The sequence below is a fragment of the Mytilus trossulus genome, chromosome 3 (assembly GCF_036588685.1).
Source record: "Mytilus trossulus isolate FHL-02 chromosome 3, PNRI_Mtr1.1.1.hap1, whole genome shotgun sequence".
Taxonomy (NCBI): domain Eukaryota; kingdom Metazoa; phylum Mollusca; class Bivalvia; order Mytilida; family Mytilidae; genus Mytilus; species Mytilus trossulus.
The window spans coordinates 5,849,683-5,921,771 of NC_086375.1; the positions used below are offsets into that span (position 1 = coordinate 5,849,683).

The following is a 72,089-nucleotide window of genomic DNA, read 5'->3' on the forward strand; positions in this document are numbered from 1 at the left end:
CAAACAAAACAAAAACAACGATGTACATAAATTAAATCACAGTGACATTAAGTAAGACCACAGAATAGACCAAAAAGAAGGACGAAAGATACCAGAGAGACATACAACTCATGGATTGAAAATAACCTGACAACGCCATGGCAAAAAAAAAAGACAAACAGACAAATATTGGTACACAAGACACTAAAGACTTATCAATACACTCGTCGTGCTGCTTATGTTATTACAAATCCGGTAAGTTGTCTAAATCGGTAGGTCACATTCTTGAAAAGGGAAGGGTATTGTAGTTAAGGACCATATCCGGTAACATATGTGAAACGGTTATTCCATAACAGTCAACCAACTTGGGATGGCGTCCGTAAAATAACGAAGAGATGATTTCAACTTCACCATTTGCAACTCTTTCTTTAATAGCTTCTTTGTGATCAACAATCCTCTAGGGTGACTGGAGAATAGAAATATGGTCACTAGGTCTTCTCCCGACCGGCAGTAAAACGCTTGCCGAAGTAGTGCGTCCGTTTGGCTGTGCGGGATGTATTAAGTTCGCAGTCACATCCGATCAGAATGGGACGTTAAATCCGAAGTCTCGTGTAAAGAGAGTGCCACGCTCTTTGTACGTTAAGAACCCTTACAACAACTTTTTGAGGGCACGTAGGTGGTCTGGTGTAAGGCAAAATTTCTGTCCCTATCCAATATACTCTCATTTTCCAGTGGCAGATGAAATTTCCCCGACCATCTTCCCTTATAATGGCCTCTATTATGACATGACCTACCTATTGTATATATTGTTAACTAGTTCTCGTCCTGAATATGCATGAAATATTTGCGACTGGACGTTAAGCAACCAACAATCAAGAAACAATCCTCTATCAAGTTCATCATGATAGGAAATACAAAAGTATATTCAGCATTACGTCGTTAGGTTTGCTTCAATCGCAATTATACACAAGAATGGTGTACCTTATTGCTGACATTTTGAATTTGTAAGGTAGTGATTTACTTGATGATAATTGACAAGAATGGAGTATATATGTTGTGGTACATTACATGATAATTGAAAAGAATGGAGTATATATGTTGTGGTACATTACATGATAATTGACAAGAATGGAGTATATATGTTGTGGTACATTACATGATAATTGACAAGAATGGAGTATATATGTTGTGGTACATTACATGATAATTGACAAGAATGGAGTATATATGTTGTGGTACATTACATGATAATTGACAAGAATGGAGTATATATGTTGTGGTACATTACATGATAATTGACAAGAATGGAGTATATATGTTGTGGTACATTACATGATAATTGACAAGAATGGAGTATATATGTTGTGGTACATTACATGATAATTGACAAGAATGGAGTATATATGTTGTTACATGCCTTTCGATGCAATCTGAGGCTTTTACAGTTTTTGCTGACTGAGTAAGATGGTACAAATTTAATGCTATTTATTTGATCATGTTTTTGACATTATGTCATTTTGGTCATTCAGCTTTTCTTGTATGTTTTATGTAAAAGAATATTGAGTTACTATTTGTATATATAGTGCTGAACATTACTGATAAAAAAAAGTTACAAAGCTTATGAAACCCTCGTGTTTTAGAAGCTCAACAGCAGCTGTATCACACAGTGCTAGACAATGCAAAATGACAGTCTCTCCATTTGATGACTCGTACGCTTTTTTATAATTTTACCATCTTCCCCAAAGATTTCACCTAAAGTTTGAAACCCGACGCAGTAAAAAAAAATTTTAATATCCGGCTTGTTTTGCACCCTCTCTCTTAGTATTTGAAGCTAGCTAGTAATCTATAATATGAATGTAAATGCAATCAATTACCATGAATGATCGTGTCCTGTCTGTAATTTTGTTTGATGTTTTTCTTTGTGTCAATCTGATGATTTGTGCCTTTATCAACTGATGTTTATAGTATTATTATAATTAACGGTACCAATTTTCTTGCACCAGATGCGCATTTCGACAATACATGTCTCTTCAGTGATGCTCGTGGCCAAAATATTTGAAATCCAAAGCTTATATAAAAGATGAAGAGCTATAATCCAAAAGGTCCAAAAAGTATAGTCAAATCCGTGAAAGGAATCAGAGCTTTGTATGAGGGAGATACATTCCTTTATTTATAATAATTTCTAATATTTTGTAACAGAAAATTTATAGGTTGTTCTCACATTGTACTGTTACACCACTTTACGAGATTAGAGGGAAAGGTAAAGCGCTAACAAACATGTTTAACCCGCGCCACATCCTTTATTTGCCTGTTCCAAGTCAGGAAACTGTAGTTCTGTGGTTGTCTTTAGTTCATGTATTTCATATTTGTGTTTCGTAAATTGTAGTGTTTTAAATTAAAACGTTAGTAATCTCAATTAAATTGTTTCATATTTTTCATGTCGATGCCTTTTATAGACGACTTTGTGGTATGATTTTTTTCTCATTGTCGAAGTCGTACGGATGGTTTTTGTACATTGATTAGGCCGTTTGTTTTCTCGTTTGAATTGTTTTACATTGTCATTTCGGGGCCTTTTATAGCTGACTATGCGGTTTGGGCTTTGCTCATTGTTGAAGGCCGTACGGTGACCTATAGTTATTAATTATTGTGTTATTTTGGTCTCTTGTGGAGATTTGTCTATAATTGGCAATTATACCACACCTCCTTTTTTATATTACATTCACTTCATGTGAGCATTGATGAATAGTTGTCTCGTTTGCAATGATTCCACACCATTTTATTTTTGTATATAACTTACATAAAAGAGGGACGAAAGATACCAAAGGGACAATCAAACTCATAAATCGAAAATAAACTGACAACGCCATTTCTAAAAATGAAAAAGACAAACAGACAAACAATAGTAAACATGACACAACATAGAAAACTAAAGAATAAACAACACGAAACCCACCAAAAACTAAGGTCTGCTTTATATTTTCATTCCTTCTAATGTACAAAGACTATCTATTGCTTAACAGAAAATCATCTCTTCAAACCTTTCATAGACACCATCCTGATTCGAAGACATTATTGGCAGCCATGTTATGCCTTATTGGACCTGGTTTTTGACGAAAAGACGCCCTCGTTGTCTTATTTTCAAAATATCATATTTACTTTTTATCATTATAATGCAAAAAAAAGATCATTAAAACCATGGAAGGGAACCCAAGTTTATTTTAATTGGTGCATCATCAATTTTTAGAGAAAAAAAAATAATTTGTCTTTTATAACCCAAAAGTGTTATTATTATATATCGGTAGTCTCAAGTACATTCTCCAAAAGATACAGGGGATAATTATTTTCATGACACAAAATGTTTGATTTGATATTTTATCAATCGTGTTGTTAATCTTTTACATATAAGGACTTTTTCTAATTCTAAATTTTCCCAATGGAGCAAAATTAAGACGACAAACATCCTGATCTCATAAATCGAGAGAGAAATAAGATTAATCATGATAACAAACAAAAAACCAATGGAATTATATGAATTATAATGGCTATACCATATACACTAATAGCTCATCTTTTACTTAAGTTTTACTGAAAATACAGTAAGTAAAAGACAGTGTTATCAGAAGACATTTTTTTTAATCAGTCGATAACATAGATAACATTAACAGATTTTAACAATTAGATTATATATATACTATAACAACAAGGTAATATCAGAGATCTTTTCTTTAAAAATGTAATACATGAGACTCTTTCACAACACATTTTAGTTAATATATATAGGAGCTGATAAAATAGGTTTTCAATCAAATTTACGAATACTCAAATTATTTTTATACGTCATTTTGATTTTGGCTTATAGAGTTATAATAAACAGCGCCGCACCGAGCTTTTTCCCCCCTGTAATTGACGAGGACGGTTTTGATTTTTAATCTTCTTGATCATTCTTAGTTTGATCAGATCTTTAAAGTAATACGAAGCTTCAAATAAAAAAAAAAAGTTGAATACGTTTTATATTATAAAGAAAATCCTTTATATGATCAAAATCTTAACTCAAGTCCCGAAATCGAATTATTAGCTTCCAAACACTAACTCGCCGACTTTTTTTCCGTATGCCGGGACCGTGCTATGTTTTTATAACAGTTGTACTGAAAATATATAACACGCATCAATATAAATGAGTTTGGAAACCAATTCTACCTTAAATTTCATTGAAAAAAAACTATAGGGAAATACACTCAAAAGAAGAAAATGTGGACAAAAAGCAAGATCTAGTATAGCGGTGAATATACGGTCATTAATAAGCAGCTATGCAATGCCAAGAATCAGATTAATAAACTTTTGTTCAATTCAAATCATATCGAAAAGATAAGATCGACAGAAATAATTTAAAAAATGAGACAAATCATTTGACATGTAATTCCCCACGAAAATGTTTCGGACTTCAGCAGAAACATAGCAATTTTGCTGGTTCTAATACTATTTAATATTACCGCTTCATATATGTCTCCAATAGTTAACAACCAATCGATGCATTGGAAACATACTTTAAAAACTAACAAAAAGTAACGAAAACGCACAGCATAAATGGTTTTTGATAAACAATAACAGCACAGACCACAATCAAAGCAATAATGAAATTATAGGCAACGCTTGCAAAGAGCACATTGAATTTCTTTATAATATCTTGTAAGGTTGTTTGGAATGGCATATCGCTACATTAGTGATGGAACAAATACATAGTTGTTGTGTACTTTTATGAAACGGAAAGTGCATCAAGAAAATTGTAACAAATATTCAACTTGAAATAATTTAAATCACATGAAACAAAGTCTTTCTACGAACACATATTTTTTGGCACTTTATCAAACATATCTAACATTCGAAAAGAATATCATTGTACGCCTTTTGAAGTTCTGCTTTCAAAATTGAAAATATAAATAAAAAACATTGCACATTAATTTTTTTACATTAATTGAACATTTTGGAAGGGACAAATAGTATTTGTTTTCGTAATTTGCTACTAGACATTATACAAATAACAATCAATAGGTTATAAACCCTGTATCATATCGTTTCAATCTATCCGAGTTTTTATATTACATCCATTCACGTTTACAAGGTTTTTGATAAATCTTGCCTTTTATTGAACTAGAAGATTGATAAAAATGGTACAATTTTCATATCATACACACAAGCTCTTCAACTATTACATCCAGTTTCTTTAAATTAAGATATCGGAAAATTTTAAGATAATTTATGTACATATTAATGTTTTAAATGATGTTTGGCTCGTGTTTCAATTAAAAAAGTGGTCTTTTCAGGCATAATTTTATGACCCCAAAGTATAATTTTGAAAAAAATCTTAAATGAATCCAACAGGTATTTTATTTGTTATGTTAGCTTGTACTTGGATATATGTTCAGATCATATCTTCTTAAGTATTGCTGTTTGTATTCTAAAACCAAAGATATGCATTTTAGTATAACCATTTACATTCCATATTTAGTGCATTTATATCCAATTAATTAAGTGACTAGACTTGTCATACTCCTTAATGAAGGTCGATTGGCACTTCTCTTCATTAACCAAGCACCTACAGGAAACAATAAGATAGTGCTGAAAGTGGCGCTAAAATAACTATGACAGCTGCTTCCATACATTCGTTTGACATGTTTGACCTTTTGATTTTGCCGTTTGTTAAAGGACTTCCGTATATAGTTTCCTTTGTGTTACTTATTTTTTTATATTCTATTTTTTCCTTAAGATTAAATCTTTCAATAGAATTAACTCAATTTATAATTTCATGTATTCAAAATGTTATTGTTATAACTTTTGAACTCTTGATTTAGAATCTTTGAAAACATTAAATTCCATGCTGTGATGTTTGGTGGATTCAAATTTCCCCCTAAGACGATCTTGCATCTTTCTCATAACTAAGTGTAAGCAACATACATGCATGATTATTATTTTTTTGCAATAAGTTCTTAAAACGCCCACGAGTTGTCGTATATCCTTCCGCTTCCGGTTGTAAATGGCGATATTTTTTCAGCTCCAAAAATAAATGAGCTAAATGAGCAGAACCCTGTGACAAATAAGTATATAAACACACCAAAATGTCAAAAAAAAACTTTTACAGTGTTGCTAAAGGAACAAACACTGGTATCTTCACATTGTGGAACAAGTGCGAAGCAAGCGTCCATAAATTTCACCACGCGGTATTTAAAGGTTTCCACAATATTGATCAATCCATTGTCTTTCTGATGGCCGACGGAACTTACAAAACATGCAATTCAATACCAGTCTACGATGAAACCCCTACAACAAAATCTCCTAAAGATTATGGCCACAATTGCAATAATAAATTATGTTCAACGGAACATCTTGACCTATCTATCCTTGAAGAGGAAAATGAAGTATACACAAATAGTGATCCCACCTTCCTTGATGAAAATGAAACAACAGTTAAACTAGTCGCATCATTAAATGAACAAATTGATACAACAGACAAAAATGTCCAATCAAAAACTGATGAGACACAACAAGAGCTCAACAATAATAACGATCCAAAGGTTGAAAGCAAACAGAAAGTTACACCAAGCAAAACTACATGTACTCAATCCTGTAAACTTGAAACCAGTGAACATATGATGCAGTGCAATAGGTGCCAGGGATGGACACATTATGCCTGCACTAAGCTCCCAATCTATCAACTTTATTTGCTAGTTCATACCTCCAGAAGATACACTTGTGAGACATGTTCTAATGTAACACCCACTTTTTATGAAAAATGGGCAAATAAAGAATCTGTAGAGTCAACAGATAATCCGAACATGAGCATCAAGACTCTTGAAATAGTTTCTAGAATTGAAAATAGTGTAGTTCAGGCAATAACATCACTCAACCACACAAATCAAGATGAAAAAATAAATAATCTACAACATGAACTTCAAACTTTAAAATCCAACTCAAAAAGCATAGAAGGCGTTGAAAAGAAGATAGAGGATCTTGCACAAGTTATGCATGAAAATAAAGATTTAATTTCAACAAGAAGTACAACAGAACAAGTTACAAAGATAGCTGAGCAAATTAAAAAAGACAAATTTACAATTAACCAGTTGCAACCATTACAAGACAAAATTACATCCCTTGAAAGTAAAATTCAAGCTCCAGTCTTTGAAATGTTAGCGTCTCAACTAGAAACAATGAGTTCAGAACTGGAAAACATTAATAAAAACTTAGAAGAAACTTTCAAATCAATTGATAAGAGTGTCAAGACAAACTCTAATATTACGAAGAACATAAGCCAGATTTCTTCTCAACTACAGAAATCCCAAAATGAAAGATCACAAAATGACTCTCAACTCTCTGAACAAGATAAACCAGCTACTGATCATGATGAAAATGGAGAAAAGGAAACCCCTCCCTCAGACAAGAAATCTACAAAAGCTCTGATTATTGGTAACTCTCATGTAAAACGTATTAGAACAGACAACTTTTTGCATACCTGCTTAGTTCACAAGTACATTCAATATTCTTGTGATGAAATGGTGGACAAAATTGAGGAGTTAGACAATGATTATGAGTGCATCGTGCTACATGTATTCACAAATGACATTCGTGACAATACAGTTGAAGATTGTGTACAAAAAACAGAAGAATTAATTAATGCTCTACTTAGGCATTGTTTATTTGCAAAAATTGTGTTATCTTTACCTTTTTTAACTGTACAAGATAATGTATTAAACAAGAAAATTGAAGAGTGTAAAATCTCATTACAATACAAATTTCTGAAAGATGATAATGTTACAATCTGTATTAACTCTAATCTATGTCATGGTAATGTACCAATTAGAAAGTTTTATGGATCAGATGGTTTGCATTTATCAAACCAAGGTGTCAGTGTATTTGTAACAAATATTAAGCATCACATTAGGAGTGTCATTGGTATTGCAACCCCAAAACTAAGACAGCAGAGGTCTCAACCTGAAAGAGTTCAAAATCAAAACAGGCATGAACAGTCTTTCTCTAAGTCTAACCAAAGAAATAAGCCATATCAAAGAGAAAATGGCCATACACAAAGTTCATATCAGAGTCAGAGAGTAAATGATCACTCATCTATCCCCCCTTTTTTCATGTATCCATGGGGACATGGTTTTAATGATTATAATGTTAACCAAATGATGCATCCCCCTCAAATGAATAGTTTCAAAAGGTCATATTAAATTTAGTTCCTTTTTTTCGAACTATTGTTTTGACTAAAAAAATATCAATACATGTATCATGTATTATATGTAACATGATTTCATAGTATTGTGGTGTGTTGTGTATTATATATATTAAGAAAGAAAAAGAACTGATGATGTAATCAGTTGTAAGAACATTTTAGGTTAAAAAACTTGCAATTAGATGAAATCACTAAAGATTTACTTTTAATGAAACATGTACGTATATTATACGTTTAGATATAATAAAATATTCGAATTTGAATAATGTATCTATTATAAAGTAGCTTGCATTTTTATTTTTATTTTCAAGAATGTCAGTTCTAAATTAGTAACTACAAATATAATTTGTAGATCTATAATTTTGATATCTAGAGTCAATTAATCATAGATAGAATTGTTTTAATCATTCATTGAGATTTTGGTCATGAAAATAAGGACCAAGTGATGGTAATGACTAAAAAAACCAAAAAAAAACAAACATTTTTCTTATTGAATATAGAGAGAATAGTGAGATATTTTCTTTCTTTCCGATTATCTCCCTTATACCATAAACTTTCCTTAGTTTAATACTAATAATATAATGTTTTACTACATGTACATGTCAACTGCAAGTGATGAAATTATTGAATATTTGTCATGGGTTCTGTTCTATTTGGTTTATTTTATATATATTTTGCTAGAAATGTGTTTAGGAATAACAAAGAAATCCCAACTACATATTGGTTGTTGGAATATAAATGGACACAAAAACAAAGGTTTTGACAAATACAGTGATCCCAGATTTATAAATGAAATTTGTAATAAAGATATTGTTTGCCTCATAGAAACGCACTGTTCTTTAGAAGAATCACTATCACTTGATGGTTTTAAACCAGTTCATCTGATCAGACCTAAATCTAAAGGTACATATAAACGTTCAGGGGGAATTTCAGTTTTTGTAAAATCAGAATTGCGACCCGGTGTTAAATTTTTAGAACATGAAAATAATGATTATATATGGCTGCAATTGTGCAGAGATTTTTTTGGAATGAAAGATGATATATATCTATGTTATGTTTATAATCCTCCAGACAACTCTTCATATACAAAATCCTTAGATGAAGATATTTTTGAACTTATAGAAAAGGATATTTCAAAATTTTCAGATTCTGGTAAAATTCTCATAGCGGGGGATTTAAATGCAAGAACTGGTTCTCAGGTTTTAGACTTTATAAATGATGATCAATTATTAGATAAAATACCTGGTTTTGAAAATTTTTCTCCTGATCAAAATCTGCTAGTACGATATAGTATGGATGAAGTGTTGACCACACGAGGTAAAAATTTAAACGAGATTTGTATTCAATCTGGTCTGCGAATATTAAATGGACGTGTCCAAGGTGACTTTATAGGCCAGTTAACTTGCTTCACACCAAATGGCAGTAGTGTTGTTGATTACTTTATATCTTCAGAGAGTTTGATGGAAAATATCTCATTTTTTAAAGTACATAAATTTTTTGGAGAATTATCTGATCACTGCCAGATTTCAGTCATGTTAAAGATTGATTGTAGAATTAATAATAACATAAATGATAAGTTACAGTTTGCCCCATCAACTTATATCTGGAATGAAACTTCATCTCAAGAATTTATAACTGCCTTATCATCAGACAACATACAAAGCAAAATAAATGATTTTAACAATAAAACTTATGATAATGTTGATATTTTGGTTGCTGATCTAAATTCCATTATAACAGAAGTGGCTGACAAGTCTCTTAAACAAAAACAACCTAAAAAGAAAAACTCAAAACATTTAAATAAAAGAAAACAACCTAAATGGTTTGATATGTCATTAACTTGCTTAAGGCGTCAATTAGACAGTAAAGAAAAGCTTCTTAAAAAATATAGCAAAGATCCAGTTGTTAGGACATCTTACTTCTCCTTATTAAAATTATATAGAAAATCAAGAAAACATAAATTAAAGGAATTCAGACAGAGTGTCATGAATGAACTTGATAACCTACATGATAATAACCCTAATAAATATTGGGATCTTCTAAAAGAATTATCTAAAGATAACAATAAATCCTCAAGCCCTGACATCCCAAGTAATACATGGTTTGAATATTTTAAAGATTTGAATAAAAGCAAAGTTAATACACCTAATGATAATTTTGTTAATAACTTTAAACAAATGGAAAAGGAAAAAATATTTTCAGAACTTGACTTTCAGATAAATGATCAAGAAATTATAACAGCAATATGTACATTAAAGAATAAAAAATCTAGTGGCTTTGACATGATCTTAAATGAAATGCTTAAATGTAGTCAGTCTTTTCTATTAAATAGTTTTAAAAAAGTATTTAATCATATATTAGTGACTGGTTCTTTCCCAAATTTATGGGCAAAAGGTTTCATAGTACCAATTTTTAAAAGTGGTCCTACCCATGACCCCTCAAATTACAGAGGTATAACTATTGGAAGTTCATTGGGCAAACTTTTTGCTAAAATATTAAACACAAGGTTAGAAACTTTTTTATCAAAAAGAAATATAATTTGCAAAGAACAGATTGGTTTTTGCAAAAAGAAGAGAACAAGCGATCATATGTTTGTTTTGAAAACACTGATTGAAAAATATACCCAGAAGGGCCATAAGCTTCTCTTCTCTTGCTTTGTTGACTTTAGAAGGGCATTTGACACAGTGTGGCATATGGGCCTATTCTACAAACTTAGAAAGTATGGTATAAGTGATTTATATTATAATGTTATTAAAAATATGTATAAAAAGACAGAGCTGAATGTGAGAATTGATAAATCTCACATGACAGACTCTTTTGCATCTAATATAGGTGTTCGCCAGGGTGATAATTTAAGCCCCAACCTCTTTAAATTGTTTATAAATGACCTTCCTGAGATATTTGATAATACTTGTGACCCAGTCCAACTTGACTCAATTAAATTAAACTGTTTATTATATGCTGATGATGTAGTTTTGCTCTCTGAAACAGCAGAAGGTTTACAAAAGTGTCTTGACAAGTTATCCCAGTATTCTAAAAAATGGGGGTTGGAAGTAAACCTTAAAAAGACTAAAAGTTTGGTTTTTAACGGTACAGGGAGATTAAATCACTCAAATTTTTATTTTAATAACTGTCCTATTGATAAAGTCAGACAGTATACCTATTTAGGGATAAATTTTAGTGCCTCTGGAAGTTTCACAGATGCAAAACATGATCTATATAAAAGGGGACTTAAAGCTCTTTTCAAAATTTATAAAATCTTTAAAAACCATAAACCAAAAATTAAAACTTTATTACATGTATTTGACCACACAGTGAAACCAATACTAACTTATGGAAGTGAAATTTGGGGTGCTTTTGATTCTAAAAAGTTAACAGATAAAGGAGATTGTTATTTTGAAAAAATATGCAAAGAACTACAAATTGAATTAATTCATACTAAAATATGTAAATTTTCCCTCGGTGTAGGAAAAAGAAGCTCAAATATGGCAGTGATCGGCGAGCTTGGGAGATACCCATTATTTATTGAAATTATAGTTAATATGTTTTTATACCTATCACGTTTAGAAAAAACAGAAGACAAACTGTTGTCTGAAGCTCTCTCTGTATCCAAGGCCTTATCTAACCAGAATAAGAAAAGTTGGTATAATTTTATGAGCTCACTATCAAAATATTTAGACACTGATCTATTTAAAATTTTTAATATGAAATTCAATTTAAAAAAGTTCATTTTGAACAGGTTAAAACTAAAGTATAATCAGTTGTGGTACTCATCTTTAAATGATGACAGGAAAAGCATGTCATTTGGTAATAAACTTAGAACATATAGACTTTTTAAAAATAATATAAGTTTTGAACCCTATTTGTCTATGGGAAATAGAAATCTGAGAATTCAGATGACAAAATTTAGAATTAGTAACCACAATCTTGAAATAGAAAGAGGTAGATACAGAGGTCTTCAGGCAACAGATAGAATTTGTAATCTTTGTAAAAATGGAGTGGAAGATGAACCACACTTTTTACTTAAATGTAAATCTTTAGAAAATGAGAGAGAGTCAATTTTATCAAATATAGTTAAAACTTTTAAAAATTTTAAGAATCTAGACATTCATTCACAATTTATATGGCTCATGTCTAATGAAGATAACTATATATTGAATCAAGTATGTAATTTGATTAATAATTTAAATACTGTAAGAAAACAAATTCTAGAAACTTAATTAGAATTGCTAATATTGTTAATATTTTATTTTACTTTTATATATCCATGTTTACTATGGGTACACTACTGCCAAAGGTTTGTCTGTTATTCGCAGCTAGATTGGATCTTATTTAATATGAACTTCAGGGCTAACTGTATTTGTCAATCTCATTGATAATAATAATAATTATAAATATATAAAAAAAAAATGTATAGATATATATAACTATATATATATCACATATTGATGTTTTTGGATATTTTTTTTATGATTTTCTTTTGTTTAACATAATCATTGTAATCATTGTAATCAAATGTACATTTAAATTTATCTTGATTATTCTGCTTGTAATGGGCGTCTTTAATTGACAATAAAATATTGAACTTGAACTTGAACATACCCAAGCTTAAACCCTTTAATTCACAAAATGTCATATTTAAAAGTATCTGAATAAAAAAAAAATTAAAAAAATTGCACTGCAATAAATAGCCCTGATCTAATGCTGTGTTTTATAATTTTTTTAAACATATCATCATTCCTTCTTGTTATGCAAATGTACCACCGGCGGCAGGACCCACTACTGCTCCAGCTGCAACGGACTTTACAACAACACCTATGATGACAACAACCACAACTACACCAACAATAACACCCACTGCTATTGCTACAGTTGAAGAACTTGAATCATCATCAGCAGCTGAAAAAATATGGAAAATGTTTCGTGCAATAATAGTTTTAACAAATAAGTTATGACATCATTTATGGCGTTCACCATTAATAATGTGTATTACTCATACAATGACTAACGATTCTTATAAAAAAAAATGATATTTCGACCTGATTTCAAGCAAAGTCGAGGTTAAGTTGTTATCGTCTGTTGTGAAATCATGTTTTGACAGTCCAGTCCTTATTTTTTCAACATTCCTACAAATACGAACACTGCCATTTTATAATAAAAATATGCATTCTCTACTAAGATTATTTTCGTACATGTATCTTCTCTTCAAATGTATACAAAATTATGAAGTTTGAATGTGTCATGCTATTTGTAATAGTTTTTAGTAAGTTTTAAACTCATTTGTCTTTGTCTGAAAGAGGGACGAAATATTCCATAGGGACAGTCAAACTCATAAATCGAAAATAAACTGACAACGCTATTACTAAAAATGAAAAATACAAACAGACAAACAACAGTTCACACGACACAACATAGAAAACTAAAGAACAAGCAACATGAACCCAACCAAACACTAGGGGTGATCTCATATGCTCTGGAAGGGTAAGAAGATCCTGATCCACATATGGCACTCGTCGTGTTTTCCCGGTTAATAGTCTAATTCGGTAGGTGACACTCATGACAGGGAAGGGGATTTTAGTTACGACGTAGGAACATATCCGATATCATTTGTGAAACGGTAACGGTCAACCAACTCGTGATGGCGTCTGTAAAATTAACGAAGGGATGATTTCAACTGCACCATTTGTAACTCTTGGTTAAATAGCTTCCTTGTGAGCAGCAACCCTCTATCAAGTAAATTATGATAGGAAAAACAGGCACGGGAGTATCGTATCAATTGGGAGATATATACCTCGTATACAGGTGCTGCTGTAATGTTGCTACTTAGAAATGGAAAGTTCACAATTTGAAAGTTTGTCTCTGGAAAACCTAAAGACCTTTTTATAAACAATTTGTGATCAATATGTCTTTGTCCTCGTCAGATTGTCTGCTGAACTCCGATGGACACTAAACGTTTCAATGAGAACTAGCTATAGATGGTCTGGTGCGTACATACTATTAAATCTAGTTTGATTATCCACGTATAGAAGATGAGTCTTATGTAGACGAAACGCGCGTCTGGTGTATTAAATTACAATCCCGGTACCTTTGATAACTACAACACTGGGTCGATGCCACTGCTGGTGCACGTTTCGACCCTGACGATATGACCAGCCCGATAGTCAGCACTTCCGTGTTATCATGAATATCAATGATATGGTCATTTTATACATTTCCTGTTACAAAACTTTGAATTTTTCGAAACACTAAGGATTTTCATATCCAAGGAATATATTACCTTTTTCGAATTTCGGGTCCTTAATGCTCTTTAACTTTCTACTTGGTGGGCTTTATAACAAATATGATCAACGATGAGTCTTATGTAGACGAAACGCGCGTCTTGCGTATTAAGTTATAATCCTGGTACCTTTAATAACTATTTACTCATCAGGAAATCTGTACTTGCTTCTCTTAGTCTTACAGTTAATCATTGAAAATATAAAAACTAACGAGGAAGACGGCTCTTGGTTTGACAGAATGTAGAATCAACAGAACGTTTAAAGGTAGGATAAGTAGGAAGATGCACTGCACGCTACGTCGTTCAATATCAATATTCTTATACTTAAACACATTTATTAACAGTTGGCAAAGGTATAAGGGTTATAATTAAATACGCCAGACGCACGATTCGTCTACAAAAGACTCGTCAGTGACGCTCAGATCAAAATAGTTTTAAAGCCAAACTAGAACGAAGTTGAAGAGCATTGAGGACCGAAAATATATCCTTCTTAATTGGCATCTAGCTATATTGGAATTGACTGATAATGTGTCCATAAACATGCATCTTTGTACTAATAACTACAGAAGTATTCGTGTTTTACTACATTTTCCCTCATTCTGACATGTTAATTATCTATCTCACGTAATAACAAGGCAAATAAAAAAAATCGCACACACAATATAACTACATGTACCGGAACTTCAAAATTTATATTTTTGAATACTATCAAGTTATATCCAAATACTTTGTACATGCATCAGCACAAAAAACCTAATGATATATATTCACATGTATATGTAGACGAATACTTGGACACGAGTTTTAATCCTCTTTGTTGTTTTGTGACGCCGCCATATTCTACAGTTATACCCTTAAATTACTTCGAAAACTGCACTTGTATTTTTTGTCTATCTAATGAGTTAAGCCTTTTTCAACTGATTTTTATAGTTCGTTCTTATGTTGTAATTCTAATTCGCAGACAGATTAGCACTGTCAGTTCTGGAATTATGCTCGTTTTTCACTCCAGAAATTTCAATTGTTTTCGTTACTGGACTATTTGTCTAATCATAATTTTATAAAATTCATTCAAAATGATAAGAAATACACACCTATACCGAGTTTAAATTTGTGTTGTGAATTATTTCCCGTTCTAGAGTTACGCCACTTTTAGCTAAGAACATTTCAAAGCTTGAGATGTAGGATTCGATCTGTCAGACACATTAGTCCTTCGATTACTTCTACTGCTTATAGTTTTTTTCGATGTTTGTATATCAGAACAGACCAATGTGATTATGATGATTTTACCTGCTCTTGTCTTTATTTGGTTATAAAACAACTATCTTAAATCTGACATTATGAAAACAACAAGAAGATCTATGTCTTAACCACGGACTTATGAGCTAGATTAACCCCTTTGATCACGTAATGAGTTACTGCCACGACCTATCGAACAATATCTGACACGGCCTTAATTCTCATCATACAATATGACTTGAAGAAATGAGAAGCATGTACCAAGTCAAGAATATGACAGTTATTATCCAAAAGTTTGATGTTTTTCAGCTTTTGATATTGCCATTTGATTGGGGACTTATTTTTTTTAGTTCAGTATTCTTGTAATTTTACCTTTTGCACGTCTCTAATAATGTATAAAGGCATAGTACCCATAACAGAATATTATGGTTCAGTATATTCTTGTCTTTCTCGGCAATATTTCATTATGCAACGGTCTTAAAATCGGGATTAATAATATAATATGTACATACTTGAACTGGTCTGACAGCTTGTCCCTGAATAACCATCAGGGCACTCACAACTGTAGGAATAAACGTTATTTGTACAAGTACCGTTGTTCTGACATGGTGTTGATGTACATTGGTCTATATCTAAAGCAGAAAATATTTCCTAAATTAACCGAAAAAATAAACAGTCAAACACTTATAACATATCACAACTGGCGATATACAAAGGTAATGTGCCTCTTGTATACATATATGTTTTGTTCTGAACTCAAATTACTGGCTTAAACTCTTTTGTTGTGTGTTTTAATGCAGGATTAATAAGACAAATAAGTTAAACACATATTAGTCCAGCGGATATCAGAATAATTGATCACTTTATGGTAAAAGCATGAAACTTGGCAAAATGAAAGATTAAAGGGTATAAACAAAATTCAGATATGGAGCCACGTAAAAAAAATCCAATATGGCCGCCAAATTCAAGATGGCCGCCATAAGTATAACATTTTTCACTTGATGAAGTCTTTCAATTCTAATGAGTTCCAAAGATGTCAGAAACTTAAGGAAATACAATTCAGATATGACATTTATTATGTTGTTAAACCTTATGGTACAGAAATCATAGAAAATGGCGTCCAAATTCAAAATGGCGCGTCAAAATGTCTAAGTTTTACCATATTCGAATGTATACACCATTATTATGTGATAGAAAGTTATCAAAGCAGTAAAACTGATCTTTTTGATATCGACAAAGGGTTACAATGTATCACTTTTACCTGGGTACGAAGATAATATTTTCAAAATGGCGGCAATATTCAAAATGGCGCCGTTTAACATGTAAAAATTTGACGTTTGTTTTTGAATATGATATAAAATGATTAAAAAATAATGGATCCAAATGCAGGGTAATCAAAATAAAGCACAGTCTCAATCGGTTTCTCTTTCACAGTCCGGTGAGCATTTGCATAATGCTGTGCATTTTAATGCTGCCTTTAAGCATTTACATGCACCTCGACATCCTTTCTTACAGCCACAGTGGATGAGCTCTTGGCATGACATTGAAGCTTCAGCAAGCACAGACCAGAATGGTACCCAAGTACCATCAAGTTTTTGCCAACCAAATAAATCTGGTGATGGCATACCTGGATTTGAAACTAAACAATTTCCCCAAATAACACTTCCTTGGTAAACTGCACGTTTCGTATGTTGAAGAAGTGCATCTCTTGTTGGAGGAATATTGTCTATTGTTCTTGTCTTTTGTGTGAATAACTGTTTTCTTAACTCATTCACCGTATTAGCTGTACTAGACCGATCATACAAAAGAACAACATACCGTTCTATTACTTTCAACACTTTTAAAATTTCAACTTCATTTGGATTCTCAATAATCTGCAGAAATGCATCTGACAACTCCTCATATACGGACCATGTGTCCCAAGCTGATTTCTTACCTTTCCCAGAAAAAGCTGAGAGTGTGTCACAACCGGTAAAGGCATGGAACAGTGGAAAGACTTTCGATTTCAATGGTCCTAGAGCAAGGCACAATTCATGAACTGAAATATATCGGAAGTTCTTTCCAGTGCCAAAACCTATCCACAGCTGTTCAATTTGCAGTCTGTTGAAACAAGAGACAGACAAGACAACAACATCTGTGTCAACTGTTCTGATCAGTATTCTGTTATGGCCTTTCAGGGAAGCATCTAAGGCATGCAACAACATTCTAGTATCAGCTTCCTCGTGTGAACATGGGCTTAACAATTCATAGCTGTGTCCTGCAGTATTTCCAAGGGCGTTGATCTTGTCAGTTACTACGATCTCATTGTCGATACCAGCACTGGTTATTTTATCAGCGAGAAAATGAAACAACTCAATTTTATTTTCATCTAGACGCAAGAATTCCTGCCAATTTCCTGGTACATTCGTTTCATCTTGAACTCGTCTTCGAATACCTTTCCCACGTTTTCCTCGAGTAGACGCCTTTAAGCTATTGTCAATGTATGTGTCAAATACAATGTCAATTCTTTGTACATTTTTTCCAATATTCTGAATATACGGTACAAACACTTTTAAAGCGTATTCATTAAATGATTTGACATTGACAGGCTTGAGCATATTAACAACTGCAGATCCATCAAGAATAACAGAAGACACTACAGGTTGAACATCTGTTGGAGGGGTTAATCTCTCCAGACATTTTGAAAGAAGGTCAGCTTTTGTTCCTAGACGTATAGTACCATTTTGACTAAGCGATGGAGGGAAAGCATGATTCTCATGTCTGAAGAAATCGTCAAGGTTTCCATCTCTTGATTGACAAGCAATATACAATCTTGAAAATAAAGAACAATTACTTTTCAAAGCCATTAGCTTGTGATCTGTCGTAGACGTTTTCTTTGCCGGAGGTGGTGTTTGAAAAAGTGGTAACTTATTCCTCTTGATAGTATTAAAGACAGACGTTGTTCGATCAACAAGGCGTTCTTTCGTATACTTTTCAAACTGTTCTTGTCCCAATGATTCTATTGTGTTAACAGTTTTAACAACTGATATGTCAACAATGTTCTTCGAATCTAATACAAGCAAATCCTTACTTGTCTCTAAAAACGGATTTCCAAGATCATCAATTACATCATACAAAGACACAATGTCATTTCTGAAAGATTCTTGAAAGGATAATGTTTGTTCATGATGAAGTTTATTAGATGCGTTAGTGTTCACAAAGCATTCAGTGACATTTTCAAATTCATTTACCAACCTAGCCATTTCAGGCCCTGCAACCATCCATCTACGAAGCGCCCCTGGATTTTCCGTCAACCCAACAGCACCACCATCTGCTTTAACACAAGCATTATTTTGTTCGTGGGCTTGATCAATAGCCATACAGGAAAATTTCTTCTCTGTCTTGTTGACAACAAAGTTGCCGTCAAGGAATGCTCTATGAGTTTCTGGGTTCGTTTTTGGTAACTGAACCATATCACGCAGATGAATTGGTAGCCATCGTGAATAATTGGTGTGATCCAAGGCAAAAAACCAAGGAATGATCTTTGAGAGAGCTTCAATATATAATGAAAAGTTAGCCTCACGTATAGACCTTATAAATATTAATACTGTCAATTCAAATCGGAGAGTTATATACCAAAATTTAAAATGAGGAGATTCTTTAGATCGTTCCAAACACCACTCTTCAAATTCTAAGGTAACCTCATCATCCCTCAAAATATCTTTGTATTGACAGTAAGCATTTGACAATAGACGGTAAAGTGTGCATGCTGTAACTTGGTGTGCTCTACGTGTTTTTGTAACATGAGAAGCCTTTAGAAATGAATCAGCTGTACCTGGTGATGTAACCTGTGCATTTACTAAAACACTAGTCCATCCACTATCTTCAAGCCAACTACCAAGTGCTTTGAACGCAGCCATCTCTATGTGTAGGCCACCGAACATCATAACAAAGTGATCCTCACCATATATCTGAGGCCAGTTCCACTGTATTAGTTTTGCTACAGTGAAAAGAGGTTGGTCAAAAGCAACAACTGGCGTTTGGCCAGGATTTAGCTTTCTAACAGCGCTACGAATAATGTTCAATGAGTGTCGTATCATTGCAACAGATTTTGCTTGCTCATGAAACAGAGGTAAAAGGGCAGACACTGCTGGTAATTTATTCCCATCTGGCAGGACTGCAGCATGATAGGCGGACCATGAAATATTTGTCCCCACTGTAGCACTAACACTTGAATTTTCTGCAACATGTTTCAGCCATTTGAATTCCCCTTTTAATGCAGCTGGGAATGAGAACATATCAATTGAAAGTTCTCCTTCAACTAATGGGATATCTGGTTCGTTGAATCTTAGTACAGCTGGTGGAAGGTTTGAATAACTCTCTGGTAAAAGAGAAACTCTCTTTGACTGACATTTCAACATAGTTTCAGATTGGTCCAATGCTTGAACAACGCCTTGAGCATCCTCTGAAATATGTTGGAATAAAGATATACCTGTACCATGGAATGAGTCTTTTGACGATATACTGCTTGGATTGTGATCAATGTTGTCTACAGCAGATGAAGTGAATACATTTTGCAATAGATTGGTAGGGCAAACAATACCTTCTTGAACATAACGACGACAAGCATCATTGGCGATTGAAGTAGAAATTTCTAACACTCGATCGTAGGAGACAGACAGTCCCAAGTTTGAAGAAAGTATCTACTAGATCACGTTTTCTAGTCTTACAGTGGATCATGACTCCCAAATAAACACAAACTGGAGGTTCATGATGTTTCATGTGACGGTTTGATTGTTTCTTTGTACAACTATACATCAGAAGCTGTGCTATTGTTAATGTCGACTGAGAATAAGAACGGTCCTGAATGTTGGGTCCAAACTGAATCATACTGATTAAAGAAAGCAATGACTGGGGTACAGAAGCTTCCTGACATCCCTTTGGGAAGGTTCCTTTGAATTCTGAATTTAATGAGAAAATATCTTTACGAACAAACGTAGCTGCTTTAGATATGTTGACAAACTCATTATCAAAGTCTTCTAAGCAGACTCTCTTCAGTGCAGGACCAATGTCATCTTTGAAAGCAAGAATGTTTTCACGGCCTTGTTTGTAAGCATCTAAGTCTGGGAAATTAGATACGATTCTGTCTTTTAGTCGTGAACTATTAACTCTAGATGAAACATCTGCACCTAGACATGTGATTCTTTCCGTATACAGTTTACATAGATCTGACAATTTGTAAACACTTATGGTCTCATCGCATGACCTTGTCTCATTTATATAAGAGACAAGTTCTGAAAATGCAATGCCATGGATTTGCCTTTCTTTCTTAGATTCGACATTATCATTTTTCATTTCAATTCGAGATGCACGATTATATAGGGAAACTAAACATTTAGAGTGGTACTTTGCCTCCTGTGCAATTAGATCACCAGCACTTAACTTTGCAAGCAACAATGTGTCGTTCAATTTCACTGCACATTCTCTCACACGTGTATCTTGTCCAAATGTTGAGGACTCATGAAGGGCTTCTTGGCCATTTTCATTACAGAAAAAGCACACAGACGGGTTACTGATAGACTGAACGGAAAAGCTATGTCTAGTCTTTTTTTAGATGTGGTGGCTTCATCTATGCTCTCACGTAATGTTCGTTTTTCTGCTCTATTTAACTTTGTCCTGTTTAGTTTTAAGTTGCAAGATTTATGCCAATATGCCTTGTGATCAATAAAAGACTGAGCTATTCCAGATCCCTCATCTAAGTTTTCAACGCACACATTAATGCCTTCAGGCATTAATCGCAATGCATGAAACTTCTTAATATTGTCAGCTAAATATTGATAACCAGCCCCAACATTGAGACGTTTAGAATCAAATGGGCATATCAGTTTTTCATCTATAATTTCTTGGCATAGGATGCAATTTGCCCAATCAATATTATTTGATTTAGTTGGTTTGTCATATTCTACACTTGATACCCTGAATGTCTTTTCAGTAGCCATGTTGTAAGAACTATGATCGTAAATTTGTTTAAATATTCCTTGTGGATAACTTCTGTATGCCAGACGCGTGTTTCATCTACAAATGACGTATCAGTGACGCTTGAATCACAAAAGTCAAAAAGACAAACAAAATGTATGTAATTCAAGATGATGACCTGAAATCTTGAAATTTTCGCAAAACTCAACTATTTGTTAATTGTTAATGGCTTTCCAGATAAACACGATATAATGTTTAAAAATAAGACTTTTGGCGGCCATTTTGAATTTGTCGGCCATTATCGAATTGTTTTCCATATTCAGAAAAGATAAATTAGCATCATATTTAGCAATATACAATGTTTTGTGATTTTATTTTCAATGTTCAATTTAACTAAATTTTTTTTATTCTGCCTAATGACTGTTGGCCGCCATTTTGAATTTGTCGGCCATTTTGTGATTAGTTTTGATTGTTCAATATTCGTTAAAGATTAATAAGCATCATTACTAGCAATATGCATTGTGGTGTGCTTTTATTTTCAATTGATAAATTATACCTTATTTTTTTACTCCGTCTCATGACTGTGGGCGGCCATTTTGAATTGGCGGCCATTAAAGAATTATTTTTTAATTTTTCCATATTCAGAAAATATTAAATACCATCATTACTAGCAATATGCATTGTGGTGTGCTTTTATTTTCAATTGATAAATAATACTATATTTTTGGACTCAGCTTCATCACTGTTGGCAGCCATTTTGAAATTGGCGGCCATTGTGGATTTTTTTTTTGATGGCTCCATATCCAAAAATGTTTATAAGCATCATAACTAACACTGTGCAAAGTTTCATGCTTTTACCATTAAGTGATCAATTGTCCCAAAATATTGGACTTAGCTGCTGGACTATATCACTTTTTGAATTATCGTTGAACCTGAACATATTATTTATCTGCTATAACATATAGTCCATACTCTATCCTGTGCTTAAAATCATGTTTTGTTTTCGTATACAAATTGTTGTAACCAAATCATTGTTTAAGAACGAATAATGTACTAAATAGTCATACATTAAAAATTATGAATACAAATAGTCCAATTCAAATTTTGAATACGAATTTCAAGTTGTGTGATCTTGCAATAAATCATTATAAAAAAAGGCTAAAAAGGCGTTTGTACCTAGATAAAATACGACGTCTTTCCCAATTGTCCTTCATATATAGATGAGATCGTTGTGTTCTTGTTTAAATAATTTATCACAGGTAATTTATGGGCTCTTGATAAATTGCTGTTTGAAGTGAGCCAAAGCTGCATTATGAAAGCATGAAAGCCGTACATTGACCTATAATGATTTTCTTTTGCAAATTGTGACTTGAGAAAGAGTTTTCTTATTGGCACATATACTATAGATATTATATAAATAACACATAGCTGAGAGGGTGATAGAGCAGATTGGTACCCCGAGAAAACATTGCCAACCGCGGCGAAGCCAAGGTTGACAATGCCTTTTCGAGGGGTTTCAATCTGCTCTATCACCCTCTCAGCTATGTGTTATTTAATTTATTATACTGAATGTTCTGTTATCACTATCGATTAAAAATTCAAAGTAATAAACTATGACATATTGCACACAACCATCCGTATTTAATAAAGCGCACACTTGATCAAACGTCTCCGTGGAGGGTAATAGAGTATTTGCTATAGGATAGAGTCGTATTTAATAAAGCGCACACTTGATCAAGCGTCTCTGTGAAGGGTGATAGAGTATTTGTCATAGGATAGAGTCGTATTAATAAAGCGCACACTTGAGCAAGCGTCTCCATGAAGGGTAATAGACTAAATTGACACCCTCGTATTAGCCAATCAAAATCTTGCATTTTGACACGAAGTATAATAAAACAAGATGTGATATGAGTGCCAATCACACAAGTATCAATGTAAGTCACAATTTGTAAACTAAATAATTATAGGTTTTTAATACAGAGCTTTGGTTCACACAGAACAGCAAGCTGCAGAGGGCTCCCAACACTACTAGTGTAAAACCAACGAAATAAAGACTGTTTGTTATCATTTTTTTATAAGTTTGTTTTTGTATTGAGGCTTCATTCACGATCATCGAGATTTAATGAAGCAATTTTTTTATTTTTTAGTAATGTATATCTATCTGTGTATGTGTACTTTCGTGAGTGAGAGTGTGTATTTATATCTAATGGTAGGTCAAACTTACTAGGAAGAGGGTCTGTTGCAGTTCCGTAAAACGTCATCGACCAAGAATCGACAGTAACTGAAATATATTAAACACAAAAACTATAAGGAATTCGTTTAGGTTAAATTTAAAAGGTTAGCTGCGATGTAAACATACACATTCCTTTTCGGTAGATCATGCTAAGACGGTATGTGTTCCTTCATTAGAAAAAGACCAAAAAAGTTATCTTATCAGTCCCAAGAAGATATCAACTTGTATTTTTCTTAATGACACTCATATATTTAATTATTTTATCTTTTAATCATAAAACACCGTAAAAAATCACACTAACAAATCTGACGCTGTAATAAATGATAATATCTAAAAATGCACTAACGACAATAAAAATCAAAACCAAGGAGTAAACAGACTAAAAAAAAACAAAGGACATTTACATTAACAGTTATATATAATAAATAAGAAACAACATGAACTTCACTAAAAACCGGGAGTGGAATTAGATGCTACGGAAGGGTAAGCAATTCCTGCACCGTAAACGGCACCCGTCGTGTTATTTCTTTGTTCAGTGCGGTAATGATGGATGGTTATTATGAATTTAGGACTGATGAAGAATATCAGATATGATTTCTGACACACTTTTGTCATAATGGTCAATCAGCTCATGATGGCGACCATAGAATTTCTTGAGTAATGACCTTAATTTGATTGATTCATAGCCCTGTCTTAGCAACTTTTGAGAAAGCAATATTACTCGTTCAACAAAATCAACGTACTTTAAGCTAGCTTTAGAGTAACGTATCAATTGAAACACAAATACTCCATATGCTTGCGCCGCTAGGATGTTGCTACACAGAAATGTAAAGTTGAATAATATAGGAAAATTAAAATCATCGCTTTTGTCATAAATTTTATTTTCTACATACCACCAGTAGTCATTTCGAGAAAAAGGTCTAAATATGAAGCAGATTTATATGTGTCGGTAGTATCTTTAATTTCAAGGTAACTTGAATATTTTAAATGTAAGTGATCACTGAATCTATTATTATTGAGAGACAGTACGTCATCAATATACCGAAAGGTAAAATTAAAAGACTGGGCTAATATTTTTTCCCCTTTCTGTAAAAGCCCTTGAATAAATTCTTCTTTATAGAAATATAAAAACAAATCTTCAAGTGGAGGAGCGCAATTAGTTCCATTGAGATTCCAAAAGTTTTTTGAGGCTTTGTCAGCTGGATCGACAACATGTTTGTCATGGAGGCAAATATTTGCAATATAAGTTGCAATAATTTGTTTCGTAATCCACTCTTAAGAAAAATATTTGAACTAAACTAAACGTGTAACAAATCATTAAGGAAATAAACAAGCGAGAGGTCTATCTAGCTATAAACCAGTTAAATCCACCATTTTCTACGAAAGAAAATGCCTATACTAAGTGAAGACTATGATAGTTGTCATTCAATCGTTTGATGTTCTAGAGTAATGATTTATCGATTTCATCAAAGACGTTTTGTTTTGAATTTTTTTCGGAGTTATTTTTGTAATTTTACTTTCTAAATCATTTGTAAATCGTATCATCAATTTGCAATAAGAACAATCTGCCTTTTTTGAACGAATGATACCCTTCGGAACATATAGTCCACATTCGAATGTACCAACATTGATATGCTTTTTGTAATCCAACAGTTTTTATTATAGTAAAGTAAAATTCACAAATGATACCGTATGCAAATTTGCAAAAGCTTAAGATTTTTTAGATAGGCAGAAGATATCAAGGTGCATTCAATTAAAATAAGTCAAAGAAAAAAAGAATATTCTGCAATGGCAAAATTCGAAAACTTACAAATTGTATCAAGTCGACAAATCACAGTATAATATATAAAACTAATGTCATACATTTTCTGATAATGGAAATGAGCATATGTTGCACCATTCCTGTTGATATGCTTACATGCTACCCGTTTCCAAAGACACATTTTGAATGATAAAAAGAAACATTGCTGTTTTAGGAGAAAATTGTTTTGTCAACGCTACTGTGTCTTTCAGAACAATGTAAATTACATATACTGGTGATTCATGTTGTATATACTAAGGCCGTGTTCACACCAAACGCCGTGTAGAGTAAACATGTTTACAATTAGTTTAGTGTAGTGTACACTGGTTTCACATTACATTTGTTCACATCTATACACCTTGTTTAGCTACCTGTTCATAAGATTTGTTCTCAGTTGTAAACTATGTGTCATTTAAATGTTTATTACGTAGAACTGAATTCAAAATTTTTGGACAAATTTTCTAGCGGTAAGGGAACAACCATTTGACTTCAAAAGGGGGGGGGGAGGTGTTAATTGGAAATATTCCGATCCCCAATTTGATAAAAGAAAATAAAAAATGGTCATACAGATGATAAAAAAAATATTCTGAATCAAGAGTTTCCCCATACATTATAGTGTTAAATATTGAAAAGATGTATTTGATCACCAGCATCGAAAAAAAAAGGAATAAATACGTACGCGCGAAAAAAAAAATCTTACTCATATAAAAAAAAAAAAAAACTCCCCCTTTTTAAGTTAAGTGGTTACTACTTTATGGAAGCCATTTTTATCATTTGCAGTAGTTTGAATATACTAGAGATGTCTCGATTACGCACTAGAAAACGTTAACTGCAGCAGCATGCTTACAGCCGAATAAAAAGGATTGAGATATTAGGGATCACTAAATTTTTATCTTTTCTGTTTGTTTCAAATGGTATTTCTTCTCCAAGGAGTATTTGGTATAGAATAGGGTAACGTTTTTTTATTTATTTTAAGAGTTATTAAACGGATCTGAGATACTAGACAAACATATCATTTACCACACACTTTTTTTAGTCATGCATTTATGCGTGAATCGTTGTTTGAGTAAAGACCAGTGGCGAATATTTCTGTGTACGTCAAGTCGAATCGGGAATACCTTTTCAAATGAATTAGGCAGCAACTATTTACTTCATTTTTAAGGGAGGGCGAGGGGGGGGGGGGGGGGTTGTAGAGGGGCGTGGGCTATTAATTTTTTTCAGGACAAATTTTGGTGACAAGTCGAAATCAATTTTAGCATTATATATAGTGGCAGCTGAGGGTGTTACAAACCAATTTTTTGTCAGGGCCAAAAACTGGAAACATTTTTTGTTTCCAAAACAAAATCCATAGCTCACCACCCCACCCCCTTGCCTTTATGTTTTATACTCAACTATAATAGCCCCCCCCCCCCCGAAAATCAATTGGTTCCTGACTTATGGGTTCGGCAATGACGCTGCTTTGAGTCTTGATCAGGGGTTAATAAAGTACGTTAATTTTTTTTAACAAAAAAAAAATCTGTAAAATTTAGACAACAATTTCTGTAAAGAAATATAATAATAATTATCAAAAATATCAATTTAACTCAAAAACAGTTCTCTCCTTAAATATATACACGGTAAAACTAATGTTCTTAATGCCTTGTTTTGTGTACATTTAACCTACACAAGGCCTACATTGACTCTCGACTGTGTGTAGATAAAACATGATTTAAACTACATGTAAACATTGAGTTTTATCAATGGGAACGCACTTGTGTTTAGTTTACGTGTGAGTTACACTAACACAACACCGAATTTAGGTCAATGTGAACACGGCCTAAGTTTGTGTTATACGAAATCAACACTATATGTTTTATTAAAAATATTATGTCAGTATTTTACCTGTTTTATGATCCATTTCATAATCTATGAACGTTGATGATAACAGTCAATCGAGAGTATTTAAATGTTCATATTGACATCGATTGCGACCCTATAGTACCTTTTGTTTATTACGGACTATGCGATATTGGTTATACTCATTGTTGAACCTTAATTTTTAAGTCATTTGGTCTCTGACGGGAGTTGTCTCATTTAGTAATCATACTCCATCTTTATATTGTGAATGAATTAATTTTACCAACTTCTAATCACTCATATTTTTTGATTATGACCTAGCTACTTATATTCTTCTAAGATAACCCAATTACTAATGTTCACTTTATGAATATGGATGGACATACATTTAAGCTGCTTGAAATTGACTCGAACTAGTTCAATAATGTACGAAATAAATATTTACTTTCAACATGTTCAACATGTCCAAGATTGTATTAAATGCATATTCAAATTGTGCATTTTTGTTTTATTTTGTATATTATGATGTTGTAATACAATTACGGTGAACATCGTTCTTACACATATTCTGGTGTTAAACCACTAATTAAAAACCCTACAATGTATCTGTTCAACCAAATTTTGCAATTTTCACAGCTTTCTAAATATTTTACTTTACGTTTAACTTCATAGAAACCAGTTATTTCCTGAATCGTACATGCATTAGCTTTCTACATATGTTTAAAATCATATTAAAAAGGAGAGATCTTTTGAATAGAGGTACCACTAAAAATAACCCCTGGTTTTCTTGGAATCTTAAATAGAGATCACCCCTAGTTTTAGGTGGGGTTCGTGTTGTTTATTTGTTAGTTTTCTATGTTGTGTCATGTGTACTATTGTTTGTCTTTTTGTCTTTTTCATTTTTAGCCATGGCGTTGTCAGTTTGTTTTAGATTTATGAGTTTGACTGTCCCTCTGGTATCTTTCGTCCCTCTTTTTTAAATAAGTATACTATGAAGTGCATTAATCCTCAATTTTAAAAACAAACTCATAGACAAGTTTATTTTGGCTCAAAATCGTCTTAATATATTTCTTTTTCACCAAAAGTTTCATTTCTTCTGCCAATTTTTTGGCTATTTTAACTAACCAATGACATCAAATACACTATGTTTTGTCCTTGTCGGCCTTCTGTCACATACGTTCTAAATTGGAGGGAGTAATTGGTGGTCTGACACATTCTTATTTATACAAATTGCAAGACAATAATTGTCGTGCTCTTGCTTGACAACACAGTGTTTCTCAAAGGTTTACTTTTATTTATTGTGACTTAGATGGAGAGTTGTCTCATTGGCATTCATACCACCGTTGGGTATTTAACCAAACACAATTACGAAAAGGATATAACTCACCGACTGAGTAGCCACCGTATGATTTAAACTTCAATGTCCATTGTCCAATGGGACTTTCTCTCCAAAAATGAACTGACATAAATGTCCATGATAATGAACCAGCTGAGAAAAAACGATTAGCATCCTCATTTCTATAATGCATTAAATTGCTCTCTGTTCCTGAGGGTGACACTAGGTTAAATTCAGTCACACCTCGGTATCGAGTATAGGAGAAAGATATATCAATTGTCACATGTTCTAAATAAGATATTGAGGAACAGTCGGAACTAGAGATCGATTTACTGTCTGTTCTGTATGATGAACCTCCCGATGTTGATCTGTAAAAACAATTATAAAATACATTTTATGTTTTTTTAATGTGCATGCTTTGTTTAAAGTGAAAATAACCATTAATTAAACCAACTGAAAAAATCTGCGAGCAACATTAAGTAACGTTCCCTTATTAATCAATATTATTATCATTCGAATAGTGAAAAACAAAACAAAATAAACACAGTTTTATTTGTGGTGCACATTTGTATATATTTCAATTATATAAACGAATTGATACAAACAAATTACATTGCTCGTGTTGTTAGTTTCACTGTTAGCGCCGTTGGTTCTGCATTCGGCTCTGGTAGTGTTTCTATTTTTTCTGTAATTGTTTTGTACCGATGATCAAAAATAACATAATAAGAATTAATCTTTCAAAATATGATGCTAGACTAAGGACACTTTTTCGAAAATATTGACATACTACAGTCAAAGCTAATCAAGAACAAGACGTCGTGACTGACTAGAACAACAATTGTCGAATAGTTTAAACACAGTTCAATGTATGTAGCCGTCTTTTTTATATAGATTTCATAACATTTGTAACCATTTCGATGGATGTTGTTGTACGTTTCAGGTCATTACGTACAAAACAGTTTTTTTGCAGATTTTCACAGGTAAAGATATGTTTTGACATATATTTATGTAGTAAAGATTTACCCAGATCCAGTGAATGTTGATGTTGTGCATGTTTGTTGTGTCGGAACGTTTGTCCAACTTGCAGCCTGAGTTACCATGCCTTCAGCGTTCATCAAACCGAATCCAAGTACCTGACTATCTGTATCAGAAAAGTAGCTACTTATTACAACAATAATACATTATCCAGAGATAGATGTAGGATATAATAATTTAATCACTTTTACACATTACTTCCGAATAAAAGGAGACATAGAGTATAATATTCAGCATTGAATATGATATCAGGAACTTATATTTATCACGGAAGGTTTTCTTATGTACGTCATTAATCATTACAGTATATGTCTCTTGTATCAGAAACGGTTTACCTCATTCATATCTTCCTAATGCAAAATTTGTATTTCTTACCCAGCTTTGGCTATACGTTTTTGTCTTGTTTTTGGTTTATCTATATTTTTAAAGATTAAATAAGGTTTTGATTTTCTAAATGTTTTGCTTCTAGCGCATATTTGTTATCGACGATAAGCTCATCAAGGTACTGGCGTTACTAGTATATTGAAATCGTTAATGTGACCAGTAAATGGTGACTAAGTCATCTCTTATATCATCTATTGAAATATTGTGCTTTTTCAATTATCGACAAAAACCAACAGATGGAATGAAAAAAAAGGAATGACAATGCACGAAATAAGGAAATACGCAATGCGTTAGTTCTTTTCAGTTGAAATTTTGGCAAACGTTTATTTTCAAAAAAAGAAAAAAAACCAAGCACTACAATATGCATGTAACAATCAATTCAATATACATAACTTAAGAAAGAAGCCGATAAAAATAGTTCCTAAGCTATGAGTAATGTATTCTTCTGAATTTAGAGTTAATATTATAACTTAAATTTTAAATGTCTCTTAGCTGAAGTTTTCAATCTTTATGATAACAATCATACCGTGTTATTCAAACGTCCGAGTATATGTATCTTGGATACTTGCATTTTGTCAGGCGTTAACCATGATTTATCCTGCAATTAAGTATCTTACTTAACAGATACAGCGATGCAAATATTGGTATGTTGTATCCGTATACTATACAGATATCGACGTAAAGCTCCGCCCACTGCCGGACTACGTTTGTGTATTACTGTTGACTGTTGTTTGAACCTGCGTGACCTCAGAATGTGTATTGCAGTCGCATTCCATTGACTTATTGTTTGACTTTATGCAAACTAACGATTACTTTCATACGTTCTTTTTGTTTTCAAACATTTCTTTAGAGCAATAAGAATCAAGCCAATATTCTAATAACACACAAACATGACCAGCAATATTTTCTACGACGACAATCATCGATTTCAAAACTTGAATGTGTATATGTGTTAAAAAATCAAGTATGTCAACTTTAGCATACATGCATGTAAAGTGAATGTCAAGTTCAGATCAAAGTTCTGAAGCGTAGGACAACACGTACACTTCTGTTTCAAATTAAACAATGTTTTGTTATATGTTTTTACTGTTGAAATTATTTGTTATGTTAAAATAGATAATAATTCACCTTGTTAACCTATTGATTTTTTTTTTTGGCGAACCCGTCTGCAGCTGAATGCGTGATTTTAATATTACGGCGCGGGCCTCACGTGATTTTAAATAGAAAATAAATGCAACGTGTATTTCAAAGCAAAAACAATATACAGAGTTACTTGCAGGCAATAACTGTTTAGTGTCTTTAGATATCAGCTGTAAAAGAGGGACGTAAGATACCAAAGGGACAGTAAAACTCATAAATCGAAAATAAACTGAAAACGCCATGGCTAAAAATGAGAAAGACAAACAGACAAACAAAAGTATACATGAAACAACATAGAAAACTTAGAAATAAACAACACGAACCCCACCAAAAACTAGGGGTGATTTCAGGTTCTCCTGAAAAGTAAGCAGATCCTGCTCTACATATGGCACCCGTCGTATTGCTTATGTGATAACAAATCCGGTAAATAGTCTAATTCGGTAGGTAACAGTACTCGGATCGAAAGAGGAATAATAGTTCCCTTAGGCTCGCACTACACTTGTTTCTTAGCCTCGTACACATACAGCTGATATTTGAAGACACTAAATAGTTATTGTCTATTTAATCTTACAGCCAAATTGAATTGTTGTCATATGAAGTCAGGAATATGACTGTTGTTGTCCATTCGTTAATAGATATAGGAAGATGTGGTGTGAGTGCCAATGAGACAACTCTCCATCAAAATAACAATTTAAAAATTAAACCATTATAGGTTAAAGTACGGCCTTCAACACGGAGCCTTGGCTCACACCGAACAACAAGCTATAAAGGGCCCCAAAATTACTAGTGTAAAACCATTCAAACGGGAAAACGGGAAAGTGTGTTTTGTCATTTGTTTTTGCCATTTGATTAGGGACTTTCCGTTTTGAATGTTCATCGGTGTTCAGTAATTTGTGAGTTTACTTTTTATTCTTAGTAGATGCCTATTTATAAATAATTATACGTGAAGAAAAACGGTGATATTTAATTCTTGCTAATGAAAAGAGTCTTGGATTTCTTTACCATGTTTACAGATATACACCAGTACAAAATCAATTATGAGGGTCTTATTGTGTCATTGAATCCGTACGAGTAAGCGATTCTTGGTTTCTTAATTAGCAGATATCAACAATTAACGCCATAGTTTAAAGTCATGTTGTTTTATACATACCATGCAGGTGTTGAAGGCAGTACATTGACTTATAATGGTTTACTTTTATAAATTGTTACTTGGATAATGAGTTGTCTCATTGGCACTCATACAACATCTTCCTGTATCTATGTAATTGATTTCATGTTTCTCAGATGACCATTGTATGATAATATAAAGGAGTGCTAGTTTCCTGGTCGACATTTTTGTATTTTCCATTTTACAACACTGTAATGCAATATGTGTTATGTATTATAGAGAGTACATACATTCTTTTCCAGCTCCATTTGTTGCCCAGCTGGAATATGAATCTGTAAAACCATTTCTGGATGACGTCAAAACAATCATGTGCTGTATATCTCTCCATGTGAGAGCAGAACTAAAACAGAAATGCATATGAAGAGTTCTTCATTGATTGTGTGTCAAAAGGATGTTACCTATAAAAGAATAACAGCTTAAGTTAAAAGAGGTTTATTAAGAAAAAAATTGTGAACTTTAAAACGAATTTTAAAGTGTCAAATGGCTATTTAATAGTGTTCGGTTGCATAATACATCATCTAATTGATTTCTGTTAAATTGACTCACTTTGCTTGGAGGGCTAACGCAATGATACCAGAAGCAATAGGTGTTGAAAACGAAGTTCCCTCCATACGATCACTTGTACATCCGGAAGAAGTTGTAGTTGACGTCTATAGAATGATAAACATATAGTTAGAGACTTTATGATTAATTTGATGTGCACATCAAGTTACTATATTGCTATATTCAGAACAAGAGTCGGTCAGGAATTGTAATGCTATTAAGCAGTCAATATCTGAATTATGTATCTATAATACTAAAATTACGAGGTCCAATTTGTCAGCCGTCATCACGTAAAAACGACGAATCAAAGAATTCATCTTTATATATAACTTATATAGTACAAAGGTGTAGATTAAAAATTACACCACTCCAAGCCCTTTTGTTTTCCATGTAATTAATATTGCCAATAATTAAGAAGTTCCGGGTCGAGTCCGATACCGATACCAATAGTATATTCACCTGTTACCTATTACCTTATCTGTACGTTCCGCATCTGACAGGCGCACCAACAAACGGTGTATTCAGGATTAATATGCTATATACACGGGTCATAGTCACAGGGTTGACACTACTAAATTGTCAAATTGTTACTTATTGTAGTACTTTAATCAGTAAGACTTTCTAAGATAACAATACGAATACTAAAAATCTGGGATAAAAATGAGGCGTATAAGTACAGTTTTCAATTTGTTAGCGGGCATGACGTAAAACAGCGAATCAAAGAATTCAACTTTATTTATAATTAATATAGGACAATGCTGTTGATTAAAAAATACTCCAGTCCAGGACCTTTTGTTTTCCAAATAATTAATATTACCAATAATTGATAAGTTCCAGTTCGACGGGTTCAAACAGAAAGATTTGAAAGCAGAAAAAACTGTGTATCTTATTATCGGCATGACTTTATCAGATGACAATACTAATACTAAAATAAGGCTTGCGCATAGTAATACACTTTAATTCAGTCACGGTGTGTTCTAGTATGTAAAAAGAAGCCCAGCTTCTTCTTGATTCCAATGCACAAGAATGTAAAGGTCAATTTGTTTTTGTTACCGATTTTGTTTTATGATATATAGGATTGTGAAAATAATGGCACATGTAGCATATCTATACCAATACATTTTAACTCTTACCAAATATCTGTCGTTGCTACTCCCACCGTAGGTTGCCACTAATGCAGCAGCACAGACTTCAGAGTACCATGCATTCTTTCCTTCTTCAACACTTGTTACGCCTATAGTATATATGCTATTTGTATATCCGTCTCCATTACAATTATCAATTGTTCGTCCATTGCCTGATGCCCATGTATAAATTACACCTTTGCCACCTCTACCCTGTTGATAAAAATAACAAACATAGAATAACAAAACTAATAAACTGATCGATCGTAAATATTTGAATTTACACCAGACGTGCGTTTTGTCTACAAAAGATTCAATGATGACGCTGAATTAAAAAAAATGAAAAGCCAAACAATCATAACTGTCTGACTATATGGAAGAATTTTTATCTTACAACGTATGAAGTACTTTGAGCTAATTTCAATAATGAACAACATAGTGAATCTAGTAATATTTACAAATAAACTTATCGTATATACCAGGACTAAATTTAGTATATACGCCAGACGCGCGTTTCGTCTACAAAAGACTCATGAGTGACGCTCGAATCCAAAAAAAGTCAAAAAGGCCAAATAAAGTACGAAGTTGAAGAGCATTGAGAACCAAAATTTCTAAAAGCTTTGCCAAATACAGCTAAGGTAATATATGCCTAAGGTAGAAAAGCCTTAGTATTTCAAAACATTCAAAAATTTGAAAACAGTAAATTTATAAATATAATCATATCAATGACAATTCATGTCAGCACAAAAAGTGCCGACTACTGGGCTTGTGATACCTTTGGGGAAATAAAGCTCCACCAGCAGTGGCATATAAACGTGTATTAGTTTTCTCTAAACCAACTATGATATTGGTCATCTATGTTTATAAACACTAATTTTCTTTTTAACATCTAAACTAGTCTTCATATTGGTGACGATATATAATTACTTAAACATGTTTATATGTTGTTTCAATATGATTATACTGTAAGAGGTTCAAATTCAATACATTGCTTTAATGAAAATAGGGAATTCCCTGGGTCAGTCATATTTTCCAAACTACTTTCGCAATATTTGATATCTCTTCCCCATATTCAATCTTTTTCAAGAAATATCAATCAAATTACAGATTATGTGCCGCGTCATGCTCTAAAATATATTGTTGCTATATCATAACCTGTAAGAGTATGTAACATTAAAGACGTATATCCCACCACTAATCAATATCTAAATAGATGAAAAATAAATGTGAATGAATCTTTTTTATTTACAATTATGGATACTGTAACATTTTATTCGCAGGTACTAACACTTATTTAGATAAAAAAAAAAGCATACACTTCCTTAATTTTAGAGATGTAAATTGTATTGTGCCATAGTAACTGTTATATTTTTGTATATCAGTTTGTTTTTATAGTGAGTAAGATAATAGCACAACATTGACGGTTGTACACTATTTTTGACATTTTCACCTATTATGACTCTTTGTTTTAGTCACACTTCGTTGTCAAGATTTTATACGACTGTCACACAAGTGAGAGGTTTACCTATCTATGTTACTAGGTGTCTACATTAGAAAATGTTTATACCAAGTCAGGAATATAACAGTTGTTGTTCATTCGTATGATGTGTTTGAGCTTCGGAATTTGTCATTTGATTAGGGACTCTCTGTTTTGTATTTTCCTCAGATTTCAATATTTGTGTGATTTTACTTTATAAAACGTAACATGTTTTATATTCAATTATTGACAGATTTTGTTTTAAACAATCAATTAAGTTTGAGACAAGAGTCCCAACTTCGAAACAATCATTTTTAGGGGGTAAAAAACTAATTTTAGTGACATATGAAGCCCTTTAAAAACTCCTTTGTTTTTTTTTGTTTTTTTTTCTTGTTTTTTTTTTTAATGTTTTCTGATAAGTTTATTGACAATTGCTACAAAAAAATTGTATTTATTTTTACAATCCACTGATTTTTTGGTTTTACTTTTAAATTGAAACTTGTGACATTTCAAGGTCTCAGAGCTGAGTGTTGATTGGTAACAAAAATGTCAGAAGAGAAGCATTATGGACAACATGAAATCTCTTTTAATTCTTTTCCATTAGATTTTAACCTTTTAAGACTTTTTTTTTCAAATGTAAAAATTATGACGGACTGCAGAAATCGTGATTATCTTGCATACATTAGTAGTTCCGTCTTGAAGTGCGCTTTGAGTTAGTGTGTCTGGTCCAGAAAATCCATATCCATCAGGAGGGCCCCAGCTGTTGGAATAAATATCTACACCGCTAAGATGATGATTGAGAGCCTGTGCTTCTTCTGAATCTGTTAATCCACGAGAACCAAGAATTCGAACACCTTCAATGAAAAGTAAACTCCTAATATACGGCGGAAATTAAACTGGTCCCCAAACAATTTAATGCTTATTTATACCTGATGATTACAAAATGTCTGATGCTAACAATAATATGCATTGATATATCTAAGCCAAAACTTTTGCCATTGTGACATTGAATCTCACAGATTAGGCCGTGTTCACACCAAAAGCCATGTACAGTAAACATGTTTACATTTAGTTTACCGTAATGCACACTGGTATACATTACATTTGTTCACATCCATACACCTTGTTAAGCTACCTGTACATAAGTTTTGTTCACACTTGTAAACTATGTGTCATTTAAATGTTCATTACGTAGAACCGAATACAAATTTTTGGGACAGTTTTTCTGGTAGTTTGGGAACAACCGTTTGACTTTAAAAAGAGGGGGGGGGTGGGGGGTCCTTGCTAAATATTTTGATCCCCAATTTGATAAAAAAAATAATAATATTCCGGTCAAACAGATGATAAAAAAAAATCGGAATCCAGAGCTTCACTCATACATTATAGTGTTAAATATTGTAAAATAAATAAAATTTGATTGCTAGCATCGAAAAAAAAAATGAATAAAAACGTTTGCGCGAGAAAAATAATCTGACACAACCCCAATTTTTAAGTCAGATGGTTGCTCCTTTATGAAAGCCATTTTGAGATATTAGGGATCACTACATTTTTATCTTTTCTGTTTGTTTCAAATGGTATTTCTTCTCCAAGGAGTATTTGGTAAAGGAATAGGGTAAAGTTTTTTTTTAATTTTAAGTGTAATTTGACGGATCTGAGATACTAAACAAACATATCATTTACCTCACACTTTTTTTTAGTCATGCATTTATGCGTGAATCGTTGTTTGAGAAAATACCAGTGGCGAATATCTCTGTGTACGTCAAGTCGAATCGGGAAGACCTTTTCAAATGAATTAGGTAGCAACTATTTATTTCCTTTTTTTTTTGGAAAAAGGGGGAGGGTGGTGGCGGGGCGTGATAGCCCACCACCCCCAACCCCCTGCCTTTATGTTTAATACTCAACTATAATGCCCCCCCCCCCAAATCAATTGGTTGCTGCCTTATGGGTTCGACAATGATGCTGCTTTGTGAGTCTTGATCAGGGGTTAATAAAGTACGTTAACTTTTTAACAAAAAAACCTGTAAAATTTAGACAACCATTTCTGTAAAGAACTATACTAATAATTATCAAAAATATCAATTTTACTTAAAAATAGTTTTCTCCTTAAATATATACACGGTAGAACTAATGTCCTAAATGCCTAGTTTTGTGTACACTTAACCTACACAAGGTCTACATTGACTATCGACTGTGTGTAGATAAAACATGATGTAAACTACATGTAAACATTGAGTTTTATGAATGGGAACGCAATTGTGTTTAGTTTACGTGTGAGTTACACTAACACAACACCGAATTTCGGTCAATGTGAACACGGCCTTATACTATCATATGAATTTATAAATTAGGAAATGAACCATTGCAAAGGATAGACAAATATTATACTAATTAAAACCTCAGTTGCCTGGTTAAGATTATCACTACATCCACTATAAGATTAAAATTAAACCGCTCGATTGATCTGTCAGAATAATCAGCTTGAAGGTGTAGATTATGGGTACTGACGTTGTTTTTGTCTTAATATCGTGTTATAGTGTTCTGTAATTTGTTTTCGTTAATTATAACTATGACTGTTTAGTCTGGTTTTGGTATATTCATTTGACGTTGCTCGGTACTTACATATTTAATCACTGTGGTATTGGTTTATGGTAAATGTTTGTGTTTTTGTCTTATGTTTTTGCAAATGTAAGTTTATCTATACATTTGTATGCCATTTTGCCTTTCTTCGTTGACATTTTTGTTTATTTTTTATTGTGATTAAGATTATAATTATTGTTATAAGGATTTGTTCATGCTGACAAACAATATCTTTTAAATTGATTCGAATGTTCTGATCTTTAACCAATAGACAGCTCTATAATATAAGTGTATTAATCGTTAGTATTTGAATGCCGTCATGTTCCAAATGCACCATTATGGCAATGGAACATTCTTTGAAAACTATTTTGAGGGGTTGTTAAAAATAGTTAATATTATTATAAGTCAGTTTTATAACACATGTAATAGTTAAAGAAAGTCATGTAACAACTCATAATTACCAATTATAGTAGACGCATATGCTATTCCTACTGTGCAGTCATTGTTATCCTTTTCTGCAGCTATAAAACCGGCAACTTTCGTACCATGACTGCAATTATTTCGAAAGTATTAACAATAGGGTAAAAAACGATTTACACATGGTTTTCCACTGTGTTCGGGAATAATAAACACAGGTGGTAATTAAAGCGTATATGCCAAATATTATTTGACAATTAAGTTTAATACTTGAGTAACACAATTGCGAGCTATGAATCGTCCTAAATCGTTAAAAGTTGTAAAACGTAGTCAAGTTACTCAGTACATATGTTGCACTTCCCCTTTGTGAGCCCCACATCTTTTCATCCCACCAAAGTGATATCTTCTTTTACATAACTCTTTTTGATATATTATATACTCCTCGCCAAAAGTTAAGCAACACCTAAATATTTTTGCTTCTATTTTTTGTTTTAAACATAAATTTGATACTGCTTTGATTCCATATATTTCATTAATCTATTGTTAATCGACAGGTAAGAATTCAGGTACAAATTCTATTCCTAGGTACCTTAAAACAGGTTTTATTAAACTACATACAAGTTTTATGCTTGCATGTTTCGTGCAATGAAATGTGACTGTTAATTGCAGACTACATTTTGTCAATGTACGTGCCCGTAGACCAGTCAAAAGACCATTGCTGACTCGTAGGCATCGTCAAGCTCGACATCAGTGGTCACTTGGTCACAGCAAGCGGATTTTGAGACAGTGGCGTTACGTCCATTGGTCTGACGAGAGAAGATTCCCCCAACATCATATTGATGAGCGCATGCGTATATGGCATCCTCCGAATACAGCATACAGGAAACAGTACATTCTTGGAACTGCAACGTTTGGTGGCAAAGGTTTGACTTTTTGGATATGCTTTTCATTTGACTTCAAAATAGACCTTTATGTTCTGAATGGGACTATGACGTGATAACATACCCGGGATATCGATGTGTCACATTTTGACTATCACAATCTGGCAACTAAACCAACATTAATTGACAATAATGCTAAGCCACACACAGCACGCCTTGTTTCAGATTATTTACGCAAGGAGATAACGGAAACTATTCTCTAGCCACCCATGTCACCGGATATGAATCCCATTGAGTATGTGTGGGATGATACTGGTCGAAAAATTAACAACAGGATTCCTGCTAATAGAATTAATAAAAATTACGAACAGCCTTGATTGAAGAATGGCAAAGAATTCCTGTTAGTATATTACGACGCTTAGTTCAAATCATGAGACGACGAACATGTCCGGAAACGTGAAGGATACATCCGCCAGTGACCTAAACTAATGTATTCACAAATTGACGCTCTCGAGTTTTCAAAAGAATTGTGTGTACAGTGCAAAGCAAATTTTAAAAAACGTCAGTAAAAGTTGAAACTTTATCTTGCATTTTATTTTGCCATTTTACAACCATTTGCCCAAAATGAAATAGTAAATCATTCAATCTGGAAAACAGTCCAAACTTTCACTTTTCAATTAATATTATATAAGTTATTTTATAAAAACACAAATTTAGTTCATTGTATCGATATTTCGAATTCAGCAAAAAACGATTCTGGAAAATTATCAGATGTTGCTTAACGTTTGGCGAGGTGTATATATTATTAGTACCATAGTGTGCTAGTGACCCCATGTTTATTGTATTAAGTCACTAGCACACTATGAAACGAATTTATCTTACCGACTATCTTAACGTGTAAAATTTAGGCTAGTGACCTATCAATATAAGCAAGTCTTCAGTACAGTTAGCATTAACATGAAACTAGTAGTACTTCCTTTTTTACTACAAAAACAGATGCCAACAATGACAACCTGTTAGATTTAAATGTGTTTTATGAATTTATTTCACTTAATCATCACTTTCTTCGTCTGTCGAAACCTTTAGGATTTTTTTCTCAGTACTTTTCTGTTTTTCTAAAGGGAAGTAACACCACTACTTACCGTGTATGAAATAAGCCCCGCCTCCCAACTAACCCAATATTAAATATACACGGTTTCCACGAGGACGCTTTTAATCAATCATATTCCTAGAAATGTACAGGAGGTAAGATAAAGTAGTATACACATTTTGTAGATGATATCAATATCAAGATTTTCATATCTTATTTTGTCCTACCTGTCGTCTCCAGACTCTGGTGTCGGATCATCATCCGTACCTTGATAGTCGTAATCGTTAACTGTGTCCTGAAATGTAAACAAATAGTCACGACCCCAAATTAATGTGATTTTGTATATATCTATATATACACACTAACTGAACTTTTATTGGTGATTGATGATCATCTAATGTTCTGGAGGTCACTTGTTGTTCATCATCAAGACAAGGTCGAACCATATACCTTTAATGATTGTGCGCTTTTTCGCTACGCACGTGTATAAAGAAAAATGAACAAGATTTGTCGAATTAAAGTTAAATCATGGAAAAGAGAAATCATGGATATGGTCTGCTATGTTGGAAAGCTTCACATAACATTATCAACCCAGTCGTTCGTCTAGGAATCAGAAAAGTTTTTTTTGTTTTTATTTGTTTTGCTTAACATGTTCTTATTCTGATATCTAAGTAAAGCTGTCACTTGACATTAAGCACACATTCAATGTCATCATTATCAAAAATATTTGTCGCGGCTAATTGAATATCCCTCTGGTATCTCTGTCCCTCTTTCGCAATACAATCTATTTTATAAAACAACAAAATGTCTCGTTATTCTTAGATTTATTTTATTCTAAGTAGTTCTATATACCACATTTGCGTTCAGGTCAGTATGGTCGGTCTGTAAACCGTCGTCAAGGATAGCAACTTTTATTCCACTTCCTGAATACCCAGCATTCCAAGCTTCATTGACCTTCATTGAAGGTGATACTGCATCATTCTGTAAAATATTGAATTAAAGTAAACCAAATGAATAATGCTGTCGACCTAATTAATATAAAGGACACGATAATAATCTTGATTTTCCTTGAGAGCGTTCAGCGCAACTAATTTAAATATAGTTACTATTAGTTTATGTTCCGATTAAGGCTAGAAACATAAAAGAAGATGACAGCGGGATAATCAAAATTAATTAGCCTACAGATAACACAATGACCTACAAAAAAAGACAAAAAGACTAAGTGCAAAATCTATACGGTGCTGTTACACATTTTTATAAAAATGTTATTGACCTTTAACTAGAAACAAATGTTAACATGTCAATATAGAATATAATAAATGCGATGAGGTCGATAGTCTTAAATATTTTCTCATATAAATTGGTGAGGTTGAACAAACTAACAGCATCAATGGAGTTTTCATGGATTGCAGAATTATCAGATGGGTTATAACTCTGAAAAGAAATAAACCGTCAAAATAAGGGCGTACATTTTAAATATATTTAAGTCATCTGAAATTTCAAAACAGTTACTTCAAATTGATCCCCGATTTTGTGTTCTTCTTATATTTACACCATTAAGCAATTAACCTTTCACAATGAAGTGTCATCATGTCATAATCATGATAACGGAGTAAGCTCTACAATGTCATCATGTCATAATCATGATAATGGAGTAAGCTCTACAATTAAATGTCATCACGTCATTTTTGATAACGGAGTAAGCTCTACAATGAAATGTCATTATGTCATAATCATGATAATGATGTCAGTTCTACAATGAAATGTCATCATGTCATAATCATGATAACGGAGTAAGCTCTACAATGAAATGTCATCATGTCAAAATCGTGATAACGGAGTAAGCTCTACAATGAAATGTCATCATGCCATTCTTGATAACACCATAGGCTCTACAATGACATGTCATCATGTCATAACCATAATAATGGAGTCAGCTCTACAATGACATGTCATTACGTCATAATCATGCTAATGGAGTAAGGTCTACAATGAAATATCATCATGTCATAACCATAATAATGGAGTCAGCTCTACAATGACATGTCATTACGTCATAATCATGCTAACGGAGTAAGCTCTACAATGAAATGTCATCATGCCATTCTTGATAACACCATAGGCTCTACAATGACATGTCATCATGTCATAACCATAATAATGGAGTCAGCTCTACAATGATTGTCATCATGTCATAATCAAAATAACGGAGTAAGCTCTACAATTAAATGTCATCACGTCATAATCATGATAATGGAGTAAGCTCTACAATGAAATGTCATCAGGTCATAACCATGATAATGGAGTAAGCTCTACAATGAAATGTCATTATGTCATAATCATGATAATGGAGTAAGGTCTACAATAAAATGTCAACATGTCATAATCATGATAATGGAGTCAGCTCTACAATGAAATGTCAACATGTCATAACCATGATAATGGTGTAAGCTCTACAATGAAATGTCATTATGTCATAATCATGATAATGGAGTAAGCTCTACAATGAAATGTCATTATGTCATAACCATGATAATGGAGTAAGCTCTACAATGAAATATCATCATGTCAAAATCATGATAATGGAGTAAGCTCTACAATGAAATGTCAACATGTCATAACCATGAAAATGGTGTAAGCTCTACAATGAAATGTCATTATGTCATAATCATGATAATGGAGTCAGCTCTACAATGAAATGTCATCATGTCAAAATCATGATAATGGAGTAAGCTCTACAATGAAATGTCATCATGTCATAACCATGATAATGGTGTAAGCTCTACAATGAAATGTCATTATGTCATAATCATGATAATGTAGTCAGCTCTACAATGAAATGTCATCATGTCAAAATCATGATAATGGAGTAAGCTCTACAATGAAATGTCATCATGTCATAATCATGATAACGGAGTAAGGTCTACAATGAAATGTCATCATGTCATAATCAAAATAACGGAGTAAGCTCTACAATTAAATGTCATCATGTCATAACCATGATAATGGTGTAAGCTCTACAATGAAATGTCAACATGTCATAACAATGATAACGGAGTAAGCTCTACAATGAAATGTCATCATGTCATAACCATGATAATGGAGTCAGCTCTACAATGAAATGTCAACATGTCATAACCATAATAATGGAGTCAGCTCTACAATGAAATGTCAACATGTCATAACAATGATAATGGAGTCAGCTCTACAATGAAATGTCAACATGTCATAACCATGATAATGGAGTCAGCTCTACAATGAAATGTCAACATGTCATAACCATGATAATGGAGTAAGCTCTACAATGAAATGTCAACATGTCATAACCATGATAATGGAGTCAGCTCTACAATGAAATGTCAACATGTCATAACCATGATAATGGAGTCAGCTCTACAATTACTGATCTTACCAAGTGCCACAGATTAGACCATTGGGTGTCTGCTGTCTTCGGTACTCGGAGGAATCTTTTTTCTTGCTTTACAAAATCCAACTAAAAAGTGAATAAAACAGCACTATACTTAAACCAGTTCATATCTAATTTTTATTGTTAACAATCAAAAATATATTAAAGTACAAACAAATATGTCTGACAAGATTATACTAACATAAGAATAAAGGTCATGATTAACATCGTTATGTAAATGATCTCAATCAGTTAAATTAGTATCGTATCTATTGACACAGATCTTTGTTGACACACTCATACGATTTCATATTCTATACTTTAAAACAACGTTATTGTCATGTTAAGAAATAAATATTATTCAATATATACATTACATCTATATTTCATTATGATAAGTTATTTTTATTGGCTAGCATCAATCTCGCGATCTTTTCAAAACAAATTGTTACATTCTTGATGACACGAATTTCAATAATAAAGTGCGTATGAAAGAAAAGTTATACAGAAATCATGTATAGATAAAGATCCAACAATCTGATTTGGGTCTGCTAAAACTTAATCCATAGCGTAAATTATGTTTAAAAGAACATACAACATTATTTTACAAAATGTTGTATCTTTCTTTGACTACCAAAGAGTCTTAATGAAAATTGATGTGTACACTGTTTAGGATAAAAAAAAAATATATATAAATAAACATGTTAAACATAACAATAACCTTTTAAGTACCAATAAACGCTACCAGACAAAATTCACCAATTTTTTCATTTATGATTTTAGAAATGATCGCCATAAATAAAGGCAACAGTAGTTTACCGCCGTTCAAAATTCATAAATCGATAGAGAAAAAACAAATCCGGGTTACACACTAAAACTGAGGGAAACGTATCAAATATAAAAGAACGACGACACAACAGAAACACAACACCGAATTGTAACACACACAGAAACGAACTATAATTTAACAATGGCCATTTTCCTGACTTGGTAATGGACATTTTATGAAAAAGAAAAAAATGGTGGGTTGAAACTGGTATGGTGGCATGCCAAACCTCCCGTTTTAATGACTGTGTTAATTATAACATTCAAATGACAACATTACACGACAGGGTTACAATACATAAACGGGAGAAAATATTGGACAGTGTAACAAACGGATAAAAGCCATCAAAAGGTAACAGGTTAAAAAATATTTTTATATCCCAGACATGCGCTATGTCCACACTAAACTATGCTCTGATGTAGAAAGTTTGAAAGCCATAAACAGTTCAAAACAGGATGTGATATCTCAAGATACCCATCATTAAGGTCCATATGAAGATCAAAGAATAGAGTAAAACAAAATTGGACTAGTTAGAAGAAAAAGAAACAACTGTCTTTGACAATTAAAGCATACAGAAGTCCAGTTTACATCGATTAAAAACATTGGTATACCTCTAAATCAAGTTTTAAGTTTTTAATGTCGGAGTCTTCTGTCTGCTTGCTGGTTTTACGTGTGCGCTGTGTTTCATTTATTTCAAATACAAAGTACTCATGTGTTCCTATCTGAAACTATAAAAGAAATACAAAGTACTCATGTGTTCCTACAGTACTTGCAACCTTAGGCGTTACTGTTTGACGTGAACTTGACTGATCGGTGAATGATCGGTGACGGATGTTTGACTGATCGATGACTGATCGGTGATCGGTGACCCATAGGATCCGTCAGATAAGTCAAATAACCTATGTGGGAGTTACCGTGACAACGGTCATCGATCGATCAGTAAATCAAATTTATGCACGGATCGGACGGATACGTATATATTTCAAATTCTTATGTAAACCGAACTCAACAGTGTTTACGATCTATGAACGCGGACCTCGACGAAGACACCATAATTTACACGTTAATTTGGGGTACCTTAATTTGGTTGCAATAAAAAAGTAAAAATAGTATAACAGTTATATTAGATGCTTAATTAAAGCTTTAAATTGTTTCTGTTGATTAATAGTTTTGTATTACATATTGTAAACATTAGAAACATATATAATACATAATATGTCTCAGTTAACATGAACTTCTACCTACGAAAATGCCGATAATCCGCCATTGAAGTTTTGAACTTTTTATAGTTTAGAAAAGGTCGCTTTTCATAAAATTAAAAGAATGTCAGATAAATCATATTTAAATATCATCCGCATTGTTTAAAACTACCAAAACAAAACTATTTATTTAAAAATGACACTGTTTCATTTGAAATCAGTTATTTTCAACAACTCGAGATAAATACTCTCATTAGAATTGAGATATAAAAAGAATTAAAATACTTAAACTATTATTTTGTGAAATAAGAATGCAGCTATTGATTTATTTCGATACACATTATTAACCGTCATATCATTTCAATACTTTTTGTACATCTGAATTGGCTGTTTTTCATAAAATATGCATATGTTAAGGAAAAAAATATTTAATTTTTGTACGTGTTGCCTAAAATGCAAATATTTCTTCATTTAATTAAAAAGTATTGACCGCCATTGAATTTTTGTACTTTTTATAAATTAGAATAGGTTTTATTTCACCAATTTAAAAGAGTGTCAGTTAAATCATACTGAAATTTTATAAGCATTGTTTAAAATAACCAAAATTAGTCTTCTTTTTATTCAAAATGATGCTATTTTATTTGAAATCAGTCATTTTTACCATCTTGAGACAAGTCATCTAATCAGAATTGAGATATAATGAGAATTAAAATACTTGAACTTTTATTTTTGTGGAATAAGAATGCAGTTATTGATTTATTTTGATACACATTATTAACCGTCATATCATTTCAGTACTTTTTGTACATCTGAATTGGCTGTTTTTCATAAAATATGCATATGTTAAGGAAAAAAATATTTAATTTTTGTACGCGTTGCCTAAAATGCAAATATTTCTTCATTTTATTAAAAATTATTGACCGCCATTGGATTTTTTGTACTTTTTATAGATTAGAATAGTTTTTTTCATGAAATTAAAAGAGTGTCAGAGAAATCATACTAATATGTTATTCCCATTGTTTAAAATAACCAAAATCAGTCTTCTTTTTATTAGAAATGATGCTATTTTATTTGAAATCAGTTATTCTTACCATCTTGAGACAAGTCTTCTAATCAGAATTGAGATATAATGAGAATTAAAATACTTAAACTTTTATTTTTGTGGAATAAGAATGCAGTTATTGATTTATTTTGATACACATTATTAACCGTCATATGATTTGAGTACTTTTTGTACATCAGAATTGGCTGTTTTTCATAAAATATGCCTACGTTAAGGAAAAAAATATTTAATTTGTGTATGCGTTGCCTAAAATGCAAATATTTCTTCATTTTACTGAAAATTATTGACCGCCATTGGATTTTTTGTACTTTTTACAGATAAGAATAGGTTTTTTTTATGAAATTAAAAGAGTGTCAGAGAAATCAAATTAATATTTTATTCGCATTGTTAAAAATAACCAAAATTAGTCTTTTTATTAAAAATGATGCTATTATATTTGAAATCAGTTATTTTTACCATCTTGAGACAAGTCATCTAATCAGAATTGAGATATAATGAGAATTAAAATACTTAAACTTTTATTTTTGTGGAATAAGAATGCAGTTATTGATTTATTTTGATACACATTATTAACCGTCATATCATTTCAGTACTTTTTGTACATCTGAATTGGCTGTTTTTCATAAAATATGCATACGTTAAGGAAAAAAATATTTAATTTTTGTACGCGTTGCCTAAAATGCAAATATTTCTTCATTTTATTAAAAATTATTGACCGCCATTGGATTTTTGTACTTTTTATAGATTAGAATAGGTTTTATTTCACCAATTTAAAAGAGTGTCAGAGAAATCAAATTAATATTTTATTCGCATTGTTAAAAATAACCAAAATTAGTCTTCTTTTTATTAAAAATGATGCTATTATATTTGAAATCAGTTATTTTTACCATCTTGAGACAAGTCTTCTAATCAGAATTGAGATATAATGAGAATTAAAATACTTAAACTTTTATTTTTTGTGGAATAAGAATGCAGTTATTGATTTATTTTGATACACATTATTGACCGTCATATGATTTGAGTACTTTTTGTACATCAGAATTGGCTGTTCTTCATAAAATATGCATACGTTAAGGAAAAAAATATTTAATTTTTGTACGCGTTGCCTAAAATGCAAATATTTCTTCATTTTACCAAAAATTATTGAACGCCATTGGATTTTTGTACTTTTTACAGATTAGAATAGGTTTTATTTCACCAATTTAAAAGAGTGTCAGAGAAATCATACTAAAATTTTATTAGCATTGTTTAAAATAACCAAAATTAGACTTCTTTTTATTCAAAATGATGCTATTTTATTTGAAATCAGTCATTTTTACCATCTTGAGACAAGTCATCTAATCAGAATTGAGATATAATGAGAATTTAAATACTTAAACTTATATTTTTGTTGAATAAGAATGCAGTTGATGATTTATTTTGTTACAAATTTTTAACCGTCATATGATTTGAGTACTTTTTGTACATCAAGATTGGCTGTTCTTCATAAAATATGCTTACTTTAAGGAAAAAGATAATTAATTTTTGTACGCGTTGCCTAAAATGCAAATATTTCACTAAAAATGATTGACCGCCTTTGTATTTTTTGTACTTTTTATAGATTAGAATAATTTTTTTCATGAAATTAAAAGAGTGTCAGAGAAATCATACTAAAATTTTATTCACATTGTTTAAAATAACCAAAATTAGTCTTCCTTTTATTAGAAATGATGCTATTTTATTTGAAATCAGTTATTTTTACCATCTCGAGCCAAGTCATCTAATCAGAATTGAGATATAATGAGAATTAAAATACTTAAACTTTTTGTTTCATGGAATAAGAATGCAGTTATTGATTTATTTTGATACACAGTATTAACCGTCATATGATTTGAGTACTTTTTGTACATCAGAATTGGCTGTTCTTCATAAAATATGCCTACGTTAAGGAAAAAAATATTTAATTTTTGTACGCGTTGCCTAAAATGCAAATATTTTACTAAAAATTATTGACCGCCTTTGTATTTTTTGTACTTTTTATAGACTTAAATGCAAATATTTCTCTATTTTACTAAAAATTATTGACCACCATTGGATTTTTGTACTCTTTATAGATTAGAATAGTTTTTTTTTATGAAATTAAGAGTGTCAGATAAATCTTACTTACATTTTATTTCGTGTTGTTTAAAATATCCAAAATTAGTCTACTTTTTATTAAAATTTTATAGGCTTCGATTGTGACAGGAATATTTATAGAAAGTCCTCGATTATGATAAGTTTTTTTTAATGAATTTTATAATGATAACAAGGATTTGTATAGCTATGCAAATCCTTGTTCTTACTATACAAATCGTTGCTTTTCCCGAGTATGTTTGGAAATAAAAAAATAAAAATCGCGATGTAGACACCGTTTTAAAACCCGCCGTGTTTGAAAATATATAACCTAAATAAAACAAAAATACCATTCTTTAATAATAATATTTATGTTAGGTTTTATCTGTACATTTCTTTTCAATAAAACTTTGCTAAATAATTATTATTAAAGCAAAATGTATCATCATGACAAGGACTTAAAAGAGTCTATATACGTCCCTGATCATGATCATTGAACGTTCGATTTTCACTTGTCGCCATTTTAATTCAGTTCAGTTCAGTTTCTTGTATATTCCTCCATTAAATGTGGAGCACTACCCAAAGGGTATAGTTTGAGCAACTATTTACACCTTAAAACATAGGGAAACAATTAATTAAATTATATACAGATCACTGAATTAGGTTATAATGATCACTAAATAATAGATATCATAATTAATTCATAGGATTGTCATCATAAAGTTTTTAAAAAATATATAATAATTTATATGTGCTAGGGTGTAGGAAAGTGTTAAAAGAAACAACAACTGCATATACATGTATTTACAAGAATTAAAAAAAATTAAACTAAACGAAACTAAGATTCCGTAATTTGCATTATTTTATCATGTGACGTATTACAGGTCAATCCGTCATCAAGGTCGATCGGTTCTATCAGTCCGATCAGTCCGATCAGTCAATTACTTTTACTATAAGTCTGACGGATTGCTGACGTGAGTTTGACGCGAACTTGACTGATCGGTGACTGATCGATGACCGCTGACTGATCGCTGAAATAGTAACGCCTAAGGTTGCAAGTACTGTATCTGAAACTATAAAAGAAATACAAAGTACTCATGTGTTCCTATCTGAAACTATAAAAGACAAAATATGTTCCGTAAAAACGACTTATTGAACAGCATTGTAATTGAAATCCATTTGAATTAAAGCTTGTTATAAAACCAGAATAAACCCATTGTTTTTTCTTCAAACAAATGTTGAACCAGGTCCGGATTACAATTCTATTGGCTGATAAGTCTTCGTTTTGTCCTATTTTACGGACTTCTCCTTTTTTAATTTACCTTGGACTTTTTTTTTTTTTGTAAATCATTGCTTTGTCATTTTGTCTGTCCGTCTGTTACATTTTCAAAAATGAAGTATAAATACACGTATCTAAAGGAGAATAGACATTACATACGTTTTAACATCCGTGATTTAAATTATCTTTTGTTTTGCCCAAACGCAGAAAAGGGCTTTTAATGAAAATTGTTGGCCTTATAAATGTTAACATTTTCAAAACTACTGTACTGTTTAATCGCACGATATATAAGTAGATGTATCCAACATTGCTTCTTATCATGCAAAATCATCAAATCAGATAACATTTGAATTGTTTTGACATCAATGGTATCCCTACAATGTAGGTCTGTTGTTATACGTTAACACACTTTAGGAAATTGTAGGAAATAAGACAAAAGAAACAAGTAATGGAAATTATGAAAACAAGTTATAGGAGAAAAGAACTATATTTATTATAATTAATGACTAAACTTGTAGGAAATATTTTAACTGTAAAAATCCTGTAATAGTTCCTCTAATTAAAATTCATAATAATCATCACACGTATAGAGACGTCTCAAGGACAAAAAGAAATACGTAGTATGAAACAATAAGGCCGTGTTCAAATTGACCTGAGTTACACTAACACATAAACTAAACATCATTACGTTATCATTGATAAAACTCAATGTTTACATGTAGTGTAAATCATGTTTTGTCTACATGCAGTCGATAGTCGATGTAGACCTTGTGTAGGTTAAGTGTACACAAAACTAGGCATTCAGAACTTTAATTTTCCGATGTATATTTAAAAAAAGAAGCGATTTTTATATAAAATTGATACTTATAACACTTATTAATAAAGTTCTTTGCAGAAATATTTGTCTAAACTTGATATATTTATTTTTTATAAAAAAATCACGTAGCCTTATTAACCCCTTATCAAGCCTAATACCTTGTCTGGTGGTATGGAAAGGAAAAGTATGTAATATAACAGAAATAGCGAACTCCTATGTAAATCTAAAACGGAAGGCCGTACTTTAACCTATAATGGTTTAATTTTTAAATTGTTATTTGGATGGAGAGTTGTCTCATTGGCACTCACACCACATCTTCCTATATCTAATTGCACAGAACGAAAGGAAATTAGGGGTATTTTAAATCAAAATTTACTAGGTTATCGATGTGGTTTTTATTACTTTTAATTTTGTATAGGAAAAATGCATAATATTAATGAATGAGAAGAAGGGATATAAACAGTATATGTTTTACATTTATTTTAAACCTCCCCTTTTGAATTAACCTTGGATTTTCGGTATTTATTTTTTTCTAATGGATATGCGAATATTTACGGATATCAAATTTTTTTTTCATTACAATCTTCCTATTTTTTACTTTTGATAGTTGGGTAGGTGAATCTTAATTGTTGTTTTTCGGGGATCAAACCTGAACGCAGAGCATATCTACATCTGTTTCTTTATTAAAATAACCTCCATGTAACAATGAAATATGAATTAAAAGGTAAAAATGCTCCAAAAATAAGTTGATGCGTCTGCACAAAACAACGTACCCTCCTTTGAAACGTATATCCATCATGTTTCTTTGTAAATCTTTCAACAAACCCATCGGAATTGGTTGTGTTTATTACAACTTGACCTGTAAACTCTCCATCAAACACTTGACCACTGGAGTACATTTGTAAACAACATAACATGAAAGGTATTAAATAAACGTGCATGATATATCCTGTGCTAGTTAAGTATAGTGATTTAAATGATCGTTATTCAAGTTTATGATATATATATTTTATGTATGACTGCGTTTCTTAATATTTGTTAACAAAAAGGAAATACCCAAACAGTAAATTTTAAGGACATTGTTCCAATGATAATTTGTCATGCGTATAGATATGAATGAACTAATATACGTCAATGAGATAGTAATCAGAATAAAACAAACACAAAATAGAAAAAAAGGTTCAAATTTATAGGAAAAAGCAAAACTAAAAGAATTATATAAAATCAAACGGTGTTCAGTGATAGAAAAAAATCACACATGAACACTTACAATGTACCGTTACCTTTATAATATATTTGCTTCAAATTCCGGTATGAGGGATTTAATTAGAATAAATCTAATGCAGACATCACAAAGTTTCTTATATGTCATTTTCACAATATAGACTATATTATCAAGTTAACGAAAAAAGAAGATGTTCGTTTCTGATTGGTTATTTTCCTATGTTTTTTGAACGGTAATGTTCTTGATGCCTGTTCGTTTCACAGCATGTAATCCAATTGATACTTTGTTTAAACTTTTTCTTACATTTGGTCTATTTAATACATTTGTCCTTTAGTAAAATTAATCATTTTTATTTGTACTTACATTTATTTTCTTTTTACAACATCACTTTGCCACATATGAACAGTTCTGAAACTCAGTATCCTACATCGTCGTGATATTGTCCGTATATATGTTGGCAAAAGGGCGTGCGTTTCTCAGAAATCTATAAAGTCTATACACTAAATCTGTTGGATTCGTACTAATTGATGCTTTTATTTGGAGATCAAGATTTATCTAATAAATGTATTTGCATATGAACTAGCTTTCATTTTATGGAGAAGTTGTTTATCGAGCCCACAAATTTAATACAAACCGGGTAAACTGATCGAAGTAACAGATAAAATTATTCTTAAATTCTAGTGTGTGCTTTTTTGTTTGTTTTGTAAATTGTTTTGTTTTAAATGAGGCTGTTAGCTTTCTCGTTGATTGTTTTCACATGCTGAGGTCTTTTATTGCCTTCTATCTGGGATTGGGTTTTTTTTCTTATTTTTGACAGGGGGCTCGGTGGCCAAGTGGTCTAAGTATCTCTACTACTGTATTCACCTGGGAATCCGGCTTCCTGCAGCAATAAAACTGACGGCTAAAAAATAGCCCAACAGTGCCGCTTCAACGTGGCGTTTAACCACCAACAAATAATTAATCTATTTTTTTTACGGCATAATTAGTTATCAAAAGTACCAGGATTATAATTTCATACGCCAGACGCGCGTTTCGTCTACATAAGACTCATCAGTGATCATCAATAACAGTTGCCTATGATTGCTTTTAACCACTTAATTTGAACTCTAGTTGATAGTTGTCTCATTGCCAATTATACCACATCTCCTTCTTTTATAATGATCCGTTATGTTCTTTAGATTTGTGTCATCTATCAATAAAACTTTTTAACTTTTTCATTTGACACTAAACAAGTTTTCCCCTCCAATAAATATGAACTTCATGATATAGCACTATAGTGCTGAAAGTGGCGTTAACAACCAATCAATCAATCAACAAAAATAATAAAGCTTTTTTCAATTGATATTGATATATTCAATATTCCTGTTCTGTATTGAGCTGAAATTTTACAAAAGGATGTTATTTGCGTAACTGATGAACAAAACTGTACTCATACATTGACGAACAATTAGGGTCATACACAAATAACACTCTTCTGCATCTTCTTGACGTAATGGAATAAAATATGTATATTTGGTATTGATGGACCAGTATATTCAGCTTGTCCCAAAGATGTGGGTAGTACATCCGGTGACTTTAAAGGTCATGAGCTGTATTTGACCGGGTATCTGGCCTATCTTTTCAAATTGATATGCTGTTCAATAACAAATATGTTATCAATATATGCATGTATGACTCTGTTACGTTGAGCCGTTTATTTTCATTTCTAACGAAATAGTATTGTTCTTATGTATCTGTCAATTTCATCACGCTTCTTGTTCTTAAATGTCGTTTCTGTTCGTAAACGCTCATGTCAATGCATGCATGATACTTTTTACGGATTTGTTATTCGTTAAAACGTGATTTAAGGTACATTTGTATTTACTCTGATTGCACAGAGATACAGATGTATTTAGGTTTGCTTTTGTCAAAAAAAGTGAATATCGTATAGGGCATATAACTTCTCTTAGGTCGATAAAATCTCGTACTGGGCGCAGGTAAATAAAATTGACAAATGGGTAATGTGTCAGAGAGAAAACAACCAGACCACAGCACAGAAAACAGCCGAAGGCCACCGATTGGTCTTCAACACTGCAAGAAAAGACCGTACCTCGAAGCGGCTTCATCTACTCCAAACAAAAATGATTACTTCTTCAGTAGAAATTAACGTCACACTAAACTCCAAAATAGGACAAAGGCTCCTGACTTGGAAAGGCGGAAAAAGGCAGCAGAGTTAAACCTGTTTTGTGAGTTCTCAACTCCTTCTTAATACATATACCTCTAGCCAATGTCAAATAAACAAACGCAACGCAGTATATACTCACAGTAAAACCCAGTTCAAAAGCAGTCCGAGGCCGATATCAGAATAGATTACAAAAGAAACTAACTATGCAAAATGACAATGAAAACATAAACTAACAAAGGACTACAAGCACGTACTGACATGCTAGCTCCAGACCTCAATTAAACTGATTAAAATGTTATGTCTTCATCATACATGTAAGAATAAAGGCTATAATTGTAAAAAAAAACTGCAAATACTGACAAGGCATTATTTCTTATCTGGCTATGTATGCTACATGTTTATACGGTCATGGTCCGCAATTAAGAACATATAGTGTATGTCACGGGTCGCACATTTCACGTTGTCTTCGATACCAGAAATGTCATCTTGTAGCATGTTATTTTACATAGCATGTGATGTACGCATAAGTGGAACAAAGTCAAAAACAAACGATTTCGTTCCTTTGTGAATTTGTTTTTTTTTATTCAACTCTTGCTTGGTTATTGATTAATTTCTTTTTAAAGATTCATGAGATTTGAAAACCGGTAATAATCGAATAAGCAATACATCAAATACTTGCCTCTTACTTTGAGAAAATATAACAATATCGACAAGGTAGGGGCTATGCTCATTGTAGACCGTGCGATGATCTATTGTTGTTAATTGCAGTGTTATTTGGTCTCTCGTGAAGAGTTTTCTAATTGACAATCATATCACATCTTATTTTTTATAACTGTGCGATCAATTATTCACTGGTTGGAGTGCTTCAATTCCTCATTGTTCTTTAAAATACGATTTTTTATGAAGTTTTATTAATTATGTTTATTTGAATTTGCAAAAAATGTCGCAAACTCCTGTATATTTACGTCAAGATTTTTTTTAAATAACACACAATGGTAGATTGTGATATTAAATGATTTCCCATTATATTCATATGTTTAAGTTGTTTTGGTCATATCTATTATTAAACCGTTCCAAATAAAAAATGATGTTATCTCAATTTCTTTATTGGTCAATTAATATTTATTACTCCATGGTGACAACCAAACTTCCTTGTTCAATATTTGCGTACATTTGTTAGTGTTAATTATCTATTTAAACGTAGTTGTTAATTGTACTCTCCCGTTATGACTTCAAGTTTAAATCCCACTTCCTGGTTCAGATTTCAATTGCATTTTAAATAAACATAGGCTGGGTTGTTTCAATTGCATTTTATTAAACATAGCCAGGGTTGTAAACATTAATAAGGAGCGTTATGTTATTTCGAAATTTAAATCATATGTCAAAGTAAATTATTACTGGGCCATGGTTAACCAGTTCATGGCAAAAAAATGTAACTATTCTACGTTGGTGAAATTTAGCATGCAAGGAGTATGACTTCGCGATATATAGCTGCTTTCAAATTTTGAAGTAGTTGCATTGCTCAAAGCGTTTACTGTAAATGAATGTTTTATGTTCCGAGGTTCTTTTTTCACAGAACATCATCTAAACTTTAGGCAATACACTACCGTTTTGTGGTTCATAAATGTATCTCGTTTGTCGTTTGTTTCTTATTAAGATTATACCGTTTGTTTTCCTGGTTGAATGGTTTTACAATGGTCATTTTAGTAGCCCTTTATGACGTGCTGTTCGATGTGCGCAAAGGCTCCGTACTTTGACCTATAAAAGTTTACTTTTACAAATTGTGAAGGAGAGTTGTCTTAATGGCATTCCTATCACATATGTTTATATTTTATTGGTACTTCTTTGGTCACATAACGATACTTTATTTGTATTTTAAAGTGTTTGATTCTTTGTTTTAACTAAAGCCCCTAACAAATGTTAAGCACCAATAGTGATATAGCCTATATGTAAGAGAATACGGTCTGCTGGTTATAAATTAACCTAAAAGATAGAAAAATTAATGAATTTTTTTATCGTTTCCACTTCTGTGTTTTTTCCTTTGGATCTTTCTGATTTGTGTACTTTTGTCTTGCTTTCATATACAAAAATCACATTACAATTTATTCCGATGACTGAGTCGGTCTCTTTTTATTGTTTTTGGTTTGTTTGTAAGCAGTTAATGCTGTCGAATTACACTGTTAGTTCACATGTCATATCAATTTGTCATCTAATGTTTATGAATTTTTCCTAGAGGTTAATTGAAAAAAGTAATATACAAGTAATATAAACACTCCGGGCAAATTCTAAACGGACAGTCCTCTATCAAATGACAAAATCAAAAGCTCCAACACATCAAACAAAAGGAAAACAACTGTCGTAATTCTGAGTTGTACAGGCATTTATGTATGTAGAAACTGGTGAATTCAACCTGGTTTTATAACTAGCTGGTATGTCAATTTCATAACCTTTTATTATATTGACAACGATGTGAGGACAAAACAAACAAACATAATAGGTAAAAACGTGATAAGAGGGGTAAAGCAGTCAATAAGTAAATACAAACACATGTGTATCAAACAAACACAAAAACAAATCACAATAACAAAAATGAAAGACAAGAATACAACAAAAAAAACCAACACACAACATTAATGACGGGAGTTATATGTACAAAACAAAGTTACGTCATACGGATTTCACGAAAAACAGAAAAACAGTTAAAGTAAAAGAGTGACGAAAGAAACCAGAGGGACAGTCAGACTCATAAATGGAAAGTAAGATGACCACGCCCTGGCTAAAAATAAATAGACAACCTGACAAATAATAGTACAGAAGACACATCATAGAAAACTAAAGACTAAGCAACACGAACCCCACAAAAACATGGGGTGATCTCGGGTGCTCCGGAGCGGTAAGCAGATCCTGCTCCACATGTGGCACCCGATGTGTTGCTCATTTTATTACAAACTCAGAAGATGGTCTTAATCGGTAGGTCACATTCGTGTAAAGGGAAGGGGATTGTAGTTGCGACATAAGGAACATATCCGATATCATTTGTGAAACATTTTTTTCATAACGGTACACCCCCTCGTGATTGCGTCCGTACTTACGTTAAATTAATAATATTAAAAGATAACAATCTATGCTTTAACAATTTTATTTAAAAATATCATGAAAAACATAACAAATGTATGAACGGAGTGGTGTATATGTTAAAATGGTTATAGTGCTCATTCTAATATAAGTTATATATATATATACATCTATAATTTCTTACTAGAGTCGTCTCAATCGTTTTATGCAAAAGGATCAACATAACTAATACAATACTGCCTCATTATAGATATTACAGGGAGAAATCCTCTTTCATCATGTTTATACATTTAAACCAATGAAATTAAGAAAAAAAATAACTTATTCTCTAACTAATATCAAACCTTTTAATACTATAGATTTTTAAAGTTGCTTTAACGGTTAACTCTTGTCAAACAACATAACTAAAGATAATATTTATAGGTTTATATTACTTGTAAAATGTGCAATGCTATTCCTTAAATCTCAACAATATCATTAGTGAACCAAGTTTATGATACACAATCAAATACATATATGTCATTAACAAACATGTGCAATCTCAGTCAAAGTCTGCGGCTCCAAACAAGCACATTTAAGATAAACACTTGATTCAACATATTCAAGTGCGTTACTAGTCCGAATAACTAGTCAATGAAACGGATACTAGATAAAACTCAATTTAGTATTTGCTTTTAAAAAATGCCAATTGTAGATTTAAAAATGGACAACAAACATATGTTGTTGTAAATAATATTAAAAGGGAATGCAAAAAAATGTGAAACGCTTAACTTTATACATGTTATATCCGCGTTAATAGAAATATGTTTTTGATAATAATCATCGGTTGGAATAACACCTATATATTGTTTTTTTCTCGTTAAAAATTCCAATGAAAATAAAAATTCACATAATCTAATTAACAAATTATATCTTTATCATGAATAATATCATCAAGCGTTAATTGTAAAAAACTTTAATTTTCAAGTGTGTTTTTTTCTCGTTGACACAATTTAAGTCAATTGATTGGTTTCGGACGAGGATACTGGTATTGCAAAGACACATTTAAAATCAAACATTAGGCTTTGCTGTAACAGTTTCAGCAGTTGGGAAAATCCGGGAGGGAAAATTGGCGTAACGTACTACGGCAATTATAACAAAAGCACATAAAACCAAACCACCCAAGACTGCTGCTATAATTGGTCCATGATTACTTCCATCTGTGTTATTATCTGAAAAGTATGTCGAATATATCATTTGTAAACATCATGTTTATCAGTCGATAACCGAGACAATCAATAACAGTTAAAATATGCTGCCCATCAACTACAATAATGGCGGTGTGTGTGTGATTTGTTTAAATACTTGTCGTTAACTACGTTAAGGATCTTGTAGTTTTTAGCATTTCAACGTGTCCTTTTTTTCTCCGTTATCATGGTGACTTCTTAAAAAGTTCGAAAGATGGCTGGAGAAAAAAAAATTAAGACATACATTTTTTCGAAGCTGTAATATATTTTGCATTGGGTCATGATAAACTATCGGGTTTTTTGTTTACTTAAAAAACATTTTTTATCCATTCATTGTTGTTCTAAATTTGTAATGAAGCATGTATACTATCAATTTTCCATTTATCAAACCTTAACTATTGCAAAATGCATCATTTTCAAAACAAGAAGCCAAAACTTCAAAATAAACTCATCCTAGATACCAGGACTAAAGTTAGTATATACACCAGACGCGCGTTTCGTCTACAAAAGACGCATCAGTGACACTCGATTCCAAAAAAAAGTTATAAAAAGGCCAAATAAAGTACGAAGTTGAAGAGCATTGAGGACCAAAAGGGACATTCAAACTGAAATTTCGAAAACAAAACTGACAATACCAAGACATAAAATATAAACAAGAGTATATAAAATACCACACAAAAAGGTAAAGACTTAGCTACACGAACACCCTTAAACCAAGATATGTAAGATTTAGTTTAAACATATTTATTTATAGTGGATTGGGAAACAAGTTTTGCAACTTATATAAATCCCTTTCCACTTTGCGGATGCGAGTGCTGCCTTGTAGCGACATTAACCTACTCTTTTTCAAAATCTACAAGAGTGTCTTTAACGTGCAAGAGATATGGCTCTCTCTCAACACGGTCAGCCATTTATCGTCCCTTTCCGACGGACTATCATCGATTCCTCAAGACCATACTCGCAAATGGTGTCAAGGGTCAGATGCTCCTGAAGGGTAAGCAGAACTGGTTCCATATGGAGAACCGGTTGTGTTGTTTGTATAATTACAAATCCGGTGATAGGCCTAACTCGAGGAAAAGAAGAACGGGTGTGGTTCCGACGATTTGAACATATCCATTTTCATCAGAGAAATCGATTTACTATGACAATCAACCAACTCAGGCAGCGTCCTTAAATAAAGGAAACGGTAGTATACCGATGTTCAAAAGTCATAAATCGATTGAGATAACAATCTAAAACCGTAACATTTTTAAAGGGATGGTTTTAATCAAATTTTATGAAATAAAAATTACAGTGTATGAGTCCTCTATGAATGAAGTGTCAACACACAACGTAAGAGAGGTAGAAGTGGAATGAAATGCAAGACAATAGATAATTTACAATTTAACGCAGTAAATATGTTGTGATAATGCGAATTGTAAACATACTTTTTATCTTGTTTTTGATTAAAAAAAAAAAGTAAAATCTCAAAAATACTGAACTTAGGGGAAAATCAATTCGGAAAGTCCATAATCACATGGCAAAATCAAAAAACAAAACGCATCAAAAACGAATGGACAAGAACTGTCATATTCCTGACTTGATAAATTAAATGTAATAGTAAATAAGCAAACTGTGAAACGCGTAATCCCGTTTGAAATATACCTTCAAAGTCATTTTGGAGTCATTACGCATGCACCTCCCTTTCAGCATGTTCAAGTGTGTCTTGTTATGCATGAACCTGTGCACATAGAAACTAGACTACTTAAAAACATTTGTGAAAGCAACGCCACAGCTTTCATCCTAACAAGTGTTCAATATTTTTAAACTCGAAAAGTATCTTTGCCAGGTTTTAAGCCTTAACTGTATTTGCAGCGCTTGTTAAGTAGATTGTGTCTTGTTTAATACATCAAGATAAGAATATACTTTACCATCTGTAGACGTCACTGTTGAGTCACAGTTTGTACCTGAGAAGTCATCAGTGCATTGACAGCTATAAGAGTACTGGTAGTTACTACATGTACCGTTATTTTGACATGGTGACAATACGCAAAAGTCTGTATCTGTAAAGCCAAGAACCCATTTAAACAGATGTAATCATAAAAGGCACATGCTTTTGGTAGTTATTGATTTTTTGTGTAGTTCACAACATATTATCAACAATCAACACTCTGCTATTAATGCAAATATTCTATAGACGTCAACTTCTTTTTGAATAAGCTCAGGGAAATACCGTTAACTCACTCTGCAAATACATTTAGTGACTTCGTAAACTGAATATGTTTTTGCAGACGTGCATCATTGTATGAGGGAAAAAGTAAAATCACAAAAATACTGGACTCCGAGGAAAATTCAATCGAAAAGTCCCTAATCACAAGGCAAAATCGAATGATGAAACACGTAAAAAAACGAATAGACAACAAGTGTCATTAACCTGACTTGGTACAGGCATTTTAAAATATATAATATATTACTAACACAAACATGTCCTCTTATTGGGTGATCTTAAATTTTCTGACTATTTCGATCGTATGTCTGTTTCGTATAATCACTAACAGCCAAAAATTGATTGATTGGTTAGTTGATTGATTGTTTCTCGTCCAGTGGCTAATATTGAAGGCATGTTCAAGACCAGATCAAATTAACAACAAATACAAAAGTAAGGTCATTTAAAAGAGACCGTTCGGAATGATGTTCGGCTAAATTTAGACTGCAAGTAGAAAATGAGGGTAAATGGGATAGAAACAGAAAGTGTCTTGCGACAGGCACCAAACGGCACTCTTAAAGAGCTGGTGTAAAGGTTCTAAATCTGCACAGAGCGTGAAACTCTCTTCCCACGAGTGCATCGGATTACACATCCAAATTCTCGTCGGACGTGGACATCTCACAAAGCAAAGGAGACGCCCCGCTTTGATAAACTTTTTATTTTCTTTTGAATGAAAGCTTGCAATGGTACATGTGTTTTCCTAATTATCAGGAAAATTATAACTAAATGATATGTAACATTATGTCTTATCCATGTGTATCATTTACTAAATTCACATAGAGATAATGTTCTTTTTATAAACACACTTAATTTACAAATGATTACATTATTTAGAAAATATAACACCAAAAGAAGAACCAAGAAGAGAGCTTTGGGTATCAATCAGATATTAAAGCTCCCGTTATAATTACATGATGAGGATGAACGATTTATTTATTGTCTTGGTAAACGTGTTTCCTGGTTTCATAATAAGGATATTCAAAATAGATTTGTAATACAGAACGTAACAAAAAGGTAACGTGTAATTGTATTATTTTATCGCTATTTTACGATATTTTTCTTTCATCTTACTGACTGATAGTTTACTTTCTCAGCATAGTAGAGCGATATGAAATATAATCGTTAGAAACTAAGGATGCACGTGCACGTTGTCAATAAAATAAACAACGTCGTCATTGGTATAACACAGATAAACAGATTATCATTAGTCATCTCGACTCGATTCCCTTTCTCACTTATCCGTACCGGCTCAAGCGAGAATACCGATCTCGTTGTGATGATCAACGATAATTTATAATTACCATACTGCACTAGTGCAAATGAACTTTAAGTTTGTGACGTCATAAGTGACACAGTTATGTTAAAACAGGTTTATATGCTTTGAAATGCAATATACCCTTACATGTCACTGCATGAATATTGATTTTCCAGATTATATATGGAAATAGCAAGCTTTAAATACTCAGGCAAAACATTACGTTACCCTTTTTTTAAACAGATGGTGTTATATTGTGATCTATTTCATAAATTTTACACGCTTTATATATTTGTAGAAATTTTAGAAAAATGTCTGTACGTTTCACACAGCATGCAGCAGCAACAAAAGGAAATTGATTACATATAATTGATTTGACAAGAGAATGAACAAGATGATGGTGTGGGGTAGTAATACTGGAACTCATTCGGTAACACATTTTTATATCAAATCATCTATTATTTCAGAATGTGGAAATTGTTCCATAACGCAACAACTATTTAGTTCTTTCCCGGGTCGCATGTAGTTGCCTTTAATATTATTTTTCATTGTTAAATGATATTAAAATATTTGTATTTTGGTTATTTTCCTTCTTTTTTTTTAATATTTCTATACATACAGAATTTAATGTTTACTAAATCGTAATGTTTATCAACCGAGATAAAAGATCAAATGACCATAACAATCGTGTTTTGCTCCTAATAGATAACAGTCTAATGACAAGAAATAATAATATATCCCCATGTGTCAAGTTATTTTCCAGTGTTAATGTTATAAGACAGAAAACAGCGTCTTTATCAGTTCCGAACGGTCATACTTATATATAATACATAAAGAGTTACCTGGAACTGGATTTGTTGTCGTTCCATAGAATGATAGAGACCAAGAAGTTACAGTGACTGAAAATAGATATAAATCTACTATCCATAACATAGTAAAGGCGCTTGTAAACTTTCACTCAAACACATGATGGATTGTCGTAATTTAGTTTTTCAAATTCACGGTTTCGTGTTCTTTATTTTCGTTATTGGTTTTGGTTATCTTACTGTATTTGGTTCGATAGTCAAATGTGATTTTTTAGTTTCTGTGTAGCAATATTGCAACAGCGCCTGCTTAAGGAGTATATATCTCCGAATTGATACGATATTCCCGGACTTGAATTTCCTATCATAATTTTCTTGATAGAAAGTTGTTACTCACCCTCAGTTTTGGTGGGGTTCGTGTTGCTTAGTTTTTAGTTCTTTGCGTGTGTTTTGTGTGCTTTAGTTTTCTGTTTGTCTTTTACCTTTTAAGCCTTTGCATTGTCAGTTTTTTTTACGATTGATGAGTGTGCATGTTCCTTTGGGTATCGTTTCCCCTCATTCACGTATTACTGCCGTACAACATAATAAACATTTGGTTGGCTCAATTTACGTGCCTAAGTAATTATATGAGAGAACAGTTTCAAAAACCAATATGTGAATACATGTTGATGATCACAACCCAACTACCTTGCGACAAATGAAAAACATCACCAATCAACAAAACTTGTCTCCGACCAAGCTTATTCTAAACAAAATTCTTTTTATCAGTTCATTCAAACTTGAACTACTGTGTTACGAGAATATGCTATTTTCACAAATTTTAAATAAAAGTATAATACATGCGAAATAAAAAAAAATTGTTGAAAGGTACTTCTTGTACTTGTTATACACTGAAATTACTAGAATCTCTTAAATAGAATGTGTTAGTTGGTGGACTAGCCTACTGTAGGACAATCAGATATCTCTGTGTTAATTCGAATTCTGACTAATTACAGGTCAACTGCTTTTTTTACTACACCTATGCCGAGTATCATATTTTTATAGTTAAAATCAGGTAATAATACCCATATCATAGTGTTTATTTTGACTTTAAAAACTTCGAGGTACTTATAGTTATAACAAAAATATGATGAGATATTGATTAAGACTATTGTTAACATATTCGGTTATCCTACCTGTAGATAAACCTTAGTATGATGAACCAGGGGTATGTCAAAGAACGTCTCGTCCTTTTTCTATAAAGTTCATCGGAAGGTACCAAGACCTTGTTGATAAATATTCCGTATCAACTTCTCCAATAATACACGATGGTCTTGATGTATAGATTCTGCGTACTGATGTTGTTTATCATCTTAACAACATGTTTTACTGTTCTTTCATTTGTCTTTGTTCTATTATTAATATTACTTTTAATGTTGAATGGTTTTATGTGATATCCGTTTGACGTGGCTCGTCAATGTGTGTGTATTGGCTTTCATTTTTGGTGGCTGTTTTGTATATGCGACTCATTGTATTTCTTTTGTTCTTATTACGTGACTCTGTACTTTAAAAGATCCCGTCAGTATTATTTTGGTCTATTATATGTCATTATGATATATTTCTATTATGAATTACTATATACGTTGAACCACAAACGTCAAAATCATTCAACCGCGTAGTGAAATTAACTATTTTTGGATTCTCATAAATTCTACCTCTAACTTTTGGACTAGTTTAAATCTCGGTCTATTTCTGTAATTTGTTCTTACATACTTCTGATTTTTTAACTCTGTATGCTTACATTGCCTATGTAAATTTTAAAACTGTTTGTATGCACATTGAACGACAAATTTATGTGACGTATACAAATTTTATGACGTCAGACACTCAAGTCAATCCATGTGTTCGTAGATAGATGTTTTTGTGTTCTCTTAAATTGTCCCTTTTAAAATTGTTATGCGATGATGACTGATGTACCCATATTTTGACTATTTTATTAATTGTGACTGTTTATTTTAACGCATCATGTAAATATAACGGAATTTGATGAGACTGTTATTAAAGAGAGAGGGTTAGCGCTATAGAACGAGGTTTAATTAACCATTTTCCACATTTGAAAATGCCTGTACCAAGTCAGGAATATGACAGTTCTTGTCTATTCGTTTTTGATGCGTTTTGTTATTTGATTTTGCCATGTGATTATGGACTTTCCGTATTGATTTTCCTCTGAGTTCAGCATGTTCAGTATGTTTGTGATTTTACTTTTTATTTGTCTTGCCTGCAGAAAAAACTTTGGTATGATTTAGTTGTCTTGTCTGCAGATTACCTCTTATATTTAATGCGTTTCCCTCAATTTTAGTTTGTTACCCCGACTTTGTTTTTTGTTCATAGATTTACGAGTTTTGAACAGCGGTATACTACTGTTGCCTTTTTTTAGTTATCTTACCTGCATGCAAACATTGGTATTATTTAGTGATATTACCCGCATATAAACCTTGCTATGATTTAGGTATCTTACCTGCAGATAAACCTCGGTATGATTTAAATTTCAATGTCCATTCACCGATTGGGGTTTCTCCCCAGAAATGAACTGACATAAATGTCCAACTTAACGACCCCGCGGATGAATAATATACAGCATCAGAGTATCTGTAATGTAATAAATGACTCTCTGTTCCGTCTGGTGATACGAGATAAAATTCAGTCACACCTCTTTTTGCGGAGTATGAAAAGTTTATATCTACTGTCACGTGTTCAAGATATGAAATAGTAGAGCAATCAGAATTCTGAATAGTTCTACTGTCTGATGAATGTAAAGAACCAGACGTAGTTCTGAAAAAAAAGAAGAAAATGGAAATGTTATATCATAAATCAATTCTTATTCACTATCTCATAACCTCGTTCGACCTCAATAGTTGTGTGTATGGATTTATATTTGTGCTATGAAATTACGATTATTGTGATGTGATTTAACGGTTTGCAACACAAATTGCATGTGCATCAGAACGGACACATAAGTCTTGTTTAATACTTCATTGTTTTCACCTTTCTTTTACATGTTTACAAGGCTTGCTCTCATTCATAAATGCCCTTCGCTTACTAGAGCATCATTTCTCAATTATTTCGCATCTACTGTAAGAGGGCAAGCAGGCTTAGAAAACTTGAAAGTGAAGGCATTGTTACATTAGTAATGATTATGCCGTCTATTTGTATGAGAGTCGGTTTAAAGTACGAAAGTTATATAAAGGTGAATTTCAATGATCCAGTAAAACCTGTGTGATAAATATGCGGAAGTCAGTAAATCTTTATCACAGAAACCCAAAGGAAAGATACAAGTCAACATGCTAATTTGAAATTAAGGTTTCTAAACGCTGTGTCAATCTATAAATTGGTGTAGTGGATTCGTCCATAGATTTGTTCAGAAATAATATTTATCGAACGGGAATGTAACCCTAGTAAATAAAAAACACAAAAGATCTCTACCTTTTCGAATGTTAACATTGTACATAAATATATACAACATTAATCTATGTACAGCTCCTGTGAGCAAATTTAGAGACCTCTGGGTCTATGTCATTAGATGTTAACAGTTTGGTTTTTCATTTCATTCAAAAGATTATATTTTAGAAAAATATAGTGACTTTCTGACGTTAGGCTTTTGTAAAGAACAGATCAATTGTTGAAATTTTACATTTGACTTAAACAAAGAACAGACCGATCTTACCTAGATACAGTGAATGTTGATGTAGTGCACGTTTGTTGTACAGGAACGGTGGTGGTCCAGCTGATAGCTCGTGTCACCATAGCTTGTGCGTCCATAAAACCAAACCCAAGTACTTGACTAACTATTCAGAAAACAAAACGTTAACGTTTATATTTATAGCCTTCAACTGCATGAACTAAACTTGTATGTATCATTTATTCGATTATATTAACTTTCCATTCGTCTTTTCTAAACATGGGTTTGATCCCTATTGCTGCATAAAGATAATCATATTCTGCATTACATGTTACCTTCCAATTGTGATGTGCTATTGAAATGATATGCATCATGGGCTAAAAATCAGCATTAATATGGAGTACTTTAACTCAGGCAAATTAGGGTATACTATTCTGAAATGAGGATGTTATATTGGTTTTTATCCTCTCTGATTAAGTAAATTGCATTTGTTTTGCTTCTAGAGATAATAAAATACTGAACTACCTTTATCCAAAGTTCTCAATTTTAAGATTCATTTGCATTTCTGAAAATCGTATTTATTATTTTTTCTCAAAAAGGCTGATACAAATGAGTACATACATTCTTTGCCAGCGCCATTTGTTTGCCAACTAGAATAAGTATCAGAAAATCCACTTTTAGTTGTTGTTAGAACTATTAAATGTTGTACATCTCTCCATGTCAATTTTGGACTAAAAAGGAAATAAATTAATAATAATTTCACCGTTTGTTAGATGTATACTTACCGCTTGATATTTTTGTCTTAGATACATGTTTTTATTTCTAGTTGATATTTGTTCTTAACCAGCTCCCAAAAACTTTAATGACTTCCAGAAATGTGCAGTGTGTTTTTGTGTGTTTTTGAGTCTGATTAGTTCTCTCTTTTTAACTGATTTTTATAGTTAGTTCTTATGCTGTTATATTTCTTGTCTTTTATTTTGCGTATATGCTTTGTCTAAAGAGTGCATGTGTCTACATGCTGGTTTCTTTCTTTTTTGTTTGAACAGGGTTTTTTTTCGTTTAATATAATCAATAAGTTGATAACAAAATGTGTTTGTTTTGTTCGCAAATTGTTTTAAATTTACAATTGAGATGTTTAGCTGGCTATCAAATGAGGCTTTTGTACATAAATAAGACCGTTGGTTTTTCTTATTTGAATTATAACTAATTTAATTAATAAGTTTCAAAATTCAGTTAGTGTGTATACCAGACAAATAATAGTACATCTTCTTTGTACTGCACTTCATGTTTGGTGTATGCATTACACCATCGCCTCTGTTGATTTCGCTCCTTATAAATAAACTTTCAAAGCATTTAAAATTTCTCAAAAATTTAAATTTAATGAAGATAACACTACAAATTATCGTTGTCTCAAGCGCTACGCTAAATCTTACTTCATCCGAAACCCTAGGATATAGGTTTTTTTGACAGCCAGGAAAGAATAAAAAGTTATATACATTACAAGATATATAATTTAAAGGGACACAAAAAGAAATGCCAAATATATATAAGACAAATCAGTAGGAGCTACATGTACAGATATTTTTCTTAATTAAAAAAGGGAATATTAAAAACAAGCACAATTATGCAACAAAGCATACAATAACCACAGCACTATCTTCTCAACTGATGACGACATAGGAGACTATCAGTTGAGTGTTTGTGTTTTTGTTGTGTTTTTGCTGTTTTTTTGGGGGTTATTTTTTTTTGCTTTTTAAATATTTGTTTTTTATCAATATAAATTAGTGTTAATTATTCAGTTAATAACCTATTAAGACCCTAATTGCCAGATGACAATGTTGTCAACCTATAAAAGTCCACCAGTACATAAAAAAGAAAAGGATAGAACAAACAACAATATTTTGCATTTTCATATTGTAATACTTACTTTGCTTGAAGCGCCAGGGCAATAATACCAGATGCTATTGGCGTCGAATACGACGTCCCTTGGACATTTTCACTGATACAACCAGAAGATGTGGTCGTTGTCGTCTGTAAATGATAGTATAAAATTAAATATTGGACTGGATAAAACTTTTATCTTAATAATAATAAAAAAAAACAATTAACATTGAAAACATATGTGTGTCTCAAATAGAATGGATATGAATTTTAATAAAAGTTATGTAATAATTATCGGCTAAAGGTTGCATTTCTGTAAAATATTGACAATGCAATTTCCCTTAGGAACTACATTTACAGCTAAAACTGTGCCACTTTTACTATGAAGTTTTGAAAAAAACATATCCTAGAATTGAAAACATATGTGTGTCTCAAATAGAATGGATATGAATTTTAATAAAAGTTATGTAATAATTATCGGCTAAAGGTTGCATTTCTGTAAGATATTGACAATGCAATTTCCCATAGGAACTACATTTACAGCTAAAACTGTGCCACTTTTACTATGAAGTTTTGAAAAAAACATATCCTAGAATTGAAAGTTCATATATGCACTACAATTTTGTTCAAAGGTCAAAATATAGGGCTGTGTGGCATATTTTCAAGGTGTGTATGCCCTGAACTTTTCAGAGTTTAAACAAACACTATTTTTTTAACTACCTCTACCTCGAATGAAGGGTTGCCACAGATTTCAATGTAAACAAGATGCACATGTATTTTTACTGGTAACACTCCCAAGTTATGTCTCTATGAGATGGAACTCAGAGAGCATATAACTGGGAACCATTAATTTTCTATGAATATTCTAAATCTCCCCACAAGAGGGATGGTTTGCGAAAGAGGTGTATTTACAAAGTGTAACCTATAGGGTGCAGTTGGTTACAAAAGATCTTCAAAGTTTCTTTTTTATACTCTAAATGAGAAAATGGTTTTTAAGCTACCTTTGTACTTATATTATTGCCTGTTAGAGTGAGATAACATACCAAATACTGGTCCCTATTACTACCACCGTATGTTGCGGCCATGGCTGCAGCACACACCTCAGAATACCATGCATTTTCTCCTTGTTGTACACTTGTAATGGCTATAGTGTAGATACTGTTAGCATATCCGTCGGCATTACAGTTATCACTTGTCTCACCATTTCCTGCCGCCCAGGTAAATATCACACCTTTACCATCTCTTCCCTACAGTAATATCAGATGTTTGCAAACAGTTTAAATGTTCGCATGTAATTATCTGAATTGATTTGTTTGGGAAGCAATTTTTGGACAGCATTCTAATTTAGAAGTACAACTCACTTTTATTGCTGAACAAATTAGTTTGAGAAGTCATATAAAAAGTTGTTTTTTTAACTCCATACTCTAAAGCAAAAGATAGGTGTTATAATCAAACAAATCATAATTTTAAGCTAACATATACATTAACTCAAACGAATATAATTCAACAAAGTGCATAGTACATATTTAACATAAAACGTTTGATGTGAGTTGCAGATATATGATAACTTTTAGAACTGTGCCGTAGTATATTGTTAGCTAAAATGAATCCTATTGCATTCGGGGATGGTTTGCATATGCCCGTGTCACACTGTCCCGATTTTTATATACGATGGACACCCGAATGCAAAAATTGTAAGTTCGTACGAAGTTGGTCCCGATCTCGTTAAAATACCAAAAAGTGACCGAACTAAGTTCGATGAATAACGAAGTCTATACGATGGAGCCGAAATTATATACGATAGTAAAAGATGGACATACGAAGGTTAACCGAAGACCGGTATTTAAGCTTCATATCTCAGCCGAAGCCTACACGATGGATTACGATGATGGCTCGATGGCCATACGATGTATAAAAGACGTCGTGTACAGCTTACGATGCATTTAAATTATATGCCGAAGTTTTAAATTGTTTGATCAATATTGAATATAATATTATATTGTACATTTCATTTCTGATTTAATCATAAGACGGAAGACCGTCTTCTCTGGAAAATAAACAAGAAAAATAAAGGTAAAATACATGTATGTACACAATACAAGTATACAAACGATCTAAAAATGCGTTCTACCTGTTTTGAACTTTGTTTACGAACATAATTTCGACAACATATCGTTTCTGTACAAGTCTGCCATGCATGACAGGAAATCGATCTTTTTGTCTAATTCTTATAAAACTTAGGCCGTGTTCACATTGACCTAAATTCGGTGTTGTGTTAGTGTAACTCACACGTAAACTAAACACAATTGCGTTCCCATTGATAAAACTCAATGTTTACATGTAGTTTAAATCATGTTTTATCTACACACAGTCGATAGTCAATGTAGGCCTAGTGTAGGTTAAGTGTACACAAAACTAAGCATTTAAGACATTAGTTTGACCGTGTATATGTTTAAGGAGGAAACTATTTTTGAGTAAAATTGATATTTTTGATAATTATTAGTATAGTTCTTTAATACAGAAATTGTTGTCTAAATTTTACAGATTTTTTTTGTAAAAATAAATTCACGTACTTTATTTACCCCTGATCAATACTCAAAGCAGCATCATTGCCGAACCCATAAGACAGCAACCAATTGATTTTCGGGGGGGGGGGGGGGGGGGGGGGGCTATTATAGTTTAGTATAAAACATAAAGGCATAGGGGTGGGTGGTGAGCTATGGATTTTGTTTTGGACACAAAAAATGTTTCCAGTTTTTGGCTTTGAAAAAAATTTGGTTTATTTGTTTGTTTCACCATCAGCTGCCACTATATATAATGATAAAATTGATTTCGACTTGTCACCAAAATTTGTCCTAAAAAAAATGAATAGCCAACGCCCCTCTACCCCCTCCCGCCCCCCCGGCTCCCCCTCCTCGTCCCCAAAATATGAGGTACATAGTTGCTGCCTAATTCATTTGAAAAAGTCTTCCCGAATCGACTTGACGTACACAGAAATATTCGCCACTGGTCTTTACTCAAACAACGATTCACGCATAAATGCATGACTAAAAAAAGTGTGGGGTGAATGATATGTTTGTCTAGTATCTAAGATCCGTTAAATAACACTTAGAATAAATAAAAAAAAACGTTACCCTAATATTCTTTTACCAATACTCCTGCA

The 72,089-nt window shown here is 32.2% G+C and overlaps 2 protein-coding genes across 2 annotated transcripts in view; both read right to left on the bottom strand.

The window, feature by feature from the left end:
* Nucleotides 1-12,806: 12,806 nt before the first annotated feature.
* Nucleotides 12,807-52,403, bottom strand: LOC134710043 (proprotein convertase subtilisin/kexin type 6-like). The gene is made up of 15 exons (XM_063570197.1): nt 52,168-52,403; nt 45,557-45,673; nt 44,126-44,206; nt 41,566-41,694; nt 40,941-41,008; nt 38,787-38,875; nt 36,430-36,602; nt 34,281-34,484; nt 33,151-33,254; nt 32,835-32,944; nt 29,901-30,018; nt 28,929-29,245; nt 23,896-23,952; nt 16,229-16,348; nt 12,807-13,102 (listed from the first exon to the last, which is right to left on the bottom strand). The coding sequence occupies exons 1-15, from the start codon at nt 52,333-52,335 to the stop codon at nt 12,951-12,953; spliced, it is 2,007 nt and encodes a 668-aa protein (XP_063426267.1). The 5' UTR covers nt 52,336-52,403; the 3' UTR covers nt 12,807-12,950.
* A 5,563-nt stretch (nt 52,404-57,966) lies between these two features.
* The window catches only part of LOC134710044 (furin-like), a 93,435-nt gene continuing 79,312 nt past the window's right edge, over nt 57,967-72,089 (bottom strand). The window contains exons 8-15 of the mRNA XM_063570198.1: nt 69,970-70,173; nt 68,973-69,076; nt 67,667-67,776; nt 67,091-67,211; nt 65,885-66,198; nt 63,427-63,483; nt 60,995-61,126; nt 57,967-59,069 (exon numbers count right to left, since the gene is read on the bottom strand). Of these exons, the coding sequence (XP_063426268.1) occupies nt 58,909-59,069; nt 60,995-61,126; nt 63,427-63,483; nt 65,885-66,198; nt 67,091-67,211; nt 67,667-67,776; nt 68,973-69,076; nt 69,970-70,173 (1,203 nt within the window). The 3' untranslated portion in view covers nt 57,967-58,908. The remainder of the gene's footprint in view (nt 59,070-60,994; nt 61,127-63,426; nt 63,484-65,884; nt 66,199-67,090; nt 67,212-67,666; nt 67,777-68,972; nt 69,077-69,969; nt 70,174-72,089) is intronic.

Excerpts from the sequence above, each read along its gene's own strand:
- LOC134710043 (XM_063570197.1), bottom strand. The coding sequence starts at position 52,335 with ATGCACGTTTATTTAATACCTTTCATGTTATGTTGTTTACAAATGTAC. Across the intron at positions 33,255-34,280 it reads GTAGCAACGACAGATATTTG|ACGTCAACTACAACTTCTTC; the intron begins GTAAGAGTTAAA and ends ATCATTCTATAG. Across the intron at positions 30,019-32,834 it reads AAATGGAGCTGGAAAAGAAT|ATAGTCAGGTACTTGGATTC; the intron begins GTATGTACTCTC and ends TTTCTGATACAG.